This window comes from Mesocricetus auratus, unplaced genomic scaffold (genome assembly GCF_017639785.1).
Source record: "Mesocricetus auratus isolate SY011 unplaced genomic scaffold, BCM_Maur_2.0 Super-Scaffold_100029, whole genome shotgun sequence".
In the NCBI taxonomy this organism is placed as follows: Eukaryota; Metazoa; Chordata; class Mammalia; order Rodentia; family Cricetidae; genus Mesocricetus; species Mesocricetus auratus.
In genome coordinates, this window is record NW_024429210.1 from 10496904 (window position 1) to 10568388 (window position 71485).

General features: G+C 49.6%; 3 long non-coding RNA genes across 3 annotated transcripts; all 3 read right to left on the reverse strand.

Annotated features, from left to right (window-relative positions):
• Positions 1–7249: 7249 nt before the first annotated feature.
• LOC110340942 lies at positions 7250–11926 on the reverse strand. Its single transcript, XR_002382794.2, has 2 exons — positions 11166–11926; positions 7250–7772 (listed from the first exon to the last, which is right to left on the reverse strand). It is a non-coding gene; the product is annotated as an uncharacterized LOC110340942 (long non-coding RNA).
• A 16898-nt stretch (positions 11927–28824) lies between these two features.
• Positions 28825–44466, reverse strand: LOC121134693. Its single transcript, XR_005871812.1, has 3 exons — positions 44341–44466; positions 43689–43843; positions 28825–29598 (listed from the first exon to the last, which is right to left on the reverse strand). It is a non-coding gene; the product is annotated as an uncharacterized LOC121134693 (long non-coding RNA).
• A 14109-nt stretch (positions 44467–58575) lies between these two features.
• Positions 58576–61639, reverse strand: LOC121134664. The gene is made up of 3 exons (XR_005871779.1): positions 61468–61639; positions 59406–59524; positions 58576–58780 (listed from the first exon to the last, which is right to left on the reverse strand). It is a non-coding gene; the product is annotated as an uncharacterized LOC121134664 (long non-coding RNA).
• Positions 61640–71485: the final 9846 nt, after the last annotated feature.

Genomic DNA, 71485 nt, shown 5'->3' on the forward strand with positions numbered 1-71485 from the left:
ACAGACTCCAGGAAACTGCAACTGAGGCCATAGCCAGCCTTCCCACCATCCGGGGAGACTGCCTCAGCCAGCGTGCACCCCATCCCTCTGCCTGCTGGTCCTCCACATTCAGTCACCTCCATGGCCAGTGGTCACACCTCCTGCTGCCCTCTGGGGCCTGCCGATCGACACAGACATGCAGTGAACTCAACGGTTGGTGGTTGTTAGGCACTGAGATGTAAAATCTCAGTTCAGGGGTTGGTGACTCAGCAAGTCTCCTCCAGTCCAGCGAATGAAACGACCTTTGGCGACAGCCCAGGTTGTATGAGAAGCAGGAATCTGGGTGTTCCTGGGCGGCCTGAGTAACATTGTCAGAGCCCCACCCCCGGGCCCTTCCCATCGCCAGGCCCCCACCCTGGGGGCCTGGTGCTCTCCTCCAAGACTGGCCTGGCACGTGAGTGGGCATGACTTGGCAATCTGAAACCCCCTCATGAGTCAGCGTTTGCGCCTATAGGGGCCTTGGGGGCTCGAGTCTAGCTACAGATCTCAGAAGGAGAGGTGGGGTAGAGCCTTTGGGGCCCTTATGTGATCCCCAGACAGTTGGGGGACCAACCTGACATGGCAGGGGCAGCTTCTGCTGGTGAGGGTGCCCAGAATTGTGGCTTAGAGCCCTCAGCTCCGCTGGAATCTCGCCCATCTCTCCTCACCCCAGTTCTCAGGGGCCACTCCTTCCGGACCAATACTCAAACTTGAACAAAAGCGGAGCTCCACTGTGGCTCATTGGATTCACGCTGTAGTTCAGACCTGGGATCAGCCTTTGGATGTTGTTTCCTTGTGGCTGCAGGGGACCAGGGTTGCTGTGAGTGAGGACTGTTCCCTGTGAGGACTGTCCTCGTAACTTCCAGGTCCCTAATAAGGACCTCGAGCTGAGCACTCTAAGATCATCATTTCTCCCCCTCTGTGCTCCAGCCCTGGGAGTGGCAGAGTCTCCTTGTCTTCATGAAGATCACCACGGCACCAGACACTCGGCATTGGCACCAGACCTGTTCAAAGTGCTTCATTACAAGTATGGTTTCCAGAACTATCTTGCCTGGCAGGCCATGAACCGCCAGGACCACCTTTGCCTCTGGGAGTGGATTTTTTCATGCCTGTAAGCCTAATCAGGACAGGAAGCCGGCTCTAGACAAGCCAGATGCCTTCGCAGCAGACTCTGTTCCTCTGGAACCACCCAACGTTCCAGAACTGTAGCAGAGCTGTACTTGGTCTTAGTGGGAGGACTCTCCCACCTCAGTTTCAGTTCAGGGATGGCAGATTCCACACCAGTATAGACTGTCGTCTTTGAGATACTGACTCCCCCCAAAAAAGCTTTCCTTGGTTATCATCCACCTTTCTCGGAACATCACTGGGCTCTGACAAATGAGTCCAAACCCATTCTACAAAATGTGGGGTGCTTGGATTGTATTGCTTCAAAGCAAGCTTTTTTTTTTCCAAGTCAAAAGTGTTCCGAGGTGGTGCTAACTGTCTTCTTGTCCCTGTTAGCTTCTGAGGTCCCAAAGGCCATGTCTGAGCCTGAGTTACCAAGGAGAGGACCCAGCCTTATCTAGGCACTGTGGACTCTGGGTTGACTGTCTCTAACACAATATGCAGCCGAGGGTAGCCTTGAATGCTCGATCCTCCTGCCTCTGCCTCTGAAGTGCTGGGATTGCAGGTGTGTATCATCATGCCAAGCCTTAGCAGACTGAGTATCACTCATGGGATAAGCCAGGCCTGAGGGTGCAGGCTTGTAATTCAAGCTGCTCATGAGGCCGAGGCAAGATAATCAAAAGGTCGAGGCCTACCTAGGTTGCAGAATGAGTTCAAGGCCAGCCAGGGCAATTTAGAGAGACTCGTTTAAAATAAAAAGCAAAACCGAGGGCTGTGGGCTCTGCTCAGTGGTAGTGCGCTTGGCCGACCTGCACAAGGACCTAGGTTCAAGCTCTGGAGCTATAAACTCCTGGGTCGGTCCAGAAAATTTGATTTAAGACTTTAATTCCTTGAGATTTTGACTTAAATTTCTTTGAACTTTGGGGGCTGGCTAGATGGCTCGTCACTCAAGAGCTCATATTACACAGGGTGGCGGCGGTGCACACCTTTAATTCTAGCACTCCAGAGGCAGAGGTAGGTGGATCTGAGTTCGAGCCCTGCCTGGTCTATAAACTGAGTTCCAGGACAGCCAGGGATACACAGAGAAACCCTGTCTCAAAAGAAAAGCAAAAGATCTCATACTGCTCTTGCAGTGGCGCTGAGTTTGGTTCTCAGCATTCATATCAGCAGCTCACAAGTTCCTGTAAGTGGTCTAGCATTTCAAGTGCTAAGCTCTGGGTGGAGCCAAGTCCTCTGGCTTCCATGGGTACCCACCCTTCTAGTCATACACCCGTGCCCCCCCAATTAAAAATAATAAAAATAAATCTTAACTTTTTCAACTTTAAGTTTATCACAATGCACTACAGGAAGTAATTTTCAGGAGCTTGCCACCAGGGGATTTGATAATGACAAGGGATATCCACACCACAGCTGAGCCCTCTGTTAGAAGTCTATTGTTGGAATATCTTGTTGTCTGGTTGTTTGAAGAAACAAGTGGCGGGCTGAGTTAGGCAATGTACTTTTAACGCAGCTGATTGTGATTTTAGATGGGAAATAGAATAAGTTTTGTCTGACCTTGACCTTGAAATGTGGCCAATTGTGTTTCACAAAGTCAGCCCCAGAGGGAAGTAAATCAGACTCAAAGGACAGCTGCTGTGTGGCTTCGTTCTATGAGCTACATAAACTGGCCAGACTCAGAAGTAGAATGGGGTTTCCAGGACCGGGGAAAGGAAAAATGGGGAGTTTCTGCTTAATGGGCTGAGTCCCACTGGGAAGGTGGAGTTCTGGATCTGCTGATATAACACCGGCATGCTCAGTGCCACTGAAGTGTACGCTTAAAAATGGTTAGGATTTGCTGTGCATGGTGGAGACAGCCTATGATTCCTGCCACCCATGAGGCTGAAGTAAACAAGACCCTATCTCAGAAGCAAATAAAATGGTTACAATGGTAAGTGTATGTGTGTGTGTGTGTGTGTGTGTGTGTGTGTGTGCATGAGGGCACGCATATTTGTGGTTTTATATTTGGTGTCTTTCTTAGTCATTCTCTAAATTTTTCATGTCTGTTTATTTTTATTTTATGTGTACAGGTGTTTTGGCTGCATGAGTGTCTATGTACAATCTCTGTGTACCATGTGTGTTCAGTGCCCACAAAGGTCGGAAGAAGGTGCCAGATCCCTTGGAACTGAAGTTATGCACAGTTTTGAGCTGCCATGTGGGTTCTGGGAATTGAACCACGGTCCTCTGGACGAGCAGCCAGTGCTCTTAACCATCTCTGCAGCCCTGACCCCTTGTCCTTGGGTTTGTACTGCAGGCACTTGACCATCTCCCCACACTGTTTGTTTCGAGACAAGGTCTCTTGTGTGTCCCTGGCTAGCCTGGCATCTGCTATGCAGGGCAGCTGGCCTTCAACTCACAGAAACCCCTTGCATTTCAAGTGCTAGGATTACAGGTGTGTGCCACCACTCCTAGCCCATTATACTGCAGTACGAAGGCGGGAGGGGAGTAGCCCCAAGTCACTATTTCCAGTCCCACATGTTCCTCCCAAGCCCTGCTACTCTCCCAGTAAGAGCCAGAGTTTCAGCCAGGCGATGGTGGCGCACACCTTTAATCCCAGCACTCGGGAGGCAGAGGCAGGTGGATCTCTGTGAGTTCGAGACCAGCCTGGTCTACAAGAGTTAGTTCCAGGACAGCCTCCAAGGCCACAGAGAAACCCGGTCTTGAAAAAAAAAAAAAGAGCCAGAGTTTCTATTCCTAAAGAGGCAGAGGGGTGGTGCTCTGAATTCTGAGACTCGGGCAAAAGGAAGATTCAGACGTGGGCTGGCTGGCTCTGCTCTCACTGCAACGTGCACCTAGGGGCCTCTGAGCTCTGCCAAGGGCACGTGCAGGCCAGGTGGAGGGCACACACAGGTAGGGGGCTGCCCAGGAGCCTGGCTTTAGTCTTCCTGGCTCAGATGTCAGACGTGAGGGAGCTGACTGTGTCAGTGCCAGAGTCAGGGTACAGAGATGCCAAGAGGGGGGCTGCAGAGTGAGCCCAGGCAAGCCCCAAGTAACAATAGATCATGTTTTCTGACACCTCTGGGTAGATGCTGGCTGACCCAAGGCCCTGCTAGAAAAACCGGATTTATTCTATACAGTAGCTGCATCTCAGGCCCCAGAACACAGGCTGCTCCAAACAGTGAGGCCGAGGCTAGCATGCCTTCTCCTTCTCAGGCTGAGGAAGGGAAGGTGGGAGGAGGCAGGGGAAGAGCAAAATGATTTGGGGGTCGTCGTATGACTCATTAATCCTTGGGGTGACTTACGTCACTTCTTGGGGTAAAGCATACACAGGCTAGCAGTAGTCCCAAAGGAACATTCTGGCTTCAGAGGATATGGTTTCAGCCATACCCTCTAGGCTGTTTGCCATCTCTTCCTTTCTGAGGGGGTCTTAGCCTTTGTGACTGAGGGCATCATAGTTGGTAGAGAAATCCAGCTCAACGGGAGAACAAAGGGATGGGTGCTGTTACAGGGGACAATTGGTCCTGGGGTTTCCTGTGGACCTTACCTGGGCTCCACCCCTCCCTGCCCCAGCCTCCCTGTCAGAGTGATATCTCATGGCTGGACTGAGGCAGAGCAGGTAATGCTGGCTTCAGCCCCAGCTCTCCTTTGGGAACGGCTTGTGGTCTGGTGGGAGCTCTGACAGGGCCACTGTGAAGAGTAAATCGTTTGTCCAGCAGGGCTTGGGCCAGGGCACATGTGTGTCATAAAAGTTAAGCTTAGGAAGCCACTGGACTGTAGGTCTTGGGCGTGTTGTTTCAGGACTTTGTAGATAAAGGATGTAATTTTGGTTTCCACTGTAGATACAGGATGCAATTTTGGTTACCAATTACTACAGTTCTTGTCCATCTAAATGCAGGGAAGGGAGAGAGCGTGTAATGTCTCCATAGTTCTTGTCTATGCTTCAAATATCTTTCTACCCTTTCAGACCCAGAGTGGTTGTTTTCCTTGGTACCTTTTCCTGGAAGCAGGCACGGCTTGCCCCCCTCCAGACACTCAAGAAGCCCTTCTGCTCACTTTCAGACACTTGTCGAGTCTAGTTTCAAAGTTCCCTGTGGACGGGCCACCTCTCCCTGTTACATGCCACAGATTGTCTTCATCTGCGATGACTGAGCTTCTAAAAACCCCAGCTAGGGCTGGAGAGATGGCTCAGTGGTCAAGAGCACTGGCTGCTCCTCCAGAGACCCCCAGATTCGATTCTGAGCATCCACATTGCATTTCACAATTGGCTTTAAGCCCAGTTCTAGAGGGTTACTTCTGCAAGCATGTGGTGCACAGACATGCATGCATGCAGCAGGCAATACATCCAGACACACAAAATAATAATATAACATACTAAGAAAGCAGAAATAAAACCTAAGCTAAACCTGAGTTCAAGTTCAAAGCCAACCTCAGCTACACAGCAAAAACACTGTCTCAATAAACTAAGGGTTGGAAATGAGCTTATGGGTGCTTGCCTAGAATGTGCACAGCCCCAAGTCCCATCTCTACCACTGCAAATATAATAATGCGATAGCTAAGCTTTACGTCAACTTGACAGAGGCTAGGGTCATGTGGGGTAGCAGAGGGAACCCCAACTGAGAAAACGCCTCCTTCAGGTTGGCCTGTAGGCAAGTCTGTGGGACATCTTCTCGATGAATGACCAACGTGGAAAGGCCCAGATCACTATGGGTGCTGCGGTCCTTGGGCAGATGATTCCTGCCTGAGGCCGTCTTGTGTAAGAAAGCAGGCTGAGCGAGCCACGAGGAGCAGGCTGGCAAGCAGCACCCCTCCACGGTCTATGCTTCAGTTCCTGTCTCCAGAATTCTGCCCTGAGTCCCTGCCCTGTGACGCTGCAACCTACAAGCCAAACAAACCCTTTCCTCTCCAAGTTTCTTTTGGTCATGGTGTTTTATCACAGCAAAAGAAACCCTAAGTAAGAAAATAGTAATTTAAATAAATAGTGCCAATCCAAATCCTTTTGCATGCTCTAGACTGTCATGCTTAAATGAGTGCCCCTGCTTTCCAAATTCAACATCTCATAAATCAGCTGGCGGAACTCCACACCAGGTCACAGCACAGCCGCTCGCTGGCCACCTCTCTGCAATGTGTCACTTTCATCACGGTGTATCTTATTATACTTCTAGAAAACCTTTAAACTTCATTTTATTACTATCTTGTAATATATATGATGTGGACGTGTGTGTGTGTGTGTGTGTGTTTGCATGAGTGTGTGTGCATGCGTGTGTGTGTTTGCATGAGTGTGTGTGTATGTGTGTGTGTGTGTGTGCAGGCACACACGTGCCACTGTATATGTAAGTCAGAGGCCCGTCATGAGTTCTTTCTGGTGAGAACAACGAGAGAGTGAAGCTGTTAGAAACTGGGAGCCATTGAGGTAGACCTGGAATAGCTTTGAAAGTGAGCATCTCACCAAGTCCTCCTCCCACGGCCTTGGGATGGCAATGCTCAGAGAGAAGCTGCTCGAGTGAGCTGACCCCTGAGAAACAGGAGGATACAAAGGAAATAAATCTTTGTTTTAAGTCACCCGGGCTGATTGAATCCCTCTAACATACCATCTAGGATGCAGGGGCCATGGGATGCTTGAAGAAACTCTTCTTTCCTTGGAGAGATAAATATCTAGTTCTTTTTCTTGCCAAATATAAAACGGGGGTGGGGGGTGGAGGAGTGGGGGGTGGGGGATGGGATCTGGAGAATGGATCAGAAGCATTGGCTACTCTTGCAGAGGGCCTGGGTTCAGTTCTCAGCACCCATAGGATGGCTCACAACCTTTCGTAATGCCAGTTTCCAGGGATCTGATGCCCTCTTCTGGCTTCTGTGGGCACTGCATGCAAATGGCACACAGCAATAAGGGCAGCCAAAACATTGTTACATACAAAATAAAATTTAAAAATCATTAAAAACGTAAAGAGGGAACCTAGGGTTATAGGAATAAAGCTGTCTGTGGAGTTTGGCAAAAGGATATTAACTAAGAGCAACTGTTTGTGAGACAGGAGCCATGTATATAGTGCTGGACACTGGTTTAACTGTAACCTTCAAGTGACCTAAACTCTACTATCACCAGAAGCAAATCACCAAAACTAAACTCAAATGAGGACTATAAATAAAGTACATGGGGTTAAATTCGTCTCAATGCTGATAGACAGCATCACTCATTTATTATTGGCAACACTCATCGTGGAGGACCAGACGGAGGGGAGTTTTGACTCACAGCAAGGTGAATATGTAATGCTGCCACACTGTACACCTAAAATGGTGGAAATGTTAAGCTCTGTGTTAGAAAGAATATGGTTGAGTCACCACATTGTTGGTTCTGAGTGTGTTGTTTCTAGTGGGGTAATTAACGCTTGTTGGTTGCAAATTACCAATGAGAGCTCCTTTTAACAAAAGTGAACAAATGTATAGGTGTATCCCAGAACCCCGGGGCAGGAATGGTGAGAGTCTCAGAAAGGACTGGCTGCAGGGACTTGAAGGCCGTGTTTGTGCTTCCTGGGCTCTTCCTGTCCCTGTCTCATTCCTTCTGCAGCCGGACGCTTGCTGTGTCTGTCCTCTCCTCCACGGCTCCCATGGGGACCTGTTACACCCCGATGTCAGCAACAGCTCAGCTGATAGCAGCCCAGACACGCCCCGTGGGGTATTCCCTAGAAGAGAAAGCGGAACACTGCCTTCAGTTTGGGGAATGCCTTTCACACTGGACTGGAGTACTGTCTTTCAAGATCACAGAGCAGAGTTACGTTTAGTTTCAATGATATTCATTGTGGAATCTGAGATTGGGTTGGGGGGGTCTCCTTCATTTAGAGCCAAATTGCCTATCTTGGAAGAGCCTATGGCCCCATGGAGCCAAGGCTAGTCTTTGAATTTCCAGCCCGGTTTAGTCAGACTGCAGGACTGACTGAGGGGAGCTTAGTAGGTGCTGTGTTTGGCTACGAAGCACCGGTGCGGCCACTCAGCCCAGCTGCTTTGACCGTGTTCTCACAACCCACAGACCGCACAAAGCCCTGGCAGGCTCTCCTATGCTAACAGGAGTTCTTGCCATTTGGTCTTTGTCCTGTGTGTCTTCCTTGTTAGTTTTTAGCCAACAAGAGTCTTTGCGTATCCTTCAGCGAGGTTGTTCTCTTACCCCCCCACCCAACAGCCCCTTTGCTGTGTGGCTTCCTTCGGGGCCTCTGGCTTGCTGGAAGGTTGTACAGTCACAGTTATCCGTAGTCAAATCCAACAAGGATTAATGTGCCTCACAACATTTGGGCATAAGAAACGTCCTATTTCTTCTGGAAAAAGCGAAAACAAATGCTGTGGAATAACCCTTCTGCTCACTGTGAGGTCGTGTTGCTCTCATTGTTAATAAGAAAGCTGAGTGGCCTATGGCTAGGCAGGATTTTGGGGGCAGAGAGAATGCTGCGGAGAAGAGGGGCGAAGTTGGAGGAGACACCAAGAGATGCAGAGAGAGCAGGATGGGAAGTACGTACATGAGGCTCGGGACAGCACATGATGAATAGAAATGGGTTAATATAAGTTGTAAGAGCCAGCTAAAAACAAGCTTAAATTATCTATCAGTTATCAACTTTTATAAATAATATTAAGTCCCTGTGTGGTTATTTGGAAGCACCTGCCAGGACACAGAGAAGCTCTGCCTACAAACAACAACAAAAACAAAAACCCTCGGATATATCCAACTATGAGCACCCTCCTGCCAACTAATAGGAAGCCCAAGGCAGCCATGCCTATAGTAGCCCCTTCCTCCATGGTCCTGGTGGGAGTCCTGGAGTTTACACAATGCCAAGCATTGGACGGCTTAATCCGGCTGCGCCATTGCTCCCTTCCTACTGTCAAGCTCACAGGAAGCCTCCTCTATAGCTCAGGGCTCCCAGGCCCCCGAGGGAGTATGCACAGTCTATGCGCAGTCTCCGTCCAGAAGCATCCTTCCTTGGCAGGGTCCTCAGTCGTGTGGAAAGTCCCGTGGTCTTCCCTGGCTTCCCTCCTCTGCCAATGAGCTTGCACTTTAGAGCACAGACGTCTAGGGACTGGAGAGCTGACTCAGGTGGTAAAATGCTTGCTGCCTAAGTGGGACCCCACCACCCATGGGCAAGCTGGGTGTGGTAGTGCATGCCTGCCTCTGGGCAGGCAGAGCTGGGAGGATCCCCATGCTTTTGCCCTGTCGGTCTTGCCCAGTTGAGTAGGTGAGTCCCAGGTTCTGGAGGAGCAGTCAGCAGGTTAAGAGCAGTTGTGTAGGTGAGTCCCAGGTTCTGGAGGAGCAGCCAGCAGGTTAAGAGCAGTTGTGTAGGTGAGTCCCAGGTTCTGGAGGAGCAGCCAGCAGGTTAAGAGCAGTTGTGTAGGTGAGTCCCAGGTTCTGGAGGAGCAGTCAGCAGGTTAAGAGCAGTTGTGTAGGTGAGTCCCAGGTTCTGGAGGAGCAGTCAGCAGGTTAAGAGCAGTTGTGTAGGTGAGTCCCAGGTTCTGGAGGAGCGGCCAGCAGGTTAAGAGCAGTTGTGTAGGTGAGTCCCAGGTTCTGGAGGAGCAGTCAGCAGGTTAAGAGCAGTTGAGTAGGTGAGTCCCAGGTTCTGGAGGAGTGGCCAGCAGGTTAAGAGAAGTTGTGTAGGTGAGTCCCAGGTTCTGGAGGAGCAGTCAGCAGGTTAAGAGAAGTTGTGTAGGTGAGTCCCAGGTTCTGGAGGAGCGGCCAGCAGGTTAAGAGCAGTTGAGTAGGTGAGTCCCAGGTTCTGGAGGAGTGGCCAGCAGGTTAAGAGCAGTTGAGTAGGTGAGTCCCAGGTTCTGGAGGAGCAGTCAGCAGGTTAAGAGCAGTTGTGTAGGTGAGTCCCAGGTTCTGGAGGAGCGGCCAGCAGGTTAAGAGCAGTTGTGTAGGTGAGTCCCAGGTTCTGGAGGAGCAGTCAGCAGGTTAAGAGCAGTTGAGTAGGTGAGTCCCAGGTCCTGGAGGAGTGGCCAGCAGGTTAAGAGAAGTTGTGTAGGTGAGTCCCAGGTTCTGGAGGCGCAGTCAGCAGGTTAAGAGCAGTTGTGTAGGTGAGTCCCAGGTTCTGGAGGAGTGGCCAGCAGGTTAAGAGCAGTTGTGTAGGTGAGTCCCAGGTTCTGGAGGAGTGGCCAGCAGGCTAAGAGCAGTTGAGTAGGTGAGTCCCAGGTTCTGGAGGAGCAGTCAGCAGGCTAAGAGCAGTTGTGTAGGTGAGTCCCAGGTTCTGGAGGAGCGGCCAGCAGGTTAAGGCTCTTCCCGCCTAGTCTAACTAACAAGCAGACTCCCGAGACACACACACTGGGAAGAGAACTGATTCCCACAGTTGTTCTCTGACCTCATGTCAGCACTGTAACATGTATACACCTTTTCCCCACAAAATAAACGGAAATGCAGTAAAATAGAATGTAGTGATTATGACTGTGAAAGATACTTGACATGGCCTCCATGTGCATTCACACACTGGTGCTCACACACAGACTCACACATACATACATACATACACATACACACATACATACACACACACATATGCATGCACACATACACATACACACAAACACATACACACACACTCACACATACATACATACACATACAAATACATACACACACTCACACATACACATACATACACATACACACACATACGCATGCACACATACACATACACACAAACACATACACACACTCACACATACATACATACACATACAAATACATACACACACTCACACATACACATACATACACATACACACACTCACACACATACGCATATACAAACATACACATACAAACACACATACATACATAGACACACTCACACACATACACATACATGCGCACATACATACACACATACATATAACAAACATACACACACAAACACACACATACACTCACACATACATACATACACATACACACATACATACACAAACATACACATACACACACTCACACACATACACACATACATAGACATACACACACATACACATACTCACACACATACACATACATAAACATACACATACAAACACACACACACACACAAACACATACACACACCCCTTACCTTAAGTCTACTAGATGTCCCATGAGGCAAGAAATGTTCTTTGTCACGGGGAAGGGTGGGGGTGGGTGCCATGAATTCCCCTGGATGAGCCTTGAGAACCAGATACCATCATTTCACTCCTTCATTCTCAGAAGCCGGCACAGCCCCCATTTGCGCGGTACTTCAAGGTTTCCAGTGTGGTGCGGAAGGGAGGGTGCTGACCCAGATCTCAGACAGTGCTGTTGTGTGTAAAAGACCCCACTGCAGTCCCTGGTGCCCGGCGGTCACCCCACAACAGCAGGGCCAGAGTCTTTCCCTTTTAAAATCGGATTTTCCTTCCTCTTATTTACTCATGGGGTGGGTTCACGCGAGATTGCAGAACAACTCGTGGGCATCTGTTTTCTCACAGAGTTTATGTAAACTGGACTGTCCTGGAGTACATAACTGAAGTCCGGGCACGGAGAAGACAGCCAGGAGATCACACATTCAAGGCTAGCCGGGACTACATAGTGAGATCCTGTCTCGACTGACTAGCTAGTTAACTAAATAACAGCAGTTGATCTAAATAGCCCACTTAATTGGTTTTTAAACATACATTGATGATGATTTAGTATTTGCTTCAAACAATAGCAAGGCACTATGCAGTGGGAGCAGCCTTTCTAGGACAAAAGACTGAGGTCCTCAAAGTCTCCCTGCTCTGCATTGGAAACCCACAGGGGCCAGTGCCCCTTATTCCTGGCTTCCTGCTCCGAGACTCACTCCTTCACCATGACTCAGCAAATTAACTTCCTTGTGTTCTGCAGCTCAAGTGGTGACAAGGCTGGCCTGACTCCTGGCAGGCCCACAGCAATGCCTTGTGTTGACTTCAGGGCAGGGTGGCCTGGCCCAGGAGAAGGCATGACAGTGTTTAAGTGTGACTGGGAGACCCAAAAGGTTGATGTTTGCTCCTGAAAAGAGCCCAGGGTCTGGGCAGCTCCAGAATCTCGTGGTACCATCTAGCCAAAAGGGAGGTGGGGTGTGACTTTCCTCAGAGAGAACTACTGTTCCTCTCCAGTGAGATATCTGACGCTTTGAACTCTCACTCTCTGAACATTTGTTCTGAACTTGGCAAACATTTCTACGATGTCACAATCCACATTCCAGCAACACCTCTAGGACCTCAGCGCGAGGCTGGGCGAGGCACTCAGCTCTCCTGGCAGAACGGCTCTCTGCTGCTCTTAGACTGTGAACATGCTTGTAAGAAGCTTGGAAAGTAAAGCAGGGCCTGGAAAGGTGTTTGCTTATTAACATACACATTTAAAAGGAGAAAAGTTAATGAGTGCCGACATGTACCACGGGAGGGAAAAGTGTACGAGATTAAACTTGTGAATGCAATTATTTATGTGCGTTATATATGTTAACTTTGAATCTTTAACACATTGTTTTTATATAGTGTTCTTGTGATAGGCAGAAGAGTCAAAGTTAACCTGTAAGCTCCTTTTACCCAAGGACAAGATAATTTGATGAAATGCTGGGAACTATAATTCTTGGGAAACAACAAGTCACATCATTTACACTGGATGTGCTTGATTGGCTGTAGGCAGGCCATACATAGGCAGGGAATATGTCGGGATGTGTCCTTGCCCCTGATTGGACCTGATGGGAAAGGTAATAAATTGTGGGGTTTGCCTGTTTAAGTCCCTGCAAAACATGGCTTGAGACCATCCCATGGGAACCCAGGGGTGAATCAGGCCAGAATCCATCTCCCTGGACAGTATTTAACTAAAGCTTGCTTCAAATTTGGCTCAAAATTGGGGAACTGGTTTTCCTCTCTCCAATCTCAGGGTTAACAATGGGAAAGGAAAATGTCATTCATGCCTAATATTCAAGGCAATATTAATGTGTCTTACACCAAAAGCAGCCACTACATATTCATTCCATGTTAAACAATTAGATGCTTGACGCTGGAAAGATGGCTGGATCACACACACACACACACACACACACACACACACACACACGGTACACACATGCTCACACACAGTACACACACACTCACACACACACGGTACACGCACACATACACAGTGCACAAACACATGCTCACACACACAGTACACACACACTCACACACACATGGTACACACACGCATACACAGTGCACACACACACACTCAGGCAAACATTCATACACATAAAATAAATAAGCCTAAAAACTTAAATAGGTGCTTAGTAAATGCTTTATATCAGTGTTTCTTTGACCTTAGAAAGCTTCAGAATCTACTGTAAGTTATGCTAAAACCTAGGTTGCTCGCTCCTGTCCTAGAATGGCTTCTGTAGGTCTAGGGTGGGTCTGCGAATCTGCACTTTTAACAAGTTCAAGTGGGGCTGCTGGTCCTGGATGGCATTTTGGCAACTTTTTCCAGAGTTTCTTGGTGGATCTCTGTGACTGAGAGAGTATTGGTTGGGATCTGGATAGATTGGGAATGCATTATTGTCTCTCTGCTTTTAAAATATGTTTTATGTATTCTTTGACAGCTTCATACATATATATAATGTATACAATGTATTCAGCCCACATCTCCTCTCCCACTCCCCCTTCAGACTCACATCCTCTTCATTGTTAATTTTACATGTGGGGTGTTTTGCCTGCACGTGTATGTGTGCATGCCAGGTGTCTGTGGAGGCCAGATGAGCGTGCTGGAGCTCCTGGGACTGGAGTTACAAAGAGCCGTGAGCACCTGCAGGGGTGCTGGGTAGTGAGCACTGAGCCCCTTCAGGGGTGCTGGGTAGTGAGCACTGAGCCCCTGCAGGGGTGCTGGGTAGTGAGCACGGGTCCTCTGCAAGAGCAGCCAGTGCTCTTAACCACTGAGCCATCATCTCTCCAGTCCCTCCGATTTTTTAAAATAACATTTTCTCTGTTTTAATTAATGAAATTAAAGATGCCCTAGTATTGCTAATTAGTTCAAATAATCTACTATGCTTATACTGCTAGTTTGGTGCTACCTGGGGGAAACTGCTGGGAGAAACCCGATGCCTAAATCGCCACGGGACCTACTTTCTGCCCAGAAGGTCCCTTTGTGGGATCTGAAGGTTTTCTGATAGATGGACAGCACGGGGGAGAAGCCTAAAAGAGATTTCCCAGTCAAATGGGGGGGCACTGAGTGACAACCCTAAAAGGGTGCTTGCCGAAGCGTCTAGGAAAGAATGGCCAGGTGGAGAGCCGGCCTGCCTCCTTTTTAGGCTTAAAGCCATCTTACAGTAAAGTTCATTCCGGTTGATGATTAAACCTCTGTCTCTCAGGGATTGAGCTCTGCCCTGCCTGTAAACTTAACTACAACTGGTTCTGTACTGCCTGCTCCAGGGATGGCAGTCATGTCTTTGTTTCAAAAAGTTAACAGTCGTCTTACAGCTCTACTCTTGTTTTAAAGGGGTTGTTATGGCCACCTGTTGTCCTGACCACCTTACAACATGTCTTTGTTTCCCGAGGTCGTTATGATCAACTTGTTACGCTTCTGTTTTCCTCCTGTAACCCTGACCATTTTGCCCACCAGATCTCCCATCTGGAAACCCCCTACCCCTGAGCTATGAAATCTTTGTTTTCCTTGTATCTAATGCTGACCTCTCAAACCCCTGCCTTAAGGGGATGCAGCCGGAGCCCATGAATTAAAAAAATGTTGCTGTAATTAGTTTGGCCATGAGGATTTGGGTCTGTGTTCTTTCTCCTCCCATCTTTGGGATTAACACAGGAGTCTGGAGATGGGGTTGAAGGGGTCCAGAGCTGTGGTGAGTTCTTAAGTGCCCTGAAAAGCTAAGGATGCTGCTACTGGGGAGGAAAGGCAGGTGGTCCCTCTCCTGCTACCAGAGGGGCCATAGCTGACATCCCCGTAACAAAAGACAGATCATCAAGAGAGAGGCCCAGCAAATTAATTCAGTCATAGTTTTGCGTGACTTGGGGACCTTCCGAAGGAAGACGCAAGGACCCAGGGTGAAGTACCAATTTTTCTGCTTAGCTTGGAGAAGGTGTGCAGAGGTGTGCTTGGACATGGAGGGCGTGTGACATAGATAAATGGAGGGGCTCACCCAGTAAAGCCCATCTGTTTGTATTTTTTGTGGCCTACTCCGTAAGTACCTTTCTGGGTATGGCAGGACCTTTTCTAGAAGGGGGTAGTCTTACGACCTGTTGTCAGACAAGGTAGGTTAGAGAGTTTCTTTTTGCCTAGCTCTGAGGCAGGAAGTTAGGGGGAAAATGGATATAACAGAATCATAGAATTTAACGGCTGGAGGATTGCTTAAAGATCATTTTAAATCTGGATGTATAAGTCCCAGCACGTTTTATATCTCTCCTAAAACCAGTGCCAAGGTTGAAAGTTGGGACAAGTCCCAAGTCTTATGTATAGCTTCTCTCACCACTTTGCAGAGACATGAAACTAATTTGGGAGAGAAATAAATAAGCTCTAATTATTGGATTTCCCCCCCTCTTTTGGCAAGGAAAAGCACACTGTTTCCATCTAGCTTGGACTACAACATGTCTAGGCCTGTTCCATTTTTGAAAGGTGAACCCTATGCCAGCGCTTAGAAGCCCTCTTGGCATTCCTGTTCTCCTTCCCAGTGGTCAGCAAACAAGCACTACCCTGAACTCTTCTCAGCCACAGGTGTGGCCACGGTAGGCCACGTCAACTCGGCCTCCAAAGGCCTCACACATACTTGGACCTGGAAGCAGATTATTTATCGTCTGGAAGAAATTCTATGGAGAATGGTTGGCCAGGGAAGACTTCAAAGGTCTTATGTTCTTTTGCTATAGAGGTTATTTGGTTTTCTGTGGCCATCCAACTGACCAATGGCATTACACACACACACACACACACACACACACACACACACCACCACCACCACCACCACACACCCACCCCATCCAGCCGAAGTCATTTATTGTTCATCAGCTTACACCGGACATGGATCACAGGGCCAGGTATGAATGCAGCTTGGATGCGGTGTGAGTGGGTGTGAGTGGGGGGAAGCTCATCAGGCTGGGAGTTAACACAGGATCTTACTACCTTCCCTCTCACCTTCTGTAGCAAGAGACAGGCCAAGATTGGGTGTGTGGCCAGCCCCGGGCAGTCTGGTCTGCCCTGAGCTTTCCCTGCCTTTTCTCTCAGCACCGAGCCCATGTGTGCATTTACGTGAGCAGAAGAAAAGGTGCAGAAAGCTGTCTGCCCAGCTGTTGACAGTTGCTATTATGGGATGGAGGTGGGTAAAGAAAGATGATTAATTTTGCCCCGATCCATGCCTCTTTTGCTCGGCATGTTTCAATCAGTGTAGGTGCGCACGAGTTTACAAGTCCAGTAAAATTAAGAGGCAAGTTGCAAGAAGAGGCATATGATGTGATGCGCATGGAATCCAAAGCGTTTCTAATGCTCTGTGCCTCCCACGGGGCTCACGGAGCAGCACACCATGCTGCTGTGGATCCAGACCCACAGGAACCGCGGGGCTGCTAGCTTTCTCAGAGTACTTCCCACAGCTGGGAGGAGCACAGGGGTGTGTGGGGGCTGCTAGCTTTCTCAGAGTACTTCCCACAGCTGGGAGGAGCACAGGGGTGTGTGGGGGCTGCTAGCTTTCTCAGAGTACTTCCCACAGCTGGGAGGAGCACAGGGGTGTGTGGGGGCTGCTAGCTTTCTCAGAGTACTTCCCACAGCTGGGAGGAGCACAGGGGTGTGTGGGGGCTGCTAGCTTTCTCAGAGTACTTCCCACAGCTGGGAGGAGCACAGGGGTGTGTGGGGGCTGCTAGCTTTCTCAGAGTACTTCCCACAGCTGGGAGGAGCACAGGGGTGTGTGTGTGTGTGAGTGTGTGTGCGTGTGTGGCGTGAGGTCAGGGGTGGCAGTTCCGAGGAGGAGGAGGAGGAGGAGGAGGAGGAGGAGGAGGAGGAGGAGGAGGAGGAGGAGGAGGAGGAGGAGGAGGAGGACTGAAAACCTAAAAGTCAAGGTGGCAGGGCTCCTGCGGGGTGTGAGCCTCACCTGTTTATGTAAGGTTTGTTTTCCTCAGGTGAGTGCCTTCAGACCTCTGACCACAGACCACAATGACTTTTATGACCGTCTTCTTTTGTCAAGTTTAAGCTTGGACTGGCAGCAGGAGAGACCTTCAGCCAGCTGCTTTAACGCCCCCACCCCCACCCCCACTTCCCCATCCCCGCCACTCCCCCCTCCGCCCCCACCACTCTGGCTCCTGTGTGCAGGGAGCAGCTGCAGCTTTCTAAGGTCCTTCCAACCCTCATGTGCCAATAGCCTGGAGGGAGAAGTCTGTGTTCAAGGCCATGCACGGGAAGCTGAGTGTGCCCGCTTGGCCCGAGGAGTTTAGCTACAGGTGACCCCCACTCCCACACTGTAGAGTTGCTTCGAGAAAGATCTTTCATTGACACTCACTGTCAAGCAGGCATGATGAGAGCAGGGACTTGGTCTCATCGTTTGTTTGTTTATTTGTTTGACCTTTTTTTTTTTTTTTTGGTGTTTTGAGACAGGGTTTCTCTGTATTGTTTTGGAGGCTGTCCTGGAACTCACTTTGTAGACCAGGCTGGCCTCGAACTCCCAGAGATCCGCCTGCCTCTGCCTCCCGAGTGCTGGGATTAAAGGCGTGTGCCACCAACGCCCAGCTTATTTGACTTTTTAAGACAGTGATTTGCTATGTAGCCCACCTTGAAATCACAGTCCCCCTGCCTTCACCTCCAAGTGTACCAGTTCCTTGGTTGTCGAGAGAGTCTAGAAGGCAGGGAGGCTGTGGGAAGAGTTGAGTGTGCAGAGGTTTGGGAGCCGGGTCATTAAGTGTCCCTGCAGGCCTGTTCCAGAGTCAGCGGAACACCAGAAGACAGGTCTGTGCAAGACAAGGACACTGTTCGCAGGGCCTGACACTCCCCTGGGCCCTGCTTTAGACCTTTAGACACGAGAGAGGCTGCTGGGTCCAGGGGGCTGGGGCAATCCGTGTGAGCAGACACAAGAGGCAGACCAGTAACAACACTGTTGGAGGTTGTGCCTTTGCGGGCTCCTTTGGCAGACCTGGTGCAAGCCACAAACATCTGGGTGGATCCCCCTGCAGACTTAGTGCCTCACTTGGGGCCAGGGTGGAGAGGAAGAGAAAGGCTGAATCCCACACTGTGTACAGACTTTTCAACGTGCAAACATGGACCCCTGTCACTGAGGTGGATGGTAAACATGCTGACGGCGGCCTTGGGGTTATATGTGAAGGCAGAAGATGAGGGATCCATGTTGTCCACAATCATAGGTCAGAGATGACAGCCGACCGGGCTGTGGCACTGGAGGGAAGCACCAGAGCCCTCGGGGTTTAGTCATCAGCAGTGCTGGGGAAGTTTCAGGGGACTCACCAAGTCAAGGCTGAGGCCTGCCGTCTGCCTTAGGGACCTCAGTCGGCTGCTACTGTAACAGAATCGTGGAGTAACTTATAGAGAACACGGGTTTATTAGAAGCTGGTGCAGCTCTTGACAGAGGGTCTGCACATAATGAAGACCCTCACGCTGCCTCATAAGATGGCAAAGCTTCACACGGCAGGAGAGCAAGCCAGCAGGAAAGAAAAGGGGCCCACGCCTTTCTTCCATCAGCAGCCTACTCCTGTGGTACCTAAACTGCTCCCATGGCAACTAATCTGCTCTCCCTTCTGTGACAATGAACATCAAGTCACAGGAGTTGAGCCTCTCCCCTCCCACCCCCGCCCCACACATTACTTATTCCTTCCTAAAAGCCCCATCTCATCATAACAACCAGGTTTCCAACACACACTGCACAGCTCAGTGGCAGGCTCAGTGGGTAACACGTGCAGTCGCTGCCAGCCAGAGGCACCTTTGTGAGGCTTGGGAAGAGGGCCCGTAGGCAGCCTCAGTCACTGCCAGGTGACGCTGTGGGTGGACCAGGAGACTTTCATCCTTCCTTCCTTCCTTCCTTCCTTCCTTCCTTCCTTCCTTCCTTCTTTCTTTCTTTCTTTCTTTTGAGACAGGGTTTCTCTGTGTTGTCTTGGAGGCTGTCCTGGAACTCGCTCGGTAGACCAGGCTGGCCTCGAACTCACAGAGATCCGCCTGCCTCTGCCTCCCGAGTGCTGAGATTAAAGGTGTGAGCAAGCTGGAGACTTTCATGCGTGTTACACACTGCACAGGTGAGTGCTGTGGCCTGGACGCCACACAGGGGCGAGGCGGCCAGTTGCTGAGCCCGTTTGCACACTTACTGGGCTTGAGACGTCTGGAGACCGTAAGGTGGAGTCTTCCCACACTTTTCCACCTACTACTCACTGGTCAGGTGAAATTCAAGAATCATGAAGGTGACCATTTTGAGTGTCCTGCTCAGTGGCACTGAGCACACATTGAGTACAGTGCGCATGTTGCCCGCTGCAATCCCCGAACCCTTGCCTCCCCACAAGGCAATGCTAACGCCAACCCTAACTCTGTAAGCAGCGGCTCCTCCACCCCTCGTTAGCTGCTCTGCATCTGCCCCCTGTGGATCACCTCCATCCCACCAAAACACAAAATGCAGCCCGCTTTGTGGCTGTGATTGCTGCAATAAAATGCTGAATGGCCAATAGCTAGGCAGGAGGTACAGGTGGGACTTCCGTGCAGAGAGAGAGCTCTGGGGAGGAAACAGGAGGTAGGAGATGAAAGACAGGTGACGCCGCGTGGCAGAGCGTAGACTGATACAAATGGGTTGATTTAAACTGTAAGGACTGGTGGGGAACAAGACCATGCTTTCATAATTAATAATAAGTCTCCGTGTCATTATTTGTGAGCTGTTGGCCCAAAGGAAAACACGACCGCATGTAAGTGGGCGAGGACGTCCTCGAGGGACTGTAGGAGGGCTGGGTGAGGGAGAGAGCCGAGTCTCTGCTCTCTGCGGGCAGGAGGCCACCTCTCTGAGAAGGGGGCACGGACAGGATCATAACTGCAGGTTTGGTGGCAGTCGAAGGAATTTGTTTCACGGCATCTTACCTTCTCACCCAGCCTGCTTGGCCACCTGTGAAGCAGGCGAGGAGACGATTCTCACACAGCGGTCAGCACAGCCGTTTCTTAAGTTAGCGCTTGTCGCTCCTCTGCTCTCCGCTCTCTTCGCAGCTTATTCTACCCTGGGGTCCTTGTTGTGTGCGCCCTGCTTTGTTTGGGACTTGGAGTGCTCTTGGCCCACAGCTCAGCCCTGGGTGTCTGGTGCTCTCGATTCCTTTAGAGGCACCCTTCTTTGTCTCCTCCCTCCCCACTACTCCTCCCCCCCCTTGTTAGCATTCGGGCACACCTGGCAGCGTGTCACCCCAGTACTCGGGCAGTACTCTGACCTGCTCGGGGTCCTGACAATGTCTTCAGCTGCATCGCTACGGCTAAGCCTGCCTTCTCTGTCTTCTCTTTCTTCCCCTCTCCCCAGCTCCCGCCTCTGTGTGTGTGTGTGTGTGTGTGTGTGTGTGTGTGTGTGTGTGTGTGTGTGTGTAACTATCTTCCTCTGTCTGTACCCCAACCCCTCCATCTTCCCACAAGGCCACTCTGCGCTCCCTTTCTCTCTCCTTTCTCCTGCCCCGCCCCCGTAAGACTCTCCATGTGAGCGCTGTGTGCGTGGTGTGTCTGCCTCTCGCCTGCCAAAAGTCCCTCAGCCCTCCTTCTCCCCTCTTCCCCTCCTCCCTCTTTCCTTCTCCTTCTAGCTGCCTTTCCGTTTACTAAGTGCTAAAGATGGCCTTGAACTCTTGACTCTCCCACCGTTACTTCCCGAGTGTTGAATTGGAGGCTTGAACCTAGAGCCCGAAGCATGCTAGGCAAGCAGTCTGCCATTGAGTGGCACCCCCAGTTCCCGCCCACCCTTCTTTACCTGCTTCCCTTTCCTGCTCTACTGTACCTTGAAGCACATAGTAGTGTTTCCCTGTGCGCGCCTGCGTGCGCACGCACACACACACTCAAACACACATATGCTCTGTGTTTGAAACTCTGACTTTCTGAAGCACACACACACATTCACAAATAAATATATTCAGCTCTCACACCCACATACACATACACCCATGCCTGCACTAACATGTTCTCTGTCCTCTCTCTCTCTCTCTCTCTCTCTCTCTCTCTCTCTCTCTCTCTCTCTCTCTCTCTCTCTCTCTCTCTCTCATCTTAATTGAATGAATAGATGCACCAAAGAAAAAAACCAAGGTTTTTGACAGTACTGTGGAGTCCCTACACTGACTCTGGAGCTTCATGTCATGGGGAGTTCTAGGGTCTAGAGAATGCCGTGAGGCTGGGGCAGAAGGGACAGGACATAGGGTGCCAGGGTGCCCATCACTGGTACCCCATGCATAACTCACAACTCTCTGTTGGCCTGGCTTTGCACAAAATCTGACAGAAATCTAGCTTTCAGCCTTGGCGCTCCCCACGTGAGCCCTGTGCTGTCCAGGACAGATCTGAGGATTTCAGAGCCACTGTCTCTAGACAGATACTGGATCCAGTTGCAAATAACAGGAGTCTGGGTGTCGCACCTGCTGTGCGGCCTGCATCCGAGAATGTAGCGAGGTGGTCGGGATAGATGACACAGAGACCGGTCGGTTGCTTTAAGAAAACTTTATGCTTCCCAAGTCAGCTTAGGAGGAGACCCCAGTCCGCTTAGGAGAGCTCTCAGGAGAAATCTCAGGAGAAATCTCAGGAGAAGTCTCAGGAGAAGTCTCTCAAGAAAAAGGAGCTTCCCTTTTTAAGGACTTTTGCCATCCATTTACATACCATTCTTTCCACTTCTCACCCTCCTGGCTGGTGGTTTAATCCCCGGCCCCAGAATCAGGGAGACACTGCAGGGGGCGGGGACAGGAAGAGGCATCTAGCCGTAGGAGGTGTGAAAGGCATGGTATTTCAGTGAGCAAGCCCTTATCTGAGCCCTATGAAGAGCTTTAAAGCACTGAATTGTTTTCAGTAAACATTACACAGATGCCTGCTCCCAGGCCGAAGGGGAAGTGGGTTTCTGCTCAAGGTCTGGTGTCCCCACATCTGGGAACATTGGCTTAATCAAATTAGGGGGTTCCATTTCCCAGCTTTCTCGGCCGCTTGAGTTCTATGGGGACAGCTCGGTCTGTGTTTCTGCTCCCCACTCCAAGCGCATGACACTTGTTCCCAAGATGACTGATTGCATGCCCTCTGGTGTTTTGTCCTCAGCCTCAGAAAGATGGAAGGGCAGGGCATGGCAAATAAAAACCAGGGCCAAGAGAGCTTCCTCAGCCTTATTCTGTGATTTCAGTTCGCCCTGGCTGCAAGAGCCAGTGCCTCTGGGAATGCAACACCAGGCTTCTGTTAGTCAGCTTGCCACAGGTTCCCGCAGAGAAAGGGCTCTGTCCGCAGAGCTGTCCTCAAGGCTGATTAGCTGACTAGGGGCTCAGTGGCTGGGAAGCTGCAAGCCCCAGCCGATTATCTCAGGGCATTTTAGCCATCTTCATTTCCTTCCCTCTGTACCCAGTTAATATCGTTGTGATCATTTGGTAAATTGCTTAGATGCACAGAGCTCTAGTTTCCAAACAATGAAAAAGCTAAGATTACTCTCAGCTAGCCAGCATCTGAGCTCTGTGTTGCTTCAATCCACTTACCTAGTGTTTCCACAAATGCTTTTGAAAATGTCTCCGTTTATGGTCCTTCTTAATTCTGTTGCTATAAAAACTTTACGAAACTGCTTCCACACAGGAACTATTTAGGGCAACCCTAAATCCGTGTTTCCAAGCCACAGTTGCTCATATTTGGTTTCAGAACAAACTATCTCTTGTCCGCTTTGGGGTGAGATTCTGCGCTTTGTCCTGGCATGGGGGCAGTGTGGAAGCTGGTGGTTTGAGATTTCAAGTGTTCCAGAAGGCCTTGGAAAGACCTTGCAGGTTTGTGGGTGAGTGCCTGTCATCCCGACAGTGAGGAAGGTGGGGCAGGAGGGCAGAGAACTCAAAGGAGCCTGCACTTTGCAGTGAGACCTTACCCAAAGTAAGTTTTGTGTATAGAAGCATTTGCCTGCAAGTTATTCTATGCACTCCCCGTGTAATTACAGTGCACTCAAAGGCCAGAAGAGGGCGCTGTGCTCCCCTGGAACTGGAGTTACAGAGGTTGGGAGCCACCACATGATTGCTGAGAATTGAACCCAGGTCCTCTGGGAGAGCAGTCAGTTCTCTTACCCCTGGGCCATCTCCCCAGCTCCCCCCCGCTCCCCGCCCCCACCCCCCACCCCGTCCTGATTTTTTTTTTAATCTAAAAAGAAACCTTAAATTTGGCCACTTACTACCAGTTTCCCCTGGTGCTGTGGGCTTGTCTGGTAAGCAGTCAGCATGGCATGGGAGCTGAGGAGGAGGGAGTGAGAGAGAGCGGGGTGGGGGGGAGCTAAATGTGGGACGGGAACCCTGACTGCACAGTGGTGATGCCTCTGTCACTGCCTATGTGTCACATGTCACATGTGCATTGCACCTCAGCACAGCTAGACCCACTCTCACAGAGTGAGGTGTCATCTCTCAGAGCCGGGAGCTATGAGAATGGGGGCATAGCTTTCCTGCATGTAAGGTGCTTGGCACCATCACAGCACTTCCAAACTCCAAAGCAGTGGAATGACTAAGACCCCTGACTCTGGTGCCAGCAGGGTGTGGGGAAGCTCACAGCCACTGCTGGAAAGTGTCTGGTTTTGCTGTATTGCCCTACAGTGGCATCTGCAACAGTAAACCATAGGAACATAGGCAAGGTCTGCTTATGTAGCCCAGGCTAGCCTCAGACTTGCAATCCTCCAAGCTCGACCTCCTGGAAATAGTTCCCAGGGCTAACATATGTGCTTCTTCTACTATGGTGAGTAAGACCGATAGCAACTCCAAACAATAATTATACGTCAGTTCAACAATAATCTTCGGATTAGAAGAAATATATCCAAGAAAGGAAAGCTAAGCAGATGTTCACAATAGCATTGGCACCAACGTACTATAAGAAAGGCTCCTGTGAAGCCAGTTTCTGGGAAACCACCCCCACCCCCACCCCCCAGCCCCAGCTCCCGCCCCCCACCCCCCACACCCCCACCCCCGCCCCATCCCCAGCCCCTGCCCCCATCCCCAGCTCCCGCCCTCCACCCCCCACACCCTACTCCCCACCCCCACCCCCACCCCCAGCCCCAGCCCCCACCCCCACGCCCGCCCTTCAGGGCCATGGCTCAAGGGTTTGAGTCTAAGGCCAATTCCCTTGTCTAACCTGGCATTTCACAAACAGGGTGGCCTCCACAAGCTTCTTGCTGTGTGAGAGAAATAACAAGTAGATAGAGGCTGAGAAGCTGTTTTTCGCCCACAGGAGAAATTGTGCCAAATCTGAGAGAGAAGGCTGGGGGAGGCAGGGCAGGGCTCAGGAGGAGTGGGACTCGGTCACTGCAGAGTGAAACACTGGAGAGGAGCAGAATCTGCCCACGGTGCTTGGGGGCTGAAGGGAAGGCAGGGGACAGTGAGCTGCCTGGCTTCCCCGTGCCTCAGTTTCCCTGCCTTTCAAATTACAGATCTAAAGCCTTCCGCCTGGGGCTGCTGAGATGCTATGATTTGCTAAGTCCCCCTGAAATGTTTTGAAAAAGTATTTTGTTAGCATATGTTGTGAAAAACTCAAATCCAAGTGGATCAAGGACCTCAACATAAATCCAACTACATTGAATCTGACAGAAGAGAGAGTGGGAAGTAGCCTTTTGGCATAGGAGATCGCTTCCTGAACATAACACCAGTAGCACAGACACTGAGATCGACAATTAATAAATGGTACTGCCTGAAACTGAGAAGCTTCTGTAAGGCAAAGGACACAGTCAACAAGACAAAATGGCAGCCCACAGAATAGGAAAAGAACTTCACCAACCCCACATCTGACAGAGGGCTAATCTCCAAAATTTACAAAGAACTCAAGAAGTAAGTCTCCAAAACACCAAATAACCCAATTGAAAAATGGGTTACAGAGCTAAACAGAGAATTCTCAACAGAAGAATCTCAAATGGCCAAAAGACACTTAAGGAAATGCTCAACATCCTTAGCCATCAGAGAAATGCAAATCAAAAAGACTCTGAAATACCATCTTACTCTTGCCAGAATGGCTAAGAACAAAAATACTGAGGATAGTTTATGCTGGAAAGAATATGAAGTAAGAGGAACACTCCTCCACGGCTGGTGGGAGTGCAAACTTGTACAACCACTTTGGAAATCAGTGTGGCAGTTTCTAAGAAAACTGGGAATCAACTAATCTACCCCAAGACTCAGCAATGCCACTCTTGGGCATATACTCAAAGGATGCTCCATCATACCACAACACTTGTTCAGCTATGTTCACAACAGCATTATTTGTAATATCTAGAACCTGGAAACAGCCTAGAGGCCCCTCTACCAAAGAACGAATAAGGAAAGTGTGGTACATTTACACAATGGAGTACTACTCAGTGATGGGGAAGCCCTGTGTATATGTCAATAAAACACTGATGGCCAATAGGGAAGCAAGATAGGTGGGACTAGGAGTTGAGGAGGATTCTGGGAAAGAGAGACACGGCAGAGACAATGTAGCCCGCCAGAGAAGTAAGATGTCCAGACCCTTTTCTCCGGTAATAGAAATACTTAGATTAACAATTATGGGTTAGCCAATAAGAAACAAGCAAATGGCCAACAGCTTCATAATTAATATAGCCTCCTGTGTGTTATTTGGGGACTGGAACTGTGGCAGTGCCCAAGCAGCTGGCGGGGGAAAAACCAAAGCGGTTGGTGGAGGAAAACTACACGTTACAACTCAGCTGTAAGAAATGGTGACATCATTAAATTTGCAGGCAAATGTATGGATTCAAAGAAAAACATCAATTACTGGATGATCCAGTAATTTTTGGAACCAGATGCAGAGATCCACAACCAAGCACCAGGCTGAGCTCTGGGAATCCAGGCAAAGAGCAGGAGGAAGCAATATATGAGCAAGGGAGGTCAAGACCAAGATGGAGAAATCCACAGAGACAGTTGAACCAAGCTCGTGGAAACGCATAAACTCTAGACTGACAGCTGTGGAGACTCCAGGGGACCAAACTAGGCTCTCCATGTGTGGGAGACAGTTGTGAAGCTTGGACTGGCTGAGGGGCCCCTGGCTGTAGGACCACGACACAAACCTGGTACATGAGCTGGCTTGATGGAGCCCTTTCCCCATGATGGGATTCCATGTTCAGTCTTAAAGCATGGGAGAGGGGCCTGGCCCTACTCCAACCTATTGTGCCAGACTATGTTGACTCCTGATGGGAGCCCTTACCTCTGAGGAAGGCCGGGTATGGGGGAGGGAGAGCTGTGGTTGGAATGTAAAGTGAAATTTAAAAGAATTAATAAATTACAAAAAATATGTTGTAGAAATTAGCACTGTCTGGTGGCCCATAAGAAATCAGAGAGGCTTGGGGAAATCGAGTTTACAAAAAAAAAAAAAAAAACCCAAAACATTATCTCACCAACTAAGCAGAGCATGATAAACTTTCATTTCTGTCTCTTGTGTTCTGAAAACAAATTGACATTTGTCTTGTTTCCCAATTATACAAACTCATGCCTCCCTGGAGACCTCTATTCCTATTCGATCCCCCTCGCCCCACCCCCAGCTGTGTGTTTAAGAAGGTCACAATCTAGCTGGAGAGACAGGCCAGGATGAATCGTGTTGGTTTTAAAGTCAGAATGGAGACAGTCAGTCCTACCACCTGGGGCCTCTCCAGAGTTGACATCACAGAATCCCCTCTGGCCGCAGTTGACCCTCACTCAAGCATCCTGCCCCTTCTAAAGGCAGACCTGTGCCAGCCTGCTGAACGGCACTTGCAGGTGAGAGTGTCTCTGCAGCCCTGTGGCTGTGCCTGCAGTCCTGACCTGCCCACAAGACCCAATGCCCAGGGCAGGATCATCCCTCACGCTGTCACACAACACTCTCTTCTGCCATCCCTGCCGTGGAGCAGAGCCTCACCCTCATCCCAGCCCAGGGTCCAGGCTGGGCACTTGTCCTATGGAAGCAGGTGCATTTGGGACCTGTGTATGAAGGGTTCTCCACTGACATTTTGGCTGTCACCCGTCTTGCTTAGGGCTTGGGCTACCCTCTGAATTGTGGGACATTTGCAACATCCTTGCCTCTACCACGAGGTGTCAGTTGCACCCCTCCCCCAGGTTGTGACATCCCCTAGTGTCCTCAGACATTTGCCAACACTGTCCCTAGTTGAGGGTAACTGGGGTAACGCGCCACCCTGGAGATCCTACTGTCCTGGGTGCCTCCCACCAGCTGCCACGGAAACGCTTTCCATCTGGACTCAGAACCTGGCTGGCTCTCTGCTCTGTGGGGACATTTGTTGACGTTTCGGCCTCTGAACCCCTTTCTGGGCTTGCAGTAACTTACCCAACATGAGTGGGAGGCAAAGCCAGGCGCAAGGCTGGGCACGGTCTCTCAGCCTCACTGTGAGCAGTAGATGGTTAAAGGATACACCTGCCTCAGACTTCACACCCCCATAGACTCAGCTCTGTCCCTCTTGGGGTGGGGTGGGAGGGGGGTGATGGCAGACGCACCACCTCCAGTGGTGTTATGTGGCCCCTGCTCCCAGGTCAGCTGCTGCCTCGTTCTGCTGCCTCTCAGTGGCCACTGAGCATGCTCTCAATAGCTGACTGCAGGTTGCTAAGGGTTCCCCAGCCCTTTTTAGACGAGAGTCTCACGTTACCCAAACTATCCTCCAACTCATTGTGTAGCCAAAGTGCCAAGGGTGACCTTGAACTCCGGATCCTATGTGCTGGGATTCCGAGTGTGGACTACCATCTTTTTCCATACCACTCTGTGTGTGGGGGGGGGGTGTTGATCCCCAGGACAAACCCTCTCTCCTCATCACTGACTTCGTGCTAGCCAGGTCTCGGAGGATGGAAATGCCATTTGCTCTGCTGTCTCTTAAAGCCCCCATTCCCCAAGAGCACAGGCGTCCAAAGCCTGGCTTGCAAGGGAGCCTCAGCTCTCTGTCACCACAGGGGTAGACACAGGCAGCAAAATAAATGTGTGGAAGAGGTTCATTGAATCAGTGAGGGGTTTAGAGAATGTATCAGTCCAAAGGGGCTGGGGATGGAGATGGGGGAAGGGAAAAATAGGGGCATAATAAAGCATTGTGTGTGTTTGCACACGCGCACAGGCGTGTGCATGTGTTGGGGGGGTCATTAGCTCTTGTAATACAGAATGAGACAGAAAGAGATGTACATGAAATAATGTCTTTTTTTTTTTTGCGGTTTTCAAGACAGGGTTTCTCTGTATTGTTTTGGAGGCTGTCCTGGAACTCGCTCTGTAGACCAGGCTGGCCTCCAACTCACGGAGATCCACCTGCCTCTGCCTCCCGAGTGCTGGGATTAAAGGCGTGCACCACCAACACCCGGCTGAAATAATGTCTTAAGATGAAACTTTTTTGTGTGTTATGGGGGAGGCGTTCGAGACAGGGTTTCTCTGTGCCTTTGGAGGCTGTCCTGGAACTAGCTCTTGTAGACCAGGCTGTCCTCGAACTCACAGGGATCTGCCTGCCTCTGCCTCCCAAGTGCTGGGACTAAAGGCGTGTACCACCATCGCCCAGCAAGATGAAAGTTTACAAACAGATAATAGTTGCAGGGCATAGCATGGAAAGAAGTTCACTTCACTTAGTGCGCAAGACATCACTCAGCTCTATAAAAGAAACTTTAAAAATTTTAATGGAAAATATGCTGAACACATCTGATAATCCTCCAAGAAAATACAAAATACTAATAAACCCAAGAAAATGCTGAGATGCAGCAGAAACAAAAGAAATTAATATTCAAACATCCATGAAAACACAGTTTTCCCTTATGAGATTGAAGGTGGGACACACAGAACATTCCACATGGCCTGCGGCTACAGTGAATTGTCTCAGCTGGGTGGAAGGGAATGAAGGTTAAGGTGCTTGAGGGAATGGTCAGGGTGCTCATGGAGGGACTACCACAGAAATGCCCCCGATTGTCATCCAGAAATGGCCAGTGACACGGGTAAAGCCACATGCTCCTGCTTTGCACATGGGCCAGGCTGTCTGTTCGAGGCTTGGTCCCTCTCTGGACCTGGGTTTCCTCATCTCCCCACACAGGCTGTAAGGGAGTTTCATTGTTACCCAGGTTAACCATTTACTAATGTTTGCAGTGTGCATACCACAGAGCCTGGCACATAGCAAGTGCCTGGCAGGTGTCACTGATGAATGCAGAATTGATTATCATCCCACACACAAGAAGCTACCTAGGTGACTAAGTGTCTAGAAATAAGAAAGTCTAAGTCACGGCATGATCACAGAAGAGTACGCGTGACCGAGTGAAGAGGGAAGTGAGCAAGGTTCCCACCGCAACGAAAAGAACATCATGCCATGTACTTCTCTAGATGCAGGCCCTGCCTGGACCTTCCCCGGGGCCACCGAGCAAGACGGTGTCGAAAGGAAAAGATAAAAGAAGGCTGTACTTAGAATACTTGAGGCGCTGAGTTCAAACCAGCACCTGAAAACAAAACAAAACAAAAGACGAAGGTAAAACATCACCTTGGGTAAGTGTCTTGCTTTGCATTCATTTACTTAGTTTGGGGGTGTTGTTTTTGTTGTTGTTTTCTTGAAACAGGATGTATCTCCTTAGCTCCAACTGGCCTGGAACCCACTATGTAGCCTAGGATGCTCTCCTCTATCTTTGTCCATTGTCTTGCAACTCCTGGGGTCACTGGTGTGAGTCACCACACCTGGCTTTGTGCGTTTGCTTTCCTGTTTTTGAGACAGGGTCTCATATGGCAAGGGGTGATCTCAGACTTGTTGTGTCGCAGAGTCTGGCCACCGCACCACACACATTTGAACAGATACTTAGAGCAGCATTAGGCTCAGTGCAGAACGCAGTGTAAAGTACAGTGTCCCCTGGGACCCCTGTTCCACACCGGCACCAGAATGCCCAGGCAGCACACTGTGAGACTGACCCAGATGATGTAGGATAATGCTCTTGTTCACTGTAAAGATTTGTCATTCTTATTGGTTTAATAAAATGCTGATTGGCCGGTAGCCAGGCAGGAAGTATAAGTGGGGCTACCAGACAAGGAGGATTCTGGGAAGAGGAAGGAAAGAGACGCAGTCAACAGCCAGACATGGAGAAAGCAAGATGAGAATGCCTTACTGAGAAAAGGTACCAAGTCACATGGCTAAACACAGATAAGGATTATGGGTTAATTTAAGTTGTAAGCGTTTGTTAGTAATAAGCCTGAGCAATAGGCCAAATAGTTTATAATTAATGTAAGCCTCTGTGTATTTATTTGGGACTGAAGGACTGGATGGGATAGAAACTTCCATCTACACCCTGAACCAGTTTCTACTGTTACATGGTGTGCATTTGTAAATGGTAAGATGACAGCCACCCACCACTGTAGGTCCTGAAGAACACTTTCATGGCCTCTGTGCTCTGCGGATTCATCTCTCCTCCCTCCTCTGTTGGGGGAAGTCCTGTGCATTTGTCAATAAAGTACTGTTGAGCCTATAGGGAACCAAGATAGGAGGGACTAGGAGTCCAGGAGAACTCTGGGAAGAAGAAACACAGAGAGTTCGAGATGTAACGCCATTGGGGTAGGAAGCCCGGAAACCTCTCCGGTAAGAGACATACTTAGATTAACAATTATGGGGTAATTACTTAAGTCAGAGCTAGCCAGTAAGAAACAAGCAAGGCCAACAGCTTCATAATTAATATAGCCTCCTGTGTGTTTAGTTGGGACTGATGCGGATCTGGAACCAGGCGGGCGGGAAGGCTCCTCTCAAGGAAAAGCTTCCCTTAACACTCCTCCCTCTGCCAATCACTCATCCTCCGGGTATTCTGAGCGCTGTCTGTTTCTGGCATGTCAGTTGGAATCAGGTGGCCTTTCCACTTAGTTACAGACGTTCACATTTTCTCTATGCTTTTCTTGCTTGTTTATTTTTAGTGCTGAGATGCTCTACCGTCTTGTTGGATCACTGCAGAGACATTGTGGTTGCTTCCACATTTTTGTAGTTATGAATAAAGCATTGGTAAACACCAGCGTGTGGTTACATGTGTGGTTTTCAGTTCTTTGGTAAATACCATGAAACAAGATGGTTTGTGTGCTACCAGTACAATTGGCTTTCTAAGAGACTGCCAAAGTTTTAACCGGCACAGAGTAATCTCTGACTGTTTCAAAGCACAGTTTTCTTAGGGTATCAAATCCTTTAAAATGTTTTACCTTATTTTTCCCACTATTATTTCACATTATTGTGCTTAAGTTACAGGAGGAAAGAGGCAATCAAGCCTCCTGTTCCAGTTCAGGAAGTTTCTAATCAACACTGATTATCAATTATAATGTTGAGTAACTAGGAATGGTGCCATACCTGAGCCAAGACTGAGAAGGGAAAATGGATTCAAGGTTGTGGTCATCTCCAACAAGAGCACGGCACACTGCCCAGAGCTGGCCAGGTTAGCACTGAGCCTTTAGCACCGGGTACAGATTCATGAACTTCTCTGAGGATAGCTGCTGGGTCTTTTGTTGGGTTTGTTGTTGTTTGTTTGGTTGGTTTTTCTGAGACAGAGCTTCTCTGTGTAGCTTTGGAGCCTATCCTAGAACTCACTCTGTAGACCAGGCTGGCCTGGAACTCACAAAGATCCTCCTGCCTCTCCCTCCCGAGTGCTGGGACTAAAGGCGTGCGCCACCACCGCTCAGCTGGTTTGTAACTTTCCATCTGTCGGGGGTGGATACTGCACGTGCCATGGCGCAGGTGTAGAGTTCAGAAGACAACGTGAAGGCATCAGTTGTCCTTTCCACCATGTGGGCTCTGGGCACTGAGCTCAGGGTTACGCATGGTGGCGTAACTCACCCACTGAGCCGTCTTGCCAGTCCATAACTGCTTTTCAAAGAGTGGTTCAGGGTGAGGGACAATGGCTAAGTGAGTATAACCCTGTTATTCAAGCGTGAGGACCTAGGTCCAGATCCCTGGCTCCTGCACAAATGCCAGGCGGGTGTGGCGGCCCACTTGTCATCTTAGCACTCAGAAGGTGGAAATGGAGATCCCGGAGACAGCCCTAGCTGAATGAGAGCCAGACTCTGCTTCGGAATATAATGAGGACAGTGATGGGGAAGATAGCATCCAGCATCAACCTCTGGCCGCCACACAAACCTTCATGCACTCGCGTGTATCTGTACACACATACTTGTTAATACACATGCAAAAAATGCCTACGTGTACACACACGTATGTCTATATGGAAGTATGTATACAGGTTTAACCTGTAGGCTGAGGCAGGGTGGTCACTTTGAGTTTGAGGCTAGCCAGTGAGGCTAGCCAGTGTTACAAAGTAAGACCCTGTCTCAAAAAGTCATTTTTCCAAAAAAGGCTTAAAATTAGGCCCAACCAAATAAATTAAACAAACACAAAAGTCTACCTACTCTTTTTTCCATTACAAGTTTTTTTTTTTTTTTTTTTTGGTTTTTACGAGACAGGGTTTCTCTGTATTGTTTAGGAGGCTATCGGTCCAGCCCGGCCTCGAACTCACAGAGATCCGCCTGCCTCTGCCTCCTGAGTGCTGGGATTAAAGGCTGTGTGTGCTTACATGGGGGCAGATTAGTGCCACAGCACCTAACCGGAAGTCAGGGGACAGCTTTCAGGAGTCCCTCCTTCCAGGATGGGATCCCCCTGCTGAAGCTTCTCACTGGCTGCCTCCATTCCAAATTCACACAGAACGCATTTTGTCACGTCAAAAGCTTCTCTCACCCCTTTTACAACATGGGCTCATGTAGCTCGGGACGCCCTGGAACCGGTTGTACATCCAAAGCTGGCTTTGAACTTCTGATCCTCCTGCTTCCGCTTTCCAAGAACTAAGATTACAGGCTCCCCTGCCATGCCCATAGAGACAGCCCAATTTCTCCCCGCTCAGCTAGCCACGGAGGGACCCTTCCTGCCTCAAGACATAAATGCAGAAAGCGAGCGGCTTCTGTATAAAGGGAAGAAAGAGGGGGAGGGGCTCCACCTTAGGTCTCAACTCATGCTTATAATCGTCTGATGTGAGGTCCCAGCCCTCCTGGGGTCGTCCCCTCCCCTCCCTGAGTCTCTCCCGCCACCCAGCCAATATTGCAGCAACTCGGAGCCAACGGATGTGCTGGCCCAGAAGAATTGACCTGGTTTAAATATTGGCAGGAGTGAGCCGCGATCTCGCTGAGGTTGCCCTCCTTTGAGTTGTTACCCATGACCTGACCAGCAAGCCTGGCGGGTGGTAAAGGTCTCAGAGCGCTTCGTGTGGCTTCAGCGCACGTAGCGGGCAGGACCAATATTTGCTCTCTGACGCTGAAAGTGAGGTGCCGAGACCCGAGCCTTTTTGACACTGCTCCGCCAGTGCTCTGCGCCCCGGTAAACACCACTGGCTGAGGCTTGGGTGCTCTGGGTTCCTTTCTGGGAACACGAAACCCTCCAAAAACCGTTGAGGGACCGTGCTGGCTTCGTAACTGGGCACCACAGCCAGATCACAGAGGCAGCCGCGGCTTGAAAAGGCCTGGAGAACAAAAATCAATACAGGCCCTGCTCGCCAAGATCCCACAGCAGGCTTCAGCTGTTTGTCGATGCTGACACGGAAAAAGCGGAAGCCGGACTCCAGCTGCCTCTGGGGTGGGGGTGGGGGGCGTGTTGGCAGCACCTGTCTGGTAGCCCCTCCATGGGGCCCCAAGAATGGGGCTGAGGTCAACGTCCTGCAGAGGAAGTAACAGGAGAGCACGCCAAGGCCAGCTTCGCACTGTGCTAGTCACGCATGTGCATACGCAGTCACTGATCTCCACCACAAGCCTGTGCAACCAGAGAGGGGAAGGTCGTGTGACCTGCCGAAGGTCACCCACCTGGTAAACTCAAAAACCGGGTCCCAACCCACGCTGCCCCCTTACAGAGGCCCCGTCTTGCCACATAGCCGCACCACCCACTCTCTGGAGCATCAAGGGTCACAGCAACCTAAGCATGACCTCGGGTCCCAAAGTACAGACTTAAACGCTCTGCCAGCATGGTGAGTGGGGTGGACTTGTAAAGTCACTTGAGACGCTGAGGCAGGAGGACTGAAGGTTTAAGGCCTGCCTCTGCAAGTCCGTGAGACCCCATCTCTAAATGGAAATGAGAAAAGGGACATGGGGACAGTTTAGTTGGCCTGCCTTGTGCGTGTGAGGCCCTTGGTTCAATTCGTGAGGCTGCCATGATAAAATATTGTAATTGCTTTATTGATCACATTTCCTTTCTCACCTTGGAAAACTGGCATTGGTTCTGTGTCCTGGCTACAGCCCTGCTGAAGATTTTTCAGACTTCCAATGATCCTCCGAGGCTCTCAAGCTTGGGGAGTGTTTGTCCCTACTCCCTCTAGCAGATGTGATCCCTAGGGACAACCTAATAAGACGGGAAGACAGCTATCTGGTGAAGCGTTCTCCTTCAGAGTTGCCATCTGAATGACCGAGATCCAACCTAATTGCTTGTAAGACCCAGGTCTCAGAGACAGCACAAACGTTGTGTCACCTTGAAAACAGAGGGCTGGCTTTAAGTTGCATTGAGCAATTAAATCTTAGTTCTCTAGGCTCTGGAAGATTGTAGAAAGGGGGCAGCTTCAGATCCTTAGGTATGATATAATCTTGTTTCTGGAAAAATTAAATACCTATTCATGAATCATGGAAATAGTCTGAAAGAACAATACAAATCTGCTGGCTGGGAGCTGTGAGGAGCATCTCAAAGCTCTTACGCTGTGTCTGTGTAAAAGCCTTCACACCCCTTCTCTCTGTCCTACGCTGTCTGATGTTTCTGTGACAGTGGGGACTGATTCTACAGGTCTTTATTTACACAGAGTGACATTCAGTCTCTTTGGTATCTGTTGTACAAGCTTTGACAAATGTGTGTGTAGACTATGTACCCACCACTGAATCAGGAGGAAGAAATGATCAATAACCAGCTATCTTACTTGTTTTTCTATTACTATGAAGAGACCCCATGATCAACACAACTTATAAAAGAAAGTGTTTGATTTGGGGCTCACAGTTTCAGAAGATTACAGTCCATGACCATTGTGGCAGGGAACATGGCATCGGGCAGGCATGATGCTGGCACGGCAGCTGAGATCTCACATCATGATCTACAGCCAGGAGACAGAACGAGCTAACAGAAAATAGCAAGAGTATTCTGAAACCTGAAAGCCCATCCCCAGGGACACACCCTCTCCAACAAGGCCACACCTCTGAATCCTTCCCAAACATTTTCACCAACTGGGGACCAAGTGTTCAAATATATGAGCCTATGGGGTTCATTCTAAACCGGGATATCAAGCCCATGGCCAAGATGATTCTGTCTTTTATTCTTACAGCAACAGGGAACTTGGCTGTTCCTCCTTGGCTAAGGTTCAACCTCATCACATACTCCTGGTTGGCTAATTGGAGGGGAAGGGGAGGGTGTAACAGGCATATCTCAAGGATGTCTAGGGGTTGGACAAGTGGGCATATCGCACTATAAGGGATGCTTCCTCTGATAGAAAAAAGTTGCTCATGGCTACGGAGTAGTCTTCTCTGAATGCCACTCAAATGGATTCTTGCAGCATGCAACCTCATGTGTCCGCACCCATGCTGTGACGTGCCATTTGTTCATGCCCTTTCATTGTCAAATGCTATCCCATGGTATAAAAAGCATCACAGTCCCTTAGCCTCCCACCATTTTAAAGGCATTTAGGTTGTCTACAGTTGAGGGAGGAGGACTGCTTATTCTACACTGGGTGTGTGTCTGACTTTCTAAGAAACGCTGAGCTTTTCTTCGGTGTCTTGTCGTGTTTCCTTATGTTGAGAAACATAGGCTCTGGCTGTCCCTCATGCTCTTTAGGACTTGGATTTGATATTGTAAGAATGCGGCTATCATTATTGCTGTTTTGTAGAGTGTAGTGAGGTCCACTGTGGGCTCAGCTTGCCTTCCTCGGGGGTTAACAGTAAGTATTACTAAATGCTGGCTTGCTATCTATTTTGGTAGATGTCTTTTGCCCAGTTTGCTTTTACTTTGGAGCTGTCTTGCCGTTGTCGTTGAAAGTCGCATTACTGCCTTTAAGAGTGTGGCTGTGTGACTGCCATGTTGCTGCAGGCGCTGAAGTGTTTGACAAAGCAACATGCCTTTGTATCTGTTGTGACTCAGACATCTCCGCACACCCCTGTCTGACCCTTCCTTGTCTTTCCTCAATTCAAAGAATGCTTCACCTTCTAGAACTGTGTAGAAGGGGGGTCATCTTTTATTCTGGTGTCTCCTGTGTGGAATAGTTCACTTGCACCATTGTTTTGATGGTTTCATTTCATGAATAGACCCGGATGTGTGCATTCGTCCGCTTGTTGTTAGCCATTGAGATTGTCCTAGCTTTTAGTCATTCTAGTAAGGCTTTCATAACCACCCATTGACATGCATTTGTGGCGCATATATTTTCATTTATCCTGGGTAGATACAGAAAATACTGAATGGGGCAGTGTAGACATCTGGTCTGTGCTTCACATTTTAAGACACTGCAAAACTCAACCCCAGAGTGGCTGTCCCATTTCACATTACAATCTTCATAGAAGAGATGACTTTTAAAAATGTGTTCTCCTGGTATCTGTTAATCCCTGGGTATGAACGTCACAGAGTTTGGGGTGGAAGTTAAGAGAGGCCAAATTGGCTTTATAATGAAAAGAAAGGTCTAGGCTCGGGGTGCAGGGGCCTGGATTCAGTCAGAGAGAGGGGGCAGAGGACAGGAAACAGAACAGAGCCAAGCTGGTGCTTCGGGATGGGGCCCTCTGATGGAGCCGGGAATATACATCTTGTGGTAGAAATGCAAAGCTCAATGGCCATGTGGCCATTAATAACATTTTTCCCTACATGATGCATTTTCCAGGAGTGGAACAAGCTGGGCCGTAGCAAGGCCCCTCCTGAGCCCCACCACAGGGTTCCCACAGTCTGTGTCTCCCATGCTCATGCAAGCATAGACTGGGCTAGCGCTTCCCAAACTTCAGAGCAGCACCCATTGTTTAAACTGTCATTTTGTCTAAACCAGCTCACCTTGCCGTCCAGCTGGAAAGCTCCTTGGTGAGTCTGTTCCCCCTGCACCTCTGAGCCATAAACAGCCCTCTTTCTGCTGTTTGTTTGATTGTTTTGTTAACAGACAGAGCCTTATGTGTCCTGGGCTGGCCATGAGCTCACCGTGTAGCCTAGTGTGGCCTCGAACTTCCCGGTCCTCTTGCCTCCGCCCCCCAAGTGCTGGGGTTACAGGCATGTGCCCATACCCAGCTAACCCTTTGCTGAGGATCAAATCCAGGTTTGCACAAGGTAGGCAAGCACTTCACCAGCTGTGCATGCAGCACCCGCAGTCCCCGCCTTAACTGTTTACATTTTTGTGACATGCCTTGCTAAGTTGCCCAGACTGGCTGTGAACTCGCTCTAGTTCAGTTAGGCTTCAATTAGCAGTCCCCCTGTCTCAGCCTTTGGAGTAGCCGGGATTATAGGTCTGAGCTACCAGACCTGGCCTGAAATAATTTGGGGCAAAAGGCCAAGCTTGGAGCTCGTGACTGTCTAGATAGGCTAGAGTCAGAGGTACAGAGACCCTGTACCTAAAGCAGGAAGAGGAGGGGCCTGGCTCATGCCTCTAACTTCCTTCGGTCCTCCTAAGTTGTCTGGACTCTGTGTGGGATGACTCAACACTTCCACCAGAACCAGGCAAACCTTTGCTGCATCCACTTGCATTTGGGAAAAGTGTCACTGTGTTTTGGACTGGTGGCATCGGGTGGAGAGTGTGTCTCTGAAGATCTGGGGACCACAATGGGGCAAGTGGCGTTTTGAGAGTTTGTGTCACCTTCGTCTGTATACAGCAGGAAGGAAGGACAGCCACCTGTTTGGCTCATGGTAACTTCTAACAAATCCTGGTGTGGCCCAAGGGCGGCTCGGGAGATGGCCGGAGAGCCTAGGCATCGGGGTGGAGAGAGCGGTCACAGTGACAGATGCTTCTTTCCTTGTCCCAGGGAACTTTGCAGGAGTGAACCAGCCCCCTCAGCATCCCTGCAAACGTGTCTGAAATGCAAAGTCTCCGGCCTCAGCCAGGCAGCTGAACTGAATAGCCAAACCATTTAGTCCTTCCTTTCTGCTGTACAGACTGAAGTTTGAGACAATTTAGAAACCAACATCTGAGGCTGGGGATACAGCTAAGTACCTCACAACCCAAACCCTTTTCGAGATTCCCTCCACCATACACACATTCTGCAAAGGGCCGTGCGTACACACACACACACACACACACACACACACACACACACACACTCTCTCTCTCTCTCTCTCTCTTTCTCTCACAGACCCTGCAAGGGGCCACAGCTTGAGAATGCAGCACGGGGAACCTCAGCATTGGGAACCCATTTAGACTCCACCCCACCTCCCAGCCTCCAACAGGAGCCTCTTGCTTCCAGGACGACTTTGATAGTCGCCATTCAACTCTGTGCAGCCCTTACTTCGGCATTACAGATGGGTACAAAGCTGGGACCTGTTTCCTCAGTATCTGCCGGATGAATGCTTGGATGGTGTCCTGCAGCCCGGTCGCTCTTGGTAACCCGATAGGCAAGTCTTGGCAGTCTGGAGGGGACTGTTTCCCGCCGCATAAAGGAGGTTGGTGACACAGCGCCACCCTGTGGCGACACGAAGAAAGAGCCTTTCTTGCGGGCTGCGTTGAAGTTCAGATTTGGGGGCCTGGAAGAACCTCCGAAGCGGCGTGGGACCTCCAAATAGCAAACTTGCCACTTATTTAAGAGCATTTGCTGTGCATCAGGCACCATGATCATTGTATTATCTTGTAATGACCTCACATTCCCTCCGTTCTTATTGGAGAACATTTTATCAAGGAGAAAAATTGGTCCCGCTGTTTTTCCCAGGATCGTCGAGAGTGATGTGACAAGACAGCCAAGATGTCCGTTATCTTACTGCAAGGAAGGGTTTACTTGATAGGTCGTTTAAAGCATTTTGCGTCTGGTGGTAAAGCAATATTCAGTCATCACTCGGTCTCGCTGGGGGATGGATGGCAGGATTCCCGCGAATCCCAAACCTGGAGTGCTCCAGTCCGTGATATAACACTACAGTGCAGCATTTACAATCTGCATACATGCTCCGGTATATCTCAAGTATCTCTACATTACTAATTGCATTAAGTACCTAGCAGTGTCTAAGTGCTGTGTAATTAACTGCACACAATGTTATGCTGTTACTGAACCATAACAAGAGATAATCTGTACGTATTCAATACAGACATCATTCTGTTTTGTAAATACACCTGATTTTCAGATAGTTGACTCTCTAATCCATGACCTATGGATATAGAATGTCAATTGTGTGTACATCACAAAGAATCTGAAATTTAAAAAAAGTCTTCTAATATTTGTTATTGTGCAGCAAATTATGCCCTCCCATAGTTCCCAAAAGTGCCTCAGTGGCAGAGTTCTGACTACCAAAGATCTAAGTGCCAGAGTCATTTGGGGCCATTTTGGAGCTGGCTATCACAGGACAAAAAATAGAAGCTTCCGACAGGTTTATATGTGGGTATGGTGGAGGCTTCTTCCTGACCCCTGTACTCACGTTATTCTGCCTGCCCTCCATACTCCTCAATGTGCACGTATGTCTGTGCACAACACGCATGCCTGGTGCCCACAGAGACTGGAAAACGGTGTCACACCCCGAGGCTGGATAGCAGACAGTAGGTGCTGGGACTCAAACCCAGGTCCGCTGGAAGAACAGCCAGTGCTCTAACCATGACCAGCCTCTCTACCTCCTTACCTTGTGTCTTGTATCCTGAAGCAAAACCTAGTTCTGGCCCTGGGCCTAGACCTGGTCTTAGTACTTAGTGATTTCCTTTGTTTCCTTTTGGGGATGGGGTATGGGGTAAAGGGACCAGGGTCAACGCAAGACACCCCAAGACCAACTTTCTCAGCACAAAGGACATTTATTTACCCCAGAGGGACAGAGGGCAGGGAATAAGAGACCATGACAGGAGAGAGATGATGAGGAAGAAGGTTGGGAACAAGGGAGGGGAGGATGGGGGGTATTTGTCCTAGGTGGAGGAGGTGGGGGGGGGACAAAGGACTGTCTTTGGGTAGAGAGGAGACAGATGTGGTCCATAGGCAAATGGCAGTTTATAAAGGTAAAAGGGGGGAAACCCCGAGTTATAATGAGGTGTTTAACTTTAATTGGGCATGTTAATTAGGTGAGCTGAAGGGGGCTTTTGATTGCTGGACTTCAATGCTTTGACAGCTGGACCCTGGTAGTCGGCCTCAGGAGGAGGCTGGCTTTAGGGTGGTGATCTAACAGATCTTAGCAAGGCAGAGGGAATGGAGGAGAAGGGTAAGGCCTGCTGGAGCCATGCTTGCCGCTCTGGTCAGCTAGAGTCCCTCCAGGGGAACCCTTCGGCTTTTTAAGTCCATGATACTGACGTCTCTGTCTACAAGCGTGCAGCTTAGCTCTCATCAACGGGACACAGAGTAGAGTCTTCTAGGGAGAGGGAACCTCACCCGAGGGCTCTCCTCTGCTGGCCTGGCCTGTGGGCATGTCTGTGGGGCACTGTCTTCATTGATGACTGGTGTGGAAGGCGCAATCCTTGGACAGGTGGCCTGGTTGTTTAAGAAAGCGGCCAACTGAGCCCTGGGAAGTCAGACAGTGTGCAGTGTCCGTGGTCTCTGCTTCAGTTCCTGCAATGAGTTCCTGCCCCGGCTTCCCACCAGGACCTTCAACTGAAGCCAGCCAGCCCCTTTCCTTCCCCAAGTTGTTGCTGACCAGTGTTTAATCACTGCAGCAGGGAAGCAAGGTAGGATAAGGTTGTGGTTGGTCTTGTTTTTTTGTTTGTTTGTTTGTTTGTTTTTGTTTTTTGAGACAGGGTTTCCCTCCGCAGCTCTGTCTAGCCTGGAACTCACTATATAACCCAAGCTGGCCTCAGACTCGTGGACAATCCTCCCTCCTCAGCCTTCCCAGTGCTGGGGTTGTAGATGTGAGTCTGGATAGTCTTCTGCTCACATAGTTAAAGAAGTCTAGTATGCTGCTTTTGGGAAACTTAAGCATATTTTAAAAACTGGTCATCTTAACGGGCAGTAGTCAGGGAGAGGTCTGGAGGCAGAAGAGAGTTGGGAATGGAAACAGGTTATGATGGGGATGGGGAGCCATGGCTTAGGGGTAACACTGTGGAGAGTGCTTTGAAGGAATCAGCAGTCTGGGATCCCCAAGGTTCTAGTGCACCTGCCTGACCCTGAAGTCTACTGGGACCACATGGGCTGGAAGAAAGTTCTAACGGTGGGACCGTGGTGCCAGGCAAATGTAAAAATAACCTGAACTCTTGCAGGGATGAGTGAGGGCTGTGAAACAGTCATGTTGATCAGAAGAGCATAAGGGGATGGCCATTTCTTGTTCATAGTTTGTGAGCTCTCTCTCTCTTTCTCTCTCTCTCTCTCTCTCATCCATTCATAGCCACTTTGCTCACCATCTGGACTGTGGTGATATTTTGTTTGTGCTCTAATGAATAAAGCTTTCCTGAAGACCAGAGGGTGGGCTAGCCACTAGCTAACCATAGAAGCTGGGTGGTGGTGGCTCACGCCTTTAATCCCAGCACTAGGGAGGTAGAGACAGGAAGTGACATGGCTGGGCAAAGAGAGGAATACAAGGCAGGAAGACACAGGAGCTCAGCCCTTTTTCAGTCTGAGGATTTTGTAAAGATAAGAACTTTAGAGACCGGCTGCTTAACTTCTCTGATCTTTCAGCATTTACCCCAATATCTGACTCTGTTTTTATTGCTATAGTAAGACCAATTAGAATTCGCTCTACACTGGGCTTTCCAGCTATGCCCATAAAGGTTTCCGTCAGACACCTACATTGCTAGAGGTGTCCTCGCTCCCTGACCAGAAGAACAAAGTGAGGCCAGAGCCCACTCACTGCCCCAAGTCCCTGCTCTGCCCTCCTGGGGAGCCCTGGGCCCTGCACAGCCCTCCCTCCTCACCCAGATCCCTCCTGGAGGCTCGAGAGCAGGGACACCTAGGTCCTGGTGCCTCTCAGCAGACATGGGTGTTATCCACAGCTGTGCATGTCCTGTCCCTAGTGACAAGGTGGCCCAGGCTGTGTCCTCAGACCTGAAACGGAGCTGTTTGTAAATTCTCATGCTTAAGTTCTATAGGAATTAAAGGAAAAAGAAACAGGTGGCCGGAGGTGTAGCTCACCTGTGGGTACTTGTGTAGCGTGCACAGTCCCTCAGCTGTGGGTACTTGTGTAGCGTGCACAGTCCCTGAGCTGTGGGTACTTGTGTAGCGTGCACAGTCCTGGGGTATTGCTCACATTCTTTCCCAGAGGGAGACAGCCTACCCCTTGTAAGGTCCCAGTGACAGGGTCCACCAAGTTCCCTCCAAGCATAGATGAGGGTCACTTACAGGGCTGTGTGTGCTCCTCTTCCCAGCAGGCAGCACCTGAGATGCCTTATCCAGAGGGGATGAGGGTTCCCCTGTGGGTGCATAGATGGAGCCCCCTCCCTGACTGTTATACTCCAGCCCCTCCCCAGACCTTGTACAATTAAGTCAGTTACATACAGCAGGTGGTAAGGATGGCCTGGGTACTCTGGTGATGGGGGATGTCCTTCTGTATGCTGTGAATATATGTTTCTCTTATTGGTTGGTGAATAAAGCTGTTTTGGCCAATGGACAGGCAGAATCTAACTAGGTGAGAATTCTGAACAAAGAGGCAGGAAAAAAAAGACAAAGGACAGACACTATGTAGCATCTGGGAAGTCAAGAGACCCTGGCATCACCAGCAAGTGAAAGTCATCTGGAGATACATCGATTAATAGAAATGGGTTAATAATGAAGAGAGAGCCACCCAGAAAGAAGCCAAAGCCATTGGCTGAACAATTGTAACTGATATACTAAGTCTCAGAGTGGTTAGTTCATTACCAGCTGAGGGACTGGGCAGATGGACAGAAAACCAGTCCAGTGGGACTGAGATAGACTGGGAAAATCTCCCTCTACACTCATGGGAGGATGTTGCAACACTCCCCAAGCCTTCGTGAGGGCAGTGTTGACAAGCCCACCTGGGATAGTCATTTTGGAAGAGGGCACAGCTGAGCTCCCCAAGCTGGAGGTGCTTGGCTTAAAGGGTAGTCACTCAAACCCTGTGCTTGGTCCCCAGCCCCACATAAACTCCTGTAATCCTAGCACTTAGGACGCTGCAGCCGGAGGATCAGAGGTCCATCCTCAGCTACACAGAAAGACTGAGGCCAGCCTGGTCTACAGAAGGTTCTGCCTCAAGAAAAAAACAGTGGGTAAGCTATGGGGCTGGAGAGTGGAGACGGCTCATTGGTTAAGAGTACTTCCCTGTCTGGCAGGAGACCTGGGTTCCATTGCCAGCATCCTCACCGCAGCACACAACTACCCGTAACTCCATTTCCAGGGATCTGATGCCCTCCTCTGACCTCTGTGAGCACACACACACACACAAACACACATACACACACACACACACACCTAAACAAAACTGTTAGAACACTTCAGGTTGGTCTCTATTTACTCTTCCCCTATGGAAACATGGGAATTATCGCCTTACCTGCTGACCCTTGATGCATTTTGGGTGCTGAAGGCCAGAGAATGGGAGAGACATGGGTCAAGTCCAGGTGACAGCTGTAATTTGCACATTTTCCTTCTTCCTGATACTGCTGTTGTCATGGTTCCAGGTGGCAGCTGCTCTGTGCTCTTGGGTCCCTGAACGAGGACAACACAGAGACAGTCCACAGTCATACTGAGATGCAAGATGGGCCTGTCCAGATACAAGGTCCTTGTCGTCTTAAGCCCCGAAACTTTAGTATTGTTTGTTATCTCCGCACACACAAAAGGGTGGCCATAGTCAAATTATGGACACTTCAAAGCTGAGCACGGTGACACATGCTTGTGATCCTAGGACTTGGCTAGGGGTGGGGGTGGAAGGGTGGAGTAGAGGCAGGAGATCGGGAGTTTAAAATATCCTCTGCTACATAGTGAGGTCCAGGCCAGCCTGGGCTACACAAGGCTGTCTTGAAAACAGACATAAACAAACAAAATGTTCTAGAAGCTTCCTCCTCAAGCAGAAGGGAGAGAGTGTAGACTATCAGGCACTCTCCGGCTCCTCCCCATCTACAGCCGCTCCCACACACAGCGCAAAGTACTTCCCTTCCCACCCTACTGTGAGTCCCGTCCTCCCGGGCCCCCATTGTGTCTGTTACGTGTAACGGCCAGGTGGAGGTTGTCTTCCATACTCTGTCATGGGAACCTAGGCAGCTAGCTTGCGGTTTTCAAGAGCAAGATGGCAGAGCTGGCTCCAAGGAAGTAACTAGAAAATGCCCAGGCGACCTAAAGAACAGAAAACCCTTAGAGAGAGGTGAATGTCAACTCTTCCTCTATTTACCCTTCAGAATGCAAAAGCAGGCTTTACCCTTGTTCTATTTACTGTTTCTTTATGCTAGAGGGCAAAAGTGAGTTTTTGAAGTTCTGTTGTTTTCATCTGTCAAGACAGGGTCTTACTTGTAGCCCAAGCTGGTCTTGACTCATCTCCTCCAGCATCCTCCTCAGTGCTGGGGTTCCCTGCAAGCCTGAATCACCATGACTGACTGATGCCTTGTCTGTAATACTAACATAGCCATACTTACACTGCAGGGAAGAAAAGATTTCTCATCTCGTGAGGTTCATGCTTGAGGTTCCTACAACAAGATGTCAGATTACTCAGAACAAAACTATGTATTTAATATGTTTGTGTGGTACAGAAGCCTCTAGAAATGAACCCAGAGGGCTGGGGACATAGCTCAGTGGTAGAGCACTTGACAAACAAGACCACAGCTGTCAGGGGTGTCCAGCCATTAGCCAGCTGCGGCTGCCTCACGTACTCATAGAAAAGACGTGACTCAATCCTCATAGAGGGTATGTGACTATGGACCACTCAACAGAAAGCCCCCAAGTCTGCCAGGAGATAGGCTTGGACAATAGGGAAAGATTGAGATAGATAAAGTAAGGACCTGCGGTCAGGTTACCTAGCAACACAGGAGGGTCTACCCCTGACCTTTTGCCCTGACAGCTTCCTTGATGCTGCCCCTCCTCACTTCCTCCTCCAAGCCCCTTAAATACGTCTTGGAAAGAATAAAATCCTGCCACCTTGATCAGATACCTGTCTTGGTGTCCTTCTTGTATCTCCTGTCCCCCATCTTTCCTCTAGGTGCCCTCCAGTCCCCACGATGAATGTCCCGTGGGCCGGGACACAAGGCCAGGTTCGAGCCCAGCAGGCAGCCGAGGAAGACAGCCATGAAGAAGTATGTCTGGAGGGCAGAAAGGCATGGCCCTGCTTGATAAAGGGCAGGGAGCAGCAAGGGCTGCCTGCTCACATTCTCTTGTCCCCCTGGAAGAGCACAGTCCTGCTTTCTGTGTGCAGAGAAGGCAGTTGGTTCTGCAGGGGAGCTTCTCAGCGGGCAGCCAGAGGATTCTGGGACTTGCATTAAGGGAGAAGAAAGGGCCTCCTGCTCACACTGTCTTCTTAGATGCTAAGGGGCCGTGTTTGGGATAGCTACATCCTAAACCTTCTCAACGACAACTCAGTGAGGAAAAAACAGAAGCTCCTAATGCTCCCTGTGGAAGAAGAGCACTGGGGCGAGGGCCTGGACCGGGCAGAAGTCACTCTGTGGCACAACCCCATAACCGCTGTGAATGGGGATACAGTGTCCTGTTTAAGAGATGGTGGGTGTGATGTTGCTGTGTCCTAAAACTCAGTTACAGCATCCTGGATTCATGTTTCTGTTTCGAATTATTTTAAGGTTCATCTATTTTATTCTGTGTCCATGAGTCTTTTGCCTGTATGCCCCGACCTGCGGCACATTCAACGTGGGTCTGCAGAACACCCTAGGAGAAAGATGGGGGACAGGAGATACAAAGGATGACAAGACAGGATCTGATCAAGGCGACAGCCTTTATTTCAACCCAAAGGGGTTTATATAGGGGAAGGGAGGAGGGGAAGGAATGGGGGTGTGCTGCAGCTACAAGGTCGCTGGCAGGGCAAGAGGTCAGGGGGATGGGCAGGTCATCCTGTGTCCTCTGGTAACCTAACATTCTTCCTTCTATCATACAAGCCTACGCCCTAGACTAGGCAGATAAGCCGCAGGTCTGTTTTCTCGGAACTTGCTTCCTATCTTAAGAGGTGGTATTTCAGCAATGTGACCTGGAGTCACGTCTTCTCTATGAGGAGGGCGTGATAATGCTACGGCTCAGTTATGGCAGAGCACCCCCCCCACACACACACCTGTATGCATACATATGCAACACGTGTGCCTGGTGTCTACAGGGGTCATAAGAGGTCATTGGATGCCCCTGGAAATGGAGTTACAGACAGTTGAGAGCCACCACATGGGTACTGGGAACCAAACCCAGGCCCTCTGCAGAAAGCACAAAGTGCTCTTAACCACTGAGCCATCTCCCCAACTCAAGTGTTTTCTTTTCAAAGCAATCTTGGGCCCCCGGAAGCCATAACTGCCAGAGGGAAGGGTCTGCATCATTTGCATGGAGAATCCAGCCCCTGCTTGCTCCTCAGGCTGTTATCTGCCCTTCCTCCCTTGATGAAGTCTCTGACTTCTCAGAGGGCCCAGCAGTTTCCAGGGAAACCATCTTCCTCTCCAGAGACAAGGATGGAGCACAGAACCAAGTTGGCTCTGCAGGCCTGGCTCTCAGAGGGACCATACCTGTAACGTGTAGTCTTCCTTGCCAGCCACCTGGGCCTTGCCACAGTTGCAGTCCCCAAATAACTCACAGGACACTATATTAATTATGAAGCTGTTGGCCTTTACTTGTTTCTTACTGGCTAGCTCTCACTTAAATATTTAACCCATAACTGTTAATCCAAGTATTTTTCTTACCGGAGAAAAGGGTCTGGACCTCTTACTCTGGTGTCCTAATGGTGTCTGCCTGTGTCTCTCTTTCCAAGAATCCTCCTCGACTCCTAGTCCCACCTATCTTGCTTCCCTATTGGCCAACACTGCTTTATTCAAACCAATCAGACACATATTTACAGAATGACATCTCCCAACACATACCTACAGCTCAACTCCAGCGAACCTCAGGACTGGGCCTGAGACACTATCTTATGACTTTCCCAGCTGGACTTAAACTTGTGATCTTCCTGCCTCATGCTCCTTGGTTCTGGGATCACAGACCTATATCATCAGGAATTCTGAGGCACAGCCTATCTGGGAGGTGGCTTGTTGACTCCAACTCCTATGGAATTTGCCACTTTAGCCAAGCAAAAGGGAATCTCAGGCAGAAACACCCTGTTCTACACGGCTGCATCTGAGGGACACGGCCCATGACTTCTTTGCCCAAGACTTAGATGGGGTTATCTGCTATTTTCAACCATCTTACTAAAACTAAACATCCTAATTATCACTCCACACACACATTATAAACTAGGAACCCAGTGGTTAAGACATGCCTCAGGCCTTGGGGAAGCCAGGATTTGATCCCAAGCAAGGTCACTCTGAGACCCTCCAGCTTCGTCATCACGTGTGTTTGGCGCGGATACCAAATGTTGTTTCCATATACGTCTCACATTCCATCTGCGGCTCTCCTGGTGTGCTCTGACACCACCAGAATGAACAGATCTAAACAGAAGGAAACAGCACGATAAGAAAGACTTCATCCTACTCCACGTGTACGCTGTCTCCCTGATCCCAGAAGGTGCTCGTGTGGAGAGCCCCACCCCCTCCACCCCGCGCATGAAGAATTAGAGATGAGGAGTTTAGCTCTCACTGTCTCTGTGGCTGCCTGGGTTAGGGTTTCTGCTGCTGGGAAGAGACACTGTGACCACGCTGCAGCTCTACAAAGGAAGACATTCCATTGTGGTGGTTTTCAGTTCAGAGGTTTGGTCCAGGGAGCATGGCAGCTGGGAATGGATGGCAGCGTGCAGGCAGACGTGGTGCTGAAGCTGAGAGTCCTACATCTTGACAGGCAGGCAGCAGGAAGTGAACCGTCTAGCTGGGCATTGCTTGAGCATGGGAGACCTCAAAGCCGGCCTCCGCAGTTACGCACTTCCTCCATCAAGGCCACACCTACTCCAACAAGGCCACACCTCCTAACAGTGCCGCTCCCTTTGGAGGCCATTTTCTTTCAGTGCCCTGCATCCTGACGGAAAGCACACCCCTCTTGGCCTGTTGCTCTTTTGCCTCTTGTCCAGGCTTGCAGGCCGTATCTGGGCAACGCCCGGACAGCAGTCAGCATTCACGGCTTACCCAGAATGCCCTGAAATGGCTCACTGCACCCCTAAATGGTCCCACTTCCAAAGGGTGGACTTATTTTATAGTCTTCCTTCTTTTCTCTAGAACACCTTTGCAGACTCTTATCTGTATGGAAAACAGAGAGGAAATGCCCTGCCCAGCAGGGCACAACGGGTTCGAGCCCACGGGAACCTGTTATGAATGAGACGAGAAACACGAGAGAGATGGACAGCAAGACAGACCTTCCGATCAAGCTGCCGTTTAAAGAGAATTCTGTGCAGGCTTAAATAGGGGAAATGAGGTAGGGGGATGCAGGACAATAAGGGAGGGGTCGGTGCCTAGTATTCGGCTGAGGAGTGTTCTTGGTCACGTACCCAGGAGTGTGTTCTTGGTCACGTACTGAGGGGTGTTGGTAGTCACAGACCAACGCTGAGGCTGAGCATCAGGAATGAAGAGGTGTTCGTGCTAAGTAGCCTAATTGCAAGGAGGAGGATTGAGTAACCTAACTGTGGATTGCTATCAGCTATTCCTGTGAGCCCAGGTTCTATTCACTAGGAAGCTGGGGAGAGGACGGACTATTCTTAAAAAAGACCGACAATATTTACAAGAGGTTCTAAATAACGTTGATCGCTCCCAACAAGGAAATTGGGAGATAATTCGGAACACTCAGTTGAAAGGCTAGTATGAGCAGGAGACATGGAGAAGGAATGTAACAACTGTCTCAGTTACCATTCTGTCATTGTGGAGAGACACCACGACCAAGGCAACTTACGAAAGAGAGCATTTAAAAGGAGGCTTGCTTAGCGTTCCAGAGGACTGCTCACCACCGTGGGGTGTGAGGCTGGTGCTGGAGCAGTAGCTGAGGGCTTACATCTTAGCCACAAGATGAAGGCAGGGAGAAAGTGAGACCCACCTTGGTGTGGACTTTTGAAATCTCCAACTTCACCCCAGTGTCACACCTCCTCCAACAAGGCCACACCTCCTAATCCTTCCTAAGTAGTTCCTTCAACTGGAAGCCAAACGTTCAAATTACACGAGTCTCTCTGGTGGCCATTCTCATTCAAACCACCACAGGACCTGTGTGCCCCAAATTCCATTGCCCCTTCTGTAGCGACAGCCTCTGTGTTTAGCTCAATGCCAGAAGAATGATTCTACTGTTTAGTCTCCTGGGATGTGAGTATGGTCACACCCCTACACTTTCTGTCTGTCTCCTGTGATGTCAGGGGGGTCACACCCCTACACTTCCTGTCTGTTTCCTGGGATGTGAGTGTGGTCACACCCCTACACTTCCTGTCTGTTTCCTGGGATGTGAGTGTGGTCACACCCCTACACTTTCTGTCTGCTTCCTGGGATGTGAGTGTGGTCACACCCCTACACTTCCTGTCTGTTTCCTGGGATGTGAGTGTGGTCACACCCCTACACTTTCTGTCTGCTTCCTGGGATGTGAGTGGGGTCACACCCCTACACTTCCTGTCTGTTTCCTGGGATGTGAGTGTGGTCACACCCCTACACTTTCTGTCTGTTTCCTGGGATGTGAGTGGGGTCACACCCCTACACTTCCTGTCTGTTTCCTGGGATGTGAGTGTGGTCACACCCCTACACTTCCTGTCTGTCTCCTGGGATGTGAGTGTGGTCACACCCCTACACTTCCTGTATGTTTCCTGGGATGTGAGTGTGGTCACACCCCTACACTTCCTGTCTGTCTCCTGGGATGTGAGTATGGTCACACCCCTACACTTTCTGTCTGTCTCCTGTGATGTCAGGGGGGTCACACCCCTACACTTCCTGTCTGTTTCCTGGGATGTGAGTGGGGTCACACCCCTACACTTCCTGTCTGTCTCCTGGGATGTGAGTGGGGTCACACCCCTACACTTCCTGTCTGTTTCCTGGGATGTGAGTGTGGTCACACCCCTACACTTCCTGTCTGTTTCCTGGGATGTGAGTGGGGTCACACCCCTACACTTCCTGTCTGTCTCCTGGGATGTGAGTGTGGTCACACCCCTACACTTTCTGTCTGTCTCCTGGGATGTGAGTGGATCAAACTGTTTTTTTTTTTTTTTTTGCTTTCTAGAAATTATCTATGTGGCCTAGGCTGGCCTTGAATTTGAGATCCTTCTGCCTTATCCTCCACAAAGCAAGGATTACTGACATGTGCCAACCATATCTAGTCCTTGTTTCCCGTTTTGCTTATATGAATGTGAGTAATCTCAGATGATTGCAGGCAGGGTCAGCTACTGGAGCAAAGAAACCTGCAAGGCTGAGGTCCCTGACACTATCGTGATATCTGACAGCCACGTGATGCCTATGCCTCCCTGTTTATGGGAGAAACAAACTTCTATTAGATCTCAAGGTGGGTTCTATTATTCAGGGTCTTTAAGAAGTCCAACCCACTTCCTCACATTTTCATGTGTGTTCACATGCTGAACATGCACCCTGCTCTCTAGGAAGAAGCTGGCAAAAAGAGACATTGAAAATACAGGTGACCAAGAGTACATTCTGCTCTTGTAATTCAGTTCCCAGCACCCACATCAGGCAGTTTATGACTATCTGTAACTCCGGCTTTGGGGGATTGGAGACCCTCTTCTTGCCTCCAAGAGTGTACATGCACACGTATGCACATACACCCATGCACGTGCATGTACACACCAAAAATAAACTGGGCTAAGCATTGTGGTATACATTTTTAATCCCAGTACTTGGGAAACAGAAGCAGAAGCAGAAGCAGGCAGATCTCTAGGAATGTAAGGTTAACCTGGTTTATATAGTGAGTTCCAGGTCAGCCAGGGCTTTAATAAATTGATCAATGTAAATAAATAAAATAAATAATGAAATTTTAAAACAAAGAAGGGGACTTGGATCTGGGACATAGCTCAGTTGTTATAATGCTTACCTGGAATGCAGAATTCCCAAGTCCCACCCCCTGAACTGCACAAGTCAGATGTGATGGCCCAGACCTGTATTCCCAGTACTGGGGAGAGGGACACAAGAGGACTGAAATCTGAAGTACACGGGGAATCTGAGGACTGCATAAGATGCCGTCCCAAAACAAAACACACGGTGCTGTGAGACAGCTCAGTAGACAAAGGCACTAGCTTCCCAACAACACAAGACCAATGACCTGAGTCTGATTCTTGAACCTCTGGAAATATGGAAGGCAAGAAGAAACTCCTCAAAGTTGCTATCCAACCTCCAAATGCGTTCAGTGGCATATGTGTATCTGTAGTCATACATACATTCACACACACACACATACATTCACACACATTCACATACATACAGTCACACACACATACATTCACACACGCACACACACAAATAATAAAATTGTAAATGGTGACTAGCTTTTCCATTAATAAAAGTATATGGGGCAGGACTGGAGAGATGCTCAGCAGTTAAGAAGAGCACTGGCTGCTCTTCCAGAGGACCTGGCTCAATTACCAGCACCCACAACTGTCTGTAATTCCAGTTTCAGCGGATCTGACACATTCACCCCAATGCACAGAAAATAAAGTTAAAAAAAATAAAGATAAAGGTAGATGGAAGTCATTGGTTGTTAAAATGAGAAATGTACCTGTTGTACCCAAGAAACTCATACATTGCCTTGTCTGCAATGGTACTTGGGGCTGTCCTGGATAAAGAGGAGACTGCATCCATGGTGTCAGCTGACTTCCAGAACCTTCTTCATCTCTGTCTTGGTCAGTGATGGCTGTGAAGAGACACCGGGACACCATGACCACAACAACTCTTTTTTGTTTTTTGTTTTTTGAGACAGGGTTTCTCTGTGTTGTTTTGGAGGCTGTCCTGGAACTTGCTCTGTAGACCAGGCTGGCCTCAAACTCACAGAGATCCGCCTGCCTCTGCCTCCCAAGTGCTGGGATTAAAGGCGTGTGCCACCAACACCCAGCAGACCACAGCAACTCTTAAAAAGAAAGCATTCAACTGGGGCTTGCTTACAGTTGCAGAGGTTTAGTTCATTTCACCATGACAGCAGAGGGAGGCAGGCAGAAGTAGCTGGGAATTCTACAACTGGATCCACAGTCAGCAGGAAGAGAGAAACACTGACTGGGCCTGGCTTAGGCTTTTGAAACCTCAAAACCCACCTCCAGTGACACACTTCCTTTAATAAGGCCACACCTTCCAGGCAATAGTTCCTCACAAGCCACGGCATAGTTTGGCAATAAGTCTACAGATTCAGCCCTGTGGATGGTTTCAGTGAAGCCACCACTAATGAAGAATTAAGAGGAGGTCCTTCTCCAACCTCAACCACTTGTCAATCGCACAGTCTTCCTCACAGATGCGCTTGGGGGCATTTCACATGGAAAGTCAGACCTCTGCTAAACTTTTAGGAAAGTTTTCACTGTGTAACTCAGGCTGGCCTCAACTCAAGTTCTTCTTGCCTCATCCTCCTGGGTGCTGGGAATGACAGTGCCTGGTAACCGTGGTTTGGATTCTCAGTTGACAGAGAGGAGACGTTCCTGGTGAGGGGCATGTTGCTTGGGGACTTTGACAGCCATGCCATCATGCCTTTGACTTGTCCAAGGCGAGACTCTCATTGGAAGTGGTTCTGCCTTTGACTTGTCCAAGGCGAGACTCTCATTGGAAGTGGTTCTGCCTTTGACTTGTCCAAGGCGAGACTCTCATTGGAAGTGGTTCTGCCTGTTCCTGCCCGTGGGAATCTGAATTTTCTGCCTTGATTGGTGCAAGCTCTATAGAAGCTTTTCTTACACCAGCACCATCCTGGGGGACAAAAGGAACATGCATTCTGTTTCCTGCTCCATAGCTAGTAATGAACATGAGTTCTCAGCACATGTGGAAATGGAGGCTACACGGGTACCTGCTGCGTGCCAGGCCCAAGACGGTTGCGCGGGTGCCACGAGCCATGTGGAGAGGCATTTATAGCAGCGTGTGGGAGAAAATCGCTTTGGAGGAAGGTCTGCATGCATGTGTGCATACATGCAATCAAGAGGACAGCCTGGGCCTGCATGGCGGTGCCCTCTCACAGTCCTAGCGCCCAGGAGGCTGGGGCAGGAGGTTTGAAAATTCAAGGTCAGCTTGGGCTGTATGGTCTTTAAAAGAGGAGCAAGGGGAAGAAGAGAGAGAGAGAGAGAGAGAGAGAGAGAGAGAGAGAGAGAGAGAGAGAGAGAGAGAGAGAGAGAGGAAGAGGTGGTGAGGATACTCGGTCTGCCCCAGTGAAAACCTCAGCAGGACTTGCAGTTAGTCATGCTGTCACTCTTGATGGGGGAAGTCCTGTGTATATGTCAATAAAGCACTGTTGGCCAATAGGGAACCAAGATAGGTGGGACTAGGAGTCCAGGAGGACTCTGGGAAGGAGAAACACAAAGAGTCAAGATGTAACACCATGGGGTAGGAAGCCCGGAAAGTTCTCTGGTAAGAGAAATACTTAGATTAGCAATTATGGGATAAATACTTAAGTCAGAGCTAGCCAGTAAAAAGCAAGCAAGGCCAACAGCTTCATAATTAATATAGCCTTTGTGTGTTCATTTGGGACTGATGCGGCTCTGAAACCAGGCTGGTGGGAAGGCTTCTCTTTACAACTCTTCTTTAAAAAAAAAAAAAGATTTATTTTTCTATTACGTATAAAGTGTTCTGTTTGTGTGTATGTCTACAGGCCGGAAGAAGGCACCAGATCTCATTATGGATAGTTGTGAGCCATCATGTGGTTGCTTGGAATTGAACTCAGGACCTCTGGAAGAGCTAGTGCTCTTAACCTCTGAGTCATCTCTCCAGTCCCATGCTGTCACTCTTAGAAACCACCCTAGCATCTCAGTCCCTCTGAGGAGTGACCAATGTCCCCTCTAAGTAGGCTGTTGGGACCATTTAGTAATCAGACCTCTAGGTTGATTTGGTGTTTTGTCTGCCTTTTCTCATGGCGTCTGAGGAAGAGGAGTGCTCTCCTTAAACCATACCCCCTCACCCCAGCCCTCCACCTTTCCCAAGCAGCAGGTCCCTGCCTCAGAGGGAAAGAGCAAAGCCAGGAGGGGGCTCTTGCCTCCAGACATCAGAACAGTCTGGATGGAAGATGGTAAGAGAGATCCCTGCTGAGATCTCATGGATGCCCTGGCTGTTCCCACTCTCTCTCTGTCTCTCTCTCTGTCTCTGTCTGTCTCTGTGTGTGTGTATGCGTGTACGCGCATGCCTGTCTGTCTGTCTCAGTGCTTTCCAGTGTGCTGTCTGTCACATAGAGTGCAGCCTCAAGAACCCAAAGTTCACACCCTGTTTCCTTTATGCTGAGGTCACCAGAGTTTTAAATGTCCCCACAGTGAGAACACTGGAAGCTTTCCATTGTCACCCCCTTCCCTGCCCTTGGAGGAGGACAGCTGCTTCTCTTTCTGACTGGGTTCTTCCCACCACCTTGGGCTGGTGAGAGTCTGGACTTGGTCATGAGGCCCTCAACTGCAGAGAATAATGACAAGGCATCTGAAGACCTTGTTGTCTAGGCCCCAAGGGACACTGGTGACACCTGAGTTTCATTTCCCTTCCTGCTCAAATCCTCTCAACTACTTCACAGCTCTCAGGGTGGCTGGGGAAGGACCAAGGGTCCTCAGACCTAAACTAGACATTTGCTGGCTTTTTCACCTTGTTGTAATACCTGGCCGGTGCCCAGAAGGATATGAACATCCCAGGGAGGTTAAGGGATGTGCAGTTTTTTTCAGGAGAGGGAGAAAACCAAGACTTTTTGGAGAAAGGGGTCTTTGAGCAGTACCTCAGGCCTGTGGAGGTCAAGGGTCAGTTCTCAGGAGTTTCGACAGCTAGAAGGCCCTGTATCTATCATGGCTCTTAGGGCTCTTAGGGAATCGTCTTAGTTAGTGCATTTCCATTTCCGGGAAGACACAGATCAGATCACTCCAGAAAAGAAGAGGGAGCGGTGCCAAAGGGATTTCCATGGATACTCCAGAGCTGTAGCTAAAGCTCCACCCGGAGCCAGCAGAGCCCGCTCTCCGGAGAGAACCTTGAAGCTGGGCTTGGCATTGGTTGAAAAAGCAAGCCCCCTGGAGAGCAACAGACTGGAATCAAAGCCACCTAAGTCAGCACAGGAGAGTTTGTCTCAGAAACACTTTTTCTAACTAGATGGAAATGCAGCTGTCCTAGAATTAAGATGCCTTCCCAGGGAGAAATCACTTCACACACTTGGGATATTGATAAAGAAAAATCTCTTTAATGACAGCATGCATCCATCTCTCCCTAATGCTCAAAGTGGAACCAGCTTAGACACACTTGCATTCCACACATGCCAATCATCCTTAAGTGTCTTTTAGGTTCATGCTCCAGGTAACACTTTGAACAAATTAAATAGAGACAGGCAATTCCCAGCAACCACATGGTGGCTCACAACTATCTGTAGTGAGATCTGACGCCCTCTTCTGGCCTGCAGGCAGACATGCAGGCAGAACACTGTATACATAATAAATAAATACATCTAGAAAGAAAGGAAGGAAGGAAGGAGGGAAGGAAGGAAGGAAAGAAAAAGCAAGCCCCCTGCCCCAGAGTGTTTCTGGAAAGGTGTGTGAAGGACCGGCCTGGGAGGCTGCTTGGGGGAAGGAGAGCTGTGTGCAGAGGGGAGGGGAGGTGGGCTTGAGGCACGGATGCTGCACCTGCATCTCCTACCCTGATGAACTGGGCACTCTCTCCTGCCTCTCCCCTGCCCCAGGCTGCTTCAGCGCCTCTCGGCTCTTCTTGGATGGTTCTTTCTTCTCTGAGTGGGTCTTCACGTCCAGATTCCCTAAGCCTGTTTAAATAAAAAAAAAAGGGGGGGAGCATTCCAGAATTCTGTCCTCAGGAGCAAGAGATGGGCAAGAAGTCTACAGATTCATCCACTCCAAGGAAAGCCCACATTCACTAAAGGGTTAAGGGGCCATCTCTTACCCACAATTCACTTGTCAAATGCAGTTTTGTTTCTGTTCCATACTTACCTGGCTCACCCAGCTCTCAAAGGCCTTCACATTAAATAAACCTAACTCCCCTGCTGTGTAGCAACCCAAGAGAGTAGGGCCCAGAGGCTAGAGCAGGAAGAACCTCCTGGGTGGGGCAAGGTTGGGGGCAGTGTGAGGGGGGATTTTGTGGGTACCTCAAAGCAGCCACATGAAAAGGTGCAAATTCCCCTACTGCCACAACCCTCTGAAGGCTCAAACCCCTCTGAGCCAATGAGTGGCCTCAGCTTTTGGCTTGGAACTGAGCTGCCTACACCTCAACCCAAGGAATGCAAAGCAGGAATGTGCTACTCAATGAGCTACTTCCCAATCCCCAAATACCAAGCCTGATGGGCAGTACGTGCTGATGTCTGTGGTACAGACAATTCAGTCTCGGCCAGTTTCAGACTACCAGTGTGTGGTCCCCAAACCAAAGGAGGACTTGGGTCTGTGATGAGTACTGGCTTCAGAGGATGCTAGGGAACCAGTGTCCTCCTGAGGCCCACAGTCAAGGGTGAACAGGCCTTAATTCCTTCAACTGAATGTCCTCTAAGAAGAAGCCAACTTCCGGGTCTTACCTCCTGTCTTGTACACAGCACACAAGTTGTCTTTCCCCTGAGAGTCTTTGGCATTTACTAAATTTTGTATATTTTTATCCAGCTAATGTACTGTTGTTGCCCCCCCCCACAACAAGGGCTAAAAGAAACAAGCATTAATTATGATTTTTCCTGCCCTACCAGCAGTAAGCCAGAGAAGTGTCAGAAGGAGGGCCCCTGTGGAAAACTGGGCAGCCCCCACAATAGTATGCAAAAGGGCACACTATTATTTGCATTGCTTGGTTTTGAACCTGGCTTTTACTATGAAGCCCAGGCTGGCCTCCTGCATCTGCCTCCCCATGCTGTGACCACAGACACACCACCATCATACCTGCTGATACTGTTACAGTAACATTCCAAAATGCCAGAGTTCTAGCAAGACAGCTTTTTCCCATGCTCAGTCTTCCCACACATGTCACGGCCCACCCTCTTCTCAGAGGCCACACTGTAGCAAGATTGGCGCATGCACGTGTGTGTGTGTGTGTGTGTGTGTGTGTGTGTGTGTGTGTGTGTGCGCGCGCGTGTGTGTGTGTTGGTGGCAGTCTGGCAGACTTGAATGTTGGGGAAAGACAATGAGAGGAAAAGGTGAATGTGACCGCTTTGTTGAAACAGAGCCTTTGAGGAGCGCTGGGTTCTCCCTCTCCCTGCTGGCCCTTTTTAGATACCATTCCCAACACCTCAGGATGTTTTCTGGGAACCAGAAGCTGCAGTCTTAGAGGAGCTGGCCCTTGCTTTCTCTGTTGGCCTCTAAGCTCCCTAAAAAGGAAAATGTTGCTTACTGACACAAAGAAGTTTAGCACATACAGGTTTTATTTAGTATTTACTGAAGAGTTCTTTACAATTACCCACACATCAATGTTCACCATACCTTAAACACGAGAGGGAAAGCCAGGTGCCATGAGCCCCTCCCAGGCCTGGTCCGCTCTGCAGCCACCCCTTGATACACGGTGTAGAAGCTGCTGTTGTGAGAGGCCCAGCTCTTTCATGAGCTTCCCCCCATCTGCTGACACTACAGTTCGTAACATCTGATGTGTACACCCAGGCAAGGGCAGCCACAGCAGCCTCCGGCTCACACAGGCGTGTTACGACAGATCCTGGGGAGCATGGAATGTGCCGGGGGTATTTAGTCCTTGAAAGTAATAGTGCTCAGTTACTCCCACTTTAGAGGTGGCTGCAGAAGGTTTGAGAAGGTTCCCTGGCCCGGGAACCCAATCCTCCTGTCTCTTCTTCCTTTCCTCTGTCAGCCTGAAGCAGAGCCCTGCAGTGTCTTGTTCCGAGAAGCCAGGTGGTTTGCCACAAAGAGCAGAGGAGAAAGGACGGCTGTCCCACCGTTCCACACAGGCTCAGCTACAGTCGGCGTCACTTCGTGCCTGTGTAGTGAAGGGAGCAAGTTAGAATAAAAGGACATGATGGCTCCTGGGTGTGGTGGAGGAGAAGGGTTACTGTAGATGAGGGGGAGAACGCAGCCAGAGGCAGGGACATCTGGGAGGGTCCAGAGGGGGCATGACTGTCTTAGGGTTTCTGTTGCTGTGAAGAGACACTATGACCACAGCAACTCTTTTTATTTATTTATTTATTTAAGTTAGAGACAAGCTTGTTTTACATGTCAATCCCAGTTCCCTCTCCCTCCCCTCCTCCCCTGCCCCCCACCAGCCCCCTATTCCATCCCCTTTCTGCTCCCCTGGGAGGGTGAGGTCTTCCATGGGGGATCTTCAAAGTCTGTCACATCATTTGGGGCAGGGCCTAGGTCCTCCCCCTGTGACCATAGCAACTCTTATAAAGAAGACGTTTAATTGGGTGGCTCAAAGGCTTAAGTCCATTATCATCATGGTGGGACTCGGCGGTACGCAGGCAGACATGGGGCTGGAGAAGGAGCTGAGAGTCCTACATCTTGATCTGCAGGCAACAGGAAGTGGACTGAATTAGACTTAAGTTGAACATCAGAGACCTCAGAGTCTGCCCCTCCAGTGACACACTTCCTCCAACAAGGCCATGCCTACTTCAACAAGACCACACTTCCTAATAGTGCCGCTCCCTAAAAGCTTATGGGAGCCAATTGCATTCAGACTATTACAGCGACCCTGAACTGGGCCACGTGAAGAGCGGGGAGAGCCGGGGGAGTAAAGGGTGGACCAGGGAACCAAAATGCTGGATTATATCAGGGAGAGCCACATGGGAAGGGTATATCCCAGCCCCTGGGATGGAGAGTTGTGCCAGCCATACCCTCTAACAGGTAGAGACTGAGGGACACTAGGAGAGCCTGGTGGCCAGGTACATTTTAATATGTTAAATAGACCCCTCAGTTAGCCCTTTGTCCCAGGTTTGAGACCTCACATGTAACAGTGCCATGACTTTGACAGAGACAATTCCAAGCAGGTTCACATACTGGGAGCTCAGGGCCACTCTGTGGGAAGTCAGCACTCCACTTAGACTTGTTCCCTCCTTCTCTCACAGTCCCTTGCCCCTTCTCCTCTGTCCACTTCCCAGCCACAATGAGTGGAGCAGCCTCCGAAACACACACCTGTGGCAATGATTTCCACCCCAGCAAGGTCAAAAGCAGCAGCTTCAGCTGACTGGAACTGAAACCTCCGAGAACATGAGCCCACACATCCTTCTCCGTGAAGTCTGACCCTTAGGCAGCTGCGGTGAAAAGAAGAAAGGACAATGGAGTATTTGGAGCCATGTTTGCTCACTGCTCTGGGGGGTTGGGGGGGATGTGGAATGGTGCAGTCAAGACTTGGCAGCTCCCTCACTGCTAAGCAGGGTTATTACACGACCCAGCCTCTTTCCTCCTAGATGCACAGCTGGGAGAGCTGAAAACCTTAATCACCCAAACAGAGGGCCCACAGAAGCTCTACTTACAATCGGTAAAAAGTGGGAGCAACTCAAGTCTTCAACCGACAAACATGCAAACAAAACGTAGTCTCTTATGCAACAGACCATAGGCCATTTAGCCCTAGACCAACAGAACATTCAACTACAGAAAAGAATGGACACTGGCACATGAGGCACCATGGAGAAACCTTGAAGTTATTCTTAGTAAAAGATACAGTCATGGAGGATTCTATAGTGGATGGCTTTATTTATGGGAAATGCCCAAATATGCAAACCTATAAGAGACAGATTAGTGGTTTTGAGGTGTTGGGTGGGTAGAATGGGGATGACTTCACGCTGTGGTCTAAATGGACATGTCCTACACACACACACACACACACACACACACAAATCTCTAATATGCAACGTGATAGTGTCAAGAAGTTTTTAACTATGTGTATTCATATGTATCTGTGCATGAGTGCAGGTGGCCAAGGAGGCCAGAAGAGGGTCTTGAATCACCCAGAGCTAGAGTTGCAGATGAAGGAGAGCCACGCATTGTGGGAGCTAGGATCCTAACTCTGGTCCTCTGCAAGAACAGTATGTGCTCTTAAGCACTGAGTCCAATAAGCCAGATCACTGGAGAGTGATGACGTTATGATTTCTCCATCACTAATGGAATTAGTGCTCTTATCACAGATGCTGAAGTCATTGCCCAAGCTCTCTTTCCCTTGCTGGTTCTCTGCCGTGTGAATAAGAGGACCCACGTTGGAAGCAAAGAGCAAGCCTTCACCAGACCAAATCTTCAGGTGCCCTGATCCTAGACGTCCTAGCCTTCAGAAGCGCGAGTCAATTTTCTCCTCATTCATCGCTGCGCCTTGCAGCTCTACAGTGATAACAGGACAGACTGCTGATTAACCCTGGGGCCTGGAGGCTCATTCTTATAATCCATCACTGGAGGAGCTGGGTTGGGGCGGGTTGCTGTGTTCCGGCTAGCCAGGGCAGCAGCAACGCTGTGAGAGCCTGCCTCAAAACAGACAAGTTCCGAACTCAGTGGACAGTTGCGTAACATTGTAAATGCACCCCCAAGCTACAGAATGGCACATCTGCTTTTGTTCCAGCTGGTTCAGAACTGGCTGTAAGATCAGGATGGCTTTAACTTGTGATGGCCCCGCCTCTGCCTCTGAGTGCTGGGATCATGGGCATGGGCCACTACACCCAGTTAGAATCGCATACTTCAAAAGAGTCATTTTATGTTATGAGAATTATAATTCAATCTTCAAACATCACCTTAAAAAAAAACAATTTATTCCTCCATGCACATTCCTCTGGAATAATGAAAATGTAGCCAGTTGCCAAAACGGTGAACACCCCCATGGGTTGGCAGGGTGGCAGCAGGGGGCACAAAGACTGAGTTTTTCAAAATTGCCATCTGCGTGATCTACATCGAGCTCGTGAAAGAAAGCAGGGCTTGTTTCTATGGTCTCACCTCTGCTCGCCGGCCACATTTTGATGACGCGCTAAATTACAGGCCCCGGGACTGGCCTTTAATTACAGAGTGCTCCAACAGGGTTTGCTGGCAAATACCAGAGGGCCATCGAAGCCACTGGTGAAGGTCGGCACCCTTTTATTTACTCTCCATGGTTGCTTCTAAAATGCAGTCGGTACCCCTCCCCCCCACCCCCCCCACCCCACCGCTCCCCAGGTGTTCGTTTCCGACTTTACCTCGCATGTTCACTCCCTCTCCAGGTGTTTGTTTCCAACTTTACCTCGCATGTTCACTCCCTCTCCAGGTGGCTGTTGGCCCAGCCTTCCAGCTGCATTTTACTCCTTCGCACATGGAGAAAGCCCATCTTTTCTACCTACTCTTTCTTCCATCCTGGACTCTGGGGACCAGAAGTCAGCAGCCTGGCAAGCTGATGAAGGACAGCAAGTATCTCCGAAGGCAACCACCCCTCCTGCTCCCTGTGGCGTGGGTGCGTGGAGGGAGACATTAGCATAAAAACGCATGTGTGCACACCCCATGCTAAAAGCGACCTGGTACCCAGCTTACAGGAAAGCAGCCAGAAGCCTGGGCGAGGCAGGCAAGAGCCGGTACCCTTGAGCTCATCGCTCCCATCCTACCTCCTGCACTAGCTAACCCTGCTGCACCCTGGGCGTTTCCACACCTCTCCCCTCTCAGGTCAAACACCCACCAAATGTTAGCCTCTCTGAAGCCCTGTCTGGCCCAGTTCCCACATCAGCACAGACCCCATTCCATTCATCTGGGGTCTCTTTGTTTATGCTCCAGCCCACCCTGGCCCACCGCCGGATGCCAGCTGTGTGTGTGTGTGTGTGTGTGTGTGTGTGTCCATGCCGTCCCCTCAGTGTAACTCTTGTACTCTTGTGAGTAGAATGACACTTTCACCTCTGCATGTCCCAGCATCCCACAGCCTGAATACTGTTCACAGCAAACCCTCAACCAACATCATTTGAACCCATTTTGAGTCGCTCCTCTGCAACTGAGCCATCCAGAACCTGTTGTCTGGGACCTCTCCGTCGGTGTGAAGTTGCTCTGAAACTGTCTGCTACCGAACAGAGTGCTTCAGAACAAGCGGAGTCTGATCAGTTGTGCAGGACGTCCATATGTACCAAGCACCGTGCCAAGAGCCTAAGACATTACAAAGAACAAGCGGAGTCTGATCAGTTGTGCAGGACGTCCATATGTACCCAGCACCGTGCCAAGAGCCTAAGACATTACAAAGAACAAATGGCATGGGTGCTGTCCTCAAGGGACTACTAATCCAGTATTGGAAAGACTAGACACAACACACCTAGGACGACCAGGAGGGAAGCTGGCAGTCCGTAGTTCACCTGCCTCCTAAAGAGAAGAGGAGCAGGCCCAGTGCAGACCTTTGTTTTACTGTGCGTCCAGTTGGAGTCTGATACTTGATTTGAAGGAAGGAGTCGGAGAAGTCCACCATGAAAAGTGAAAGCTACTTGTCTGTCCCCCTAAAACGGTAGAAGCTGGCTGGGGGGCCTCACTTAGATGCCTGCTTTCTTTGGACCTTGTGGGTGTGTTGGGAGGAACAGGCTGAACAGCAAGGGTTCCTGTGGCTCTCAAGAGGAAAGAGGCCTCACTGCCTCAGAGTTTACATCAGCTGATAGAGCAGCACAGTAGCCAGGAGGCTGCTGGATGACAAGGGACACTCAGAGCTGTGCTCCCGGCCCCCTGGCCCCTCCATTCCTGATCTTAATGCTGAACTGACGCTTGGTGGCAGTTGAACCGTGGAACCATGCCCCTTTGGGTCTACTGGAAGTTAACACTGGGTGTTGGGAAGACAAACCACGGAGAAACCATGTAGAGAGCTGAGCTGACACCAGGGGCGAGAGCGTGTCCTTTAAAACATGTGCCTTACCAGGAGGTGTCTCCTTTTCTACTTTTAGTTTTGTGGGTGCCCAGCGCAATGTGTCCCTTCCTTGTGAGCCTCTTCGTTCACGGCTAACTGTTTAAAAACAGAACAGGTTTACTGAATGGACTGCAAGGGCACTGGGTGGGGCAGAAACCAAAGCTCCGTCTACCCGCGGCTCTGTTTCTGTTGTTGAGGTCATCTCCTCTTGTGCCCTGGCAGCTGGCTGGAACAGCGCCACCAGCCTCAGGCCCCAGAGGAAGCACTAACCGCTTGTGGGTCCTGCCAGGGGCTTCAGATCAGCTGTCCTGAGGTCAGAGAGGAAATGAAGGCCCATGCTAGAGGGTGGAGCTGTAAAATAGAGCCCGCCTCCCAGGCTGCATAGGCCAGCCTGACTCAGAGAAGGGAGGCTGATGGGAGATGTCCTTCTGTATATATGTTTATCTTATTGGTTGGTGAATAAAACACTGATTGGTCAGTAGCCAGGCAGGAAACACAGGCAGGGCTACCAGACAAGGAGAATGCTGGGGAGAGGGGCTGAGAGAGGACTCAGGAAAGGCCATGTAGCCGAGGAAGGAGTAACAGGTCTGGATCCTTCTCTGGTAAGATAAGACTGTGTAGAAATGCTTAGCTTAATAGAAAGGGATTGATAATTAAGAGAAAGCTAGCCAATAAGAAGCCTGAATCATTGACCAAACAGTTTATAATTAATATAAGTCTCTGTGTGCTTACTTGGGGCTAGTTGGTTGTGGGACCAGGCTGGAGAGAAACTCCAGCTACAGGAGGCTGGGCCGGGAACCAAACCCCAGCTTTCTACAGTTTTCTGCACTGGGTCTGGGATGACACCTCTCATTTGGTCGTCACAGCCTTTCCTTCCTTTGAAATAACATGAGGACAAATTGTTGGGGTTCAAATTCCATTTCCGCATGGTCAGATGGGAGCAGGGAAATCCCTTCAATTCTCAGTGCTTCAGTTCCCATGTGTAGGTAATGATGTAAGTCCATTGTGTCAATAGGTTATATAGGTACAGCACTTGGCCACACTTGGCCAGGGCTTACCCAAAGCCAGTCCCTCCGGGACCCTGACACTGTGAGGGAATCTCTTCTCAACCACCATCCTGTCATGGTGGACAGCAACCTTGTAAATCCCAGCGCACAAACCACAAACCTGCAACTCTCTGATGTCTTGCAAACTATCTGACATTCCTCAAGTCTGCTCTGCTTTTCTCCTCAACTTACCACGACTACCCCGGAAGTACCCTGTTACGACACTCCCCTCACCACTCCTCCCTTCCCCAGACCCGCCCACTGTGTTATGACACTCCCCTCACCACTCCTCCCTTCCCCAGACCCGCCCACTGCAGCAGAGTGCCAAGCTCTGCTCGAGGCAGAGAGACTGTCCTGTTTCCTCTCCTGGACTCTCTGTTGACTGTAGGATCCTAGCAAAACAGACTTAGAATAACAAGGCTCATTGTCTCCCAATAGATAAACTGGGGCATGGCTCCCCTTCCCCCATGCCCATTCTCTGGCTTTATCTATATCTCCTTGTGTACTTCAGAGGAAAAAGCATCTTCTACCCATGAAATGGAATTCCTCCCCTGTAGGGAGAGATCTTAGATACCTGTGCCGCTGACCACGTATCTAAGATCTCTCCCTACACTACCCTTCTGCCAGAGTGAGCCCACAGAGACAATGTGCCCATTCCCAAACCTAAAACTCCACAGGGACACGTGTGTACTTAGTCCTTCCGCTCCCTGCTCCTGGTGGAAAATTGACCCTTTTGCACAAAATACACTGAAGTCATGCGAGATTGTATTGGTATTTGTGGTGGTTTGAAAGAAAATGGCCCCCAAAGGGAGTGGCACTATTAGGAGGTGTGGTCTTGGAGGAAGTGTCTCACTATGGGGGGCGGGCTTTGAGGTCTTTTTCTCAAGTCTCATTCAGTGTAACAGTCAGTTGACTTCCTGTTTCCTGCCACGTCTGCTATGATCCCACCATGATGATAACGGACTGAACCTCTGAAACTGTGAGCCACCCCAGTTAAATGCTTTCTTTGTAAGAGTTGCCGTGGTCATGGGTCTCCTCACAGCAACAGAAACCTAACTAAGACTATTAAAAACTTAAGTTTTCCTTAATGATGCCCCAGTCTAGAGAGCATGAGAGTGCTAGAGTATTACAGTGTCTTCAGCAGTGCGTCTGGGAGCAGAGATCCTAAGGCCTTGGCCCCATGGGACAGGCCACAAGAGCTGGGGCTGCTGCAACCCCATGAAAGACTTGGAATGGTGGGGGCTGGAGGACAAGGAGCCCTGTCTGGGCCCTCATTCTACCCATGTTTTCTTCCTGAGAATATACTTGATCACTGCAACAGCCACAGCTGTGTATGGTGGTGTCCACATAGCAACAGTCACAACAGCCAGCAAGTGGAGATAGTGCAAATATATGCCCACAGATATGAGTACAAAATGCCATGTGTTGTATGAGAACGACAACCCTGGATGTATGCATCTAGATCACGGGTTCAGGCAGGAGGCTTACAGCAGGCAGGTTAGGGACTTGCTAAAAAGTTATGGTCTGAGGAGAGGACCCAAAGGAAATAAACGGGCTCATTCACACACACACACACACACACACACACCACACTCACACTCTCACACACACATACCACACACACCATACACACACACATCCACATACACACACATACATACACCACACACACACACACTCTCTCACACACCACACACACATACCACACACACACCACACACACACTAACACTCTCACACCACACACACACCACACACACACTAACACTCTCACACACACACCACACACATACACATACACACATACACACACAACACTCACACTTTCACACACACCACACACACATACACACACACCATACACACACACACACACACACACACACCACACACACACAAACACATTCCTTTCATGGCTCTTCATTCTTCAAGAAATGTTCTTCCCAAAAGTTCTCTCTCAAAAGCTCTCTTTAAGATTTCTCCTTCAAAGTTCTCTCTCTAAAAGCTCTCTCCTAATGTTCCCTTTAGAAGCTCTTATTAAAAATTCTCTTAGAGATCTTCCTAAAGATTCTCTAAAAGGGCCTTCTAAAAAGTCTCCAAAAGTTCCTTCTCCCAAAATTTCTCTTAGATCCCACAAGGCTCCTGGATTTTATACCCACAGGCACACTTAACAGCTCTCTGACGACAGGGCATGCATCTCTCTCAGAGCCAGGAAGGCGGGTAGAGTCTTGAGAAAAGCAGGTGCCTCACGTCTCCCCCCGGACATGACTTGCAGAAAGTCCTGACAAACTGAAGTCTCGGTGCTGCTAACTGATTAAAGGGCACTTCTCAGCACTATATCAAAGGGGAAAACTAAGGCTATGGAGTGTGAGATTGGAGGCTGCAGCTCTTACCGCTGACGCCCTGGTGAGAAAGATTTCCTTTCTCTGGGGCTTATGTGAGAATACAAAGTACCCGGTATATATTCTATTAACAGCTAAGTTTTTGGTAACATATAGTTAGGGCGGAAGTGTCACCCAAGCCCAGAACCTCCTAGATGAAATGTTTCTTTCTTTTTTTTTTTTTTGGTTTTTCGAGACAGGGTTTCTCTGTGGCTTTGGAGGCTGTCCTGGAACTCGCTCTGTAGACCAGGCTGGCCTCGAACTCACAGAGATCCGCCTGCCTCTGCCTCCCGAGTGCTGGGATTAAAGGCGTGCGCCACCAACGCCCGGCTCAGATGAAATGTTTCTACACTGCTTACACCACTATAAGCTTCTCTGCCAATGCAGCAGTCCAAATCAGACCACATCAAACCAAATTAGAAAAAGCCCACATTTAATGGGCACGACATTCCTGGATGGCCTTCCAGCCCCCACAGAGAGGAGATGGGAAAGAGAGACTGGAAAATGGCACAGCTATTTTCTGGGGGACAGTTTTAAATACCCTGTGGAAGTGGTCTTGAGCATCTCTGGGAGACGGGGTCATCATTTGGTGGGCAGCAAGGTTTGTAGGGAGATAGGGGAGGAGGTGTGGGTGGGACTTCCACCCTAACACAAATATCCCAGGGTTCATACCTAGAATATTAATTGCTACCTCTGTAATAAAGGATGAAGGCTTGCAGCGTCCAGAGTCCCAGATACTTGGGGGCTGAGATGCATCACGTGATCCCAGGAAACCTGGGTCAGCATGAGCAATGTAGTGAGACCCCAATCTGCCAGATAAACAAGCAAGCAGGAGCCAAGTAAAGAAATGCTGACACACACTTAGCATAGCAAAATCTCAAAGGTGTTAAAAGTGAAAAGAGCACGCACTGAGAAGCAAATACTGTACGATTTCACTTAGCCGAGCTACCTACGTTAGTCAAATGCACCGAGACAGAGTGGTTGCTGCCAGAGCTGCCTGGGAAGTGATATGCGGAGCTCCAGTGACTCAGAAGTTCTGGGGACACAACGCTGAACTTAGCTCAATGAACTGTGGGGCTTAGAAATAGTTAAGGTAAGTTGTGTGTCATATACAATTTATTAAGCCAGGTGTGGCCGGCACACTTGCAATCCTAGCACTTGGGAGGCTGAGGCAGGAGTACAGGGAGAGCAGCCTGGGCTACCTAACAAGCCCCTGTGAGAGACTGAGAGTTAGACAGGTAAGGAGAGGGGCCATAGAGAGGCGTGGTGGTTTGAATAGGGATGGCTCCCATACACTCATTTATTTGAATACTTACTTGGTCGTTGTGGCGCTACTTGCAGGGATTAGGAGGTGTGGTCTTTTGGAGTAGGTGTGGCCTTGTAGGAGAAGGTGGTCACTGGCTTTGGTGTTTCAGATGCTCAAGCCAGGCACAATGTCTCTCTCTCCTTGCTGCCTTTGGACCTGAATGTAGAACTCTTGGGTACCATGTCTACCATGCTTCCCACCGTGATGATGATTACTAAACCTCTGAACTGTAAGCCAGCCCCAGTTATGTGTTTTTCTTTATAGGAGTTGCTGTGGTCTGGTGTCTCTTCACAGCAATAGAATATTGACTAAGAGATTAGGTAATGAAGATATCAAATTGTCAAGATGGCCTCTCCCTCATCTTCCTGACCGAGGCAAAAGCCTGGAAGCTTAAAACAAAGGCTTTTGTCTCCCACTAGCAGGACCCTGATGCGGGCTGGTTCAACAAATTCAAGGCCTCTTTAGGGCATGTCACACAGATGGACCAATCAACCTGTCTTTAAACTGACCAGCCCTAAAGGAGGAGAGGAAACTCTTCTGGGGCATTAAAATCCTCAGCCCTCAAGAAGAGACTAGGTTTTCCCAGCCTTGTGGAGGGTCCTCTTCTCTGTGTCCCAGCCTTGTGGAGGGTCCTCTTCTCTGTGTCCCAGCCTTGTGGAGGGTCCTCTTCTCTGTGTCCCAGCCTTGTGGAGGGTCCTCTTCTCTGTGGTGTCCCAGCCTTGTGGAGGGTCCTCTTCTCTGTGTCCCAGCCTTGCGGAGGGTCCTCTTCTCTGTGTTTGCTGCACACGTGTGCTCTCTCACCTCCAGTAAACGCCTTTCTTCAACCAAGGGTTCTGCCTGTGGTGGGTACTCGAGGTTTCTCTGCTGTTACCTGCTGTGCTCCGGAGTTCTGCCTTTTAATTCTTTGACTGGCAGGGAAAATGAACCCTATCCAGACCCTAGATTGTATCACCTATGTCTAGATAGATAGATAGATTGATATGATAGAGATAGATGATAGAGATAGATAGGTAGATAGATAGATTAGATAGATATAAGAAACAGACACAGAGAGACAGAGAATGATAGCTAATTGGTCTACTTATATTAAAGACATATTTTTATTGGTGTACTCTTTTTGTTTGTTTTGAAACAAGGTCTCATATAGCCTTTGCTGGCTTTGAACACCCAGTTTGTGACAGATACTTTTAGTTTGACCCCGTGGTAGTGGTGGTAGCAGTGGCAGTTTCTGTCATGCAGTCTCCAGAGGACAGAACTCTAAAGGCAGCCTAGGCACGAGAAAAAGTGACCACCTTTCTGCCTTACCCCAGTGTGATCCCCATATCACCCAAAGCCCCCGAGGCAGGCAGGCTGTACCACAGTGGCCACCTGCTTACTCTTTTCACTGCAGGGAAGAGGCAGGTAGGGGACTTTCCTTCGACCGGACAACAAAATGGAGGAAACCAAGCTGTCTCTGATCTATGGACAGAAATTGTCCTTTCAGACCTCTTCTTATGAATGGGTTCCCCTCCCCACCTCGGGCTGCCAGAAAGATGATGGAACAGCTGTCACTGCTGGGTGTGACCTCCTGGTTTACCATCTCTCTCACCCCATCACAACAACCCCCCCAGCTCTCCCCCACCCCCGAAAATACCAGAGCACAGTCTCCTATTTTAAGAGCTGGATTCCCGGTCGGCATAGCAACTTGGAGACTGTAACTTCTGTCTGTTACTACTGGGGCGGAAGCAAAGCTACCTTTCCCCGGGGCTGCAGCGGGCTGCAGTGGGCCTGCTGCGGAGGGTAGATCCAGCCACATGTGCACATGCAGACATCTCTGCCCATCCTCTTCTTTGCCTATTTTTCTACCCTTCAAAAATGTGAAAACCACCCTCAGATTGCCAGTCATTAAAAAAAAGAAAGACCTATCTTTGGAAATGGAACTATGTGAGTAATTTTATTTCCCCAGAGTTCACACAGTTTTATTCATTGCATTTTAGCAATTTATGTTCTTCAAGTGTAGCTCAAGTGCTTCAAAATTAAAGTCTTAGGTTACACCATGAGGGGGTTTTTGTTTTGTTTTTGTTTTGTTTTTGCCAAGCATGGTGGCACACACACCTCTAAGCCTAGCATGTGGGAGCTGCAGGCAGGATTCTGCTACACGGAAAGTTCTAGGCCAGCCTGGGCTACCTGAAACCTTTCGTTAGGATTTTGCTGTGACCACAGAGACAAGGAATGTGGAAAAGTTCAAATCACGCAATAGATCTCATGTGGGGTGGAGAGCAAAAGGCCCATTCTGAGCAAGGATAGAAGGGGGGCAGGGTGTGAGGGTATGGGCTTTATAAAAGGTACCTGACTCTTGGCCACAGTGAAAATGTGTTGCAGTTTGCAGCTGGTGATGACTTGGCTTCTGGCGCTGAGTGGCTGAAAGCAGGCTGAGGGAGTACTTGGTTCTGGAATGTGGGCGGCTCTCAGTTTACCAGCATCCCTCCCTCTTACTTATCATAGAAGGTGAGGAAATAGTAGGGGTGACTGGTGAGGCAGGAGTGGGGGCAAGAGATCTTTAGACTACTTCCTACTGTTTGGGGACATTGACATCTTTGGGGAACCAAGAAGGCTAAGATGCTGGCCAAGTCCAGAAAGAGCAGACTGTTTCACTCTTTGTCCAGACTGTTCAGAACCACTGGGACTAGAGGAGCACAGGCAGCATCTCTGAGGCTGGACTACTGGGGCTAGCTAAGATGTCCAGGATGCAGGTTTTGAGGGAGCATCTGCAGCTGGCAAGATGATCAGGTTTGGATTTGATTGTCTAAGAGATATTAAGGTCAGATTGATTTGCAAAAGTGAATACATTTTGGGTCTTTCAGGTCAGGTGCTAGATGGAGGGGTTTTCTAAGAGGCATCCCAAGGCAGGGGTGGGGGAGAGTCAGAAGGTATAGATGTCGTTCCCTGGGAAAATGTCACTGCAGGCTCTAGTCCTGGGCATTCCCAAGACTCAAGGAGGACTGAATGGAGACGAAGCCAGTAGTCAGTGGGTCGTCACCATACTCAATGAAGGTCAGGTGCTTAGCCTGGCTAAGCCCGAGGAGAGACTTGGTGCTTGGTAGAGGCCAGCAGGTGAGGAGGAAAAGCTGGGGAGTGGGGTCACAAAAGCCATGAGGGCCCAGAGGAGGTGTGGGTTACAGACAGCTCCAAAGGGAGGGTAGGAGAAGAGGGCAGGAAGGGACATGACAGCCCACTCTAAGGGTGGGTTGGGGTCAGGTGAAGAGGGCCAGCCATAGCATTAAAGACCCTGTCTGGGGGTACCACCACCCGCAAGAGCACCAGAAGATCAGGGAAGCATTTACGTTGACCAGAGGGGTCACTCACCAATTACTGGTGATGGATTACCAGCTGGAAGGTGGATCTGTTTCAGGTGGATTGGAGGTAAGGGATAGGGTCCCAGTGTGGCTTAGACCCCCCAAGGGAATTGCAGACACCAGGATATCCAATGGAGTCATATCAACAATGTTAGGAGGTTTGGGTGATCAGAGGGGCAGAGATCGCACATGCAACAGATCTCATGCAAGATATTTATTGGGGGGTGTAAAAGGTCACCTCTGAGTGATCATGGAAAAGGAGGGGCAGTGTGTAAGGAGCAGAGGGAGAGGGACTTAGAGGAGGGAGAGTGTGAAAAATCATAAAGAGGGG